This window comes from Salvia miltiorrhiza, chromosome 5, assembly GCF_028751815.1.
Source record: "Salvia miltiorrhiza cultivar Shanhuang (shh) chromosome 5, IMPLAD_Smil_shh, whole genome shotgun sequence".
Lineage (NCBI taxonomy): Eukaryota > Viridiplantae > Streptophyta > Magnoliopsida > Lamiales > Lamiaceae > Salvia > Salvia miltiorrhiza.
Window position 1 is genome coordinate 39,946,474 of NC_080391.1, and position 71,419 is coordinate 40,017,892.

General features: G+C 37.9%; 5 protein-coding genes, 3 long non-coding RNA genes and 1 other non-coding gene across 17 annotated transcripts in view; 5 read left to right on the plus strand and 4 right to left on the minus strand.

The window, feature by feature from the left end:
- Positions 1–4,033: 4,033 nt before the first annotated feature.
- LOC131024395 (uncharacterized) lies at positions 4,034–4,951 on the minus strand. Of its 2 annotated transcripts, none has more exons than XR_009101803.1 (2): positions 4,762–4,951; positions 4,034–4,640 (listed from the first exon to the last, which is right to left on the minus strand). It is a non-coding gene; the product is annotated as an uncharacterized LOC131024395 (long non-coding RNA). The 2 variants fall into 2 exon arrangements; XR_009101804.1 differs by having other exon boundaries at positions 4,744–4,951.
- A 39-nt stretch (positions 4,952–4,990) lies between these two features.
- LOC130987256 (small nucleolar RNA R21) lies at positions 4,991–5,074 on the minus strand. Its single transcript, XR_009089647.1, has one exon. It is a non-coding gene; the product is annotated as a small nucleolar RNA R21 (small nucleolar RNA).
- A 3,649-nt stretch (positions 5,075–8,723) lies between these two features.
- Positions 8,724–13,186, plus strand: LOC131024396 (uncharacterized). The gene is made up of 7 exons (XM_057953894.1): positions 8,724–9,196; positions 9,591–9,731; positions 9,823–10,188; positions 10,777–11,022; positions 11,873–11,965; positions 12,440–12,640; positions 12,733–13,186. Exons 1-7 carry the CDS (start codon positions 8,879–8,881, stop codon positions 12,946–12,948), a joined length of 1,581 nt encoding a protein of 526 aa, XP_057809877.1. The 5' UTR covers positions 8,724–8,878; the 3' UTR covers positions 12,949–13,186.
- Positions 13,187–13,282: 96 nt separating this feature from the next.
- On the minus strand, positions 13,283–14,840 carry LOC131024397 (taxane 13-alpha-hydroxylase-like). Its single transcript, XM_057953895.1, is given in 3 exon segments — positions 13,283–13,753; positions 13,755–13,852; positions 13,919–14,840. Coding segments are annotated over 3 exon segments (1,407 nt in total). The 3' UTR covers positions 13,283–13,366.
- A 7,319-nt stretch (positions 14,841–22,159) lies between these two features.
- On the plus strand, positions 22,160–22,601 carry LOC131024398 (uncharacterized). Its single transcript, XR_009101805.1, has 3 exons — positions 22,160–22,230; positions 22,315–22,400; positions 22,484–22,601. It is a non-coding gene; the product is annotated as an uncharacterized LOC131024398 (long non-coding RNA).
- A 19,077-nt stretch (positions 22,602–41,678) lies between these two features.
- On the plus strand, positions 41,679–46,127 carry LOC131024399 (uncharacterized). Of its 5 annotated transcripts, none has more exons than XR_009101809.1 (3): positions 41,697–45,184; positions 45,595–45,654; positions 45,754–46,127. XR_009101809.1 is itself a non-coding variant. In XM_057953896.1 (2 exons), exon 1 carries the CDS (start codon positions 41,723–41,725, stop codon positions 42,875–42,877), a length of 1,155 nt encoding a protein of 384 aa, XP_057809879.1. In that variant the 5' UTR covers positions 41,679–41,722; the 3' UTR covers positions 42,878–42,892; positions 45,754–46,127. The 5 variants fall into 5 exon arrangements, 1 of the variants encoding a protein (XP_057809879.1); XR_009101808.1 differs by having other exon boundaries at positions 41,697–45,168; XM_057953896.1 differs by lacking the exon at positions 45,595–45,654 and having other exon boundaries at positions 41,679–42,892.
- Positions 46,128–55,893: 9,766 nt separating this feature from the next.
- On the plus strand, positions 55,894–59,046 carry LOC131024401 (uncharacterized). The gene is made up of 5 exons (XR_009101811.1): positions 55,894–55,943; positions 56,937–57,091; positions 57,703–57,838; positions 57,919–58,074; positions 58,575–59,046. It is a non-coding gene; the product is annotated as an uncharacterized LOC131024401 (long non-coding RNA).
- LOC131024400 (purple acid phosphatase 18-like) lies at positions 58,204–60,261 on the minus strand. The gene is made up of 4 exons (XM_057953897.1): positions 59,982–60,261; positions 59,235–59,903; positions 58,856–59,044; positions 58,204–58,785 (listed from the first exon to the last, which is right to left on the minus strand). Exons 1-4 carry the CDS (start codon positions 60,120–60,122, stop codon positions 58,477–58,479), a joined length of 1,308 nt encoding a protein of 435 aa, XP_057809880.1. The 5' UTR covers positions 60,123–60,261; the 3' UTR covers positions 58,204–58,476.
- A 5,038-nt stretch (positions 60,262–65,299) lies between these two features.
- Positions 65,300–71,419, plus strand: part of LOC131024402 (uncharacterized) — a 10,942-nt gene continuing 4,822 nt past the window's right edge. Inside the window, exons 1-12 of one of the 4 annotated variants that reach the window (XM_057953899.1) lie at positions 65,567–65,693; positions 65,764–65,810; positions 66,033–66,158; positions 66,247–66,397; positions 66,806–66,923; positions 67,096–67,136; positions 67,544–67,616; positions 67,695–67,725; positions 69,842–70,125; positions 70,339–70,593; positions 70,902–71,003; positions 71,110–71,157. In XM_057953899.1, coding sequence (XP_057809882.1) covers positions 65,804–65,810; positions 66,033–66,158; positions 66,247–66,397; positions 66,806–66,923; positions 67,096–67,136; positions 67,544–67,616; positions 67,695–67,725; positions 69,842–70,125; positions 70,339–70,593; positions 70,902–71,003; positions 71,110–71,157 — 1,236 coding nt within the window. In that variant the 5' untranslated portion in view covers positions 65,567–65,693; positions 65,764–65,803. Of the gene's footprint in view, positions 65,694–65,763; positions 65,811–66,031; positions 66,159–66,242; positions 66,398–66,805; positions 66,924–67,095; positions 67,137–67,543; positions 67,617–67,694; positions 67,726–69,841; positions 70,126–70,338; positions 70,594–70,901; positions 71,004–71,109; positions 71,158–71,419 lie in introns of those variants that run through there. The other 3 variants (XM_057953898.1, XM_057953901.1, XM_057953902.1) reach the window with 3 other exon arrangements.

The following is a 71,419-nucleotide window of genomic DNA, read 5'->3' on the forward strand; positions in this document are numbered from 1 at the left end:
AAGTCGTCTGGAATCTATGTGAATTCCATGGAATTTAAATTCCATGGACTTTTTAAAGTCTGTGGAAATCCACAACGAATACACCCCCCTTAGTATGTTATCTATCTGCATGAGTAATGATATCGGTTCTACGCGAGGTAGAATTAGTGTACACCGTGATCGTGAGTCAGCTTCCAGGTTGGCCGATTGCAGTGCTGCAGAGGGAGGCCTCCCTCTCAGTACATAAGTTAACAGATACGATACTTACTTGAAACATAGACTGGCCAGTCAACTTTGAGAACGAAAATGAATTTAGCAATCATAAGGCTTTGGATAAATCCCCTTATGCTTTGTTTAAAGTATGGCAATTATAATTTATAGCTTTATAAAGCATGATATGTGATGTTTTGGCATGTGTTCACTGAGTGCTTTTGTACTCAGCCCTGCATATGTTTTTCTAAAAATGTGCAGGTTGAGTCGGTGTGATGATGGTGCTGCAATGAGCAGAGTACGGGGTTGTTAATAAATATGTAACCTGTCTAGAATATGTCTTCATACATATGTCTAGCTACTTTTCCGCTGCAGAGTACTTTTAGTACGGTTATGTCGTACTTTAAGTTTAAGATGATGTTTTGTTGATGTAATAACTTGATTAACGTCTTATTAAGTTTTATGTCATCTTTCTTTAATGCTTAATCTGAGTCTTACGCTGTCTTTCATTAGACTGTATTATTTTGCATTAATGAGTATTAATTGACTAGTCTTATTAAAATGAGTAAGTTTGATGGTTTTAAATGACGCCCCTTTCTTCCCCTTCTTCTTTAACCCCGTCCCTAGTCGTGGATCACTCGGCCTAGCTATCCCTAGCTAGGGCGGGCTGCGACACAGCGCAAGGCCACACATCAAAGTCAGTGATCCTGAAATCGGGGCTGCTGCAAGCCAAGATGGTTTCATTTTCATCTTGGTGCAACAACCTCCAAATTCACCGGATTGCAACGTCAACAATTTGGGATGATTTAGAGCCATCCAGTCTCTAGAAGAAGAGACAGCATGCAAATCAATTGATGAACTACTAAAAACAGTAGAAGATTCATTTGAAAAACTTTCTCCTGTTACACTTAACAATGTTTTTTTGAGTTTACAGGGTTGTTTGATTGAAATCTTGAAGCTTAGGGGGCATAATAGCTACAAAATACCCCACATAGGTAAATGTGCAATTATTAGAAGTGATAAACTACCACTGGACTTGGAAGTTCCCACGAAGTTAACACTTCAATGCATTGAACATTTAAAGGAAATGGGAAGCATGAAGGGATTGAAGATATAGTTGTACAGTTGGGGATTGGATGCAATTGATCAAAGCCTGACAACCTAATGCATTCGAAGGGCAGATAGTTTTTTGTAAAGTTTTTGGATGAAGCTCTTAGTCTAGGGCAGCCATTATTTGTAAATCATGTTGATGAAACTCCTAGTCTAGGACATGAACATTTTGTAAAGTTTTTTTGTGGAAGTCCATTGTGAGTACATGGCTGTTATTTTGGCAACAAAAACTTAAGTATCAAAAAAGTCATTCATCATTTTAGATGCACACACAAACACACCCAATAAATCTGTATGATGGGAGTTGGATAGGGCATATGATACCTGATAGGTAATATAATATGGTCTATTTCTATCCATCAATAACTCTTTTCTCTTGAAGTTCTGGTAAAGTGTCAGGGCTCTACTGAAATCTGAATCTTGGAGATTATATGTGATCCGTGGGTCTAGATCTGTTATAATCTGCTTCACGTAAAGATTCCCCGAGAATGCTCCCAAAATTGAATCTTTAGGATCTCTAATCCTCTTGTCGCATATGGCAATATTGATTGGAAAATCAATTCCACGAGACAGTGGGGATTTGATTACCAATTGGATTGCTCCGATATGAATCAACTTCATTGTTGTTGCGACTGTTGGCTTCATCCTGGCAAGATCTCCTCGCACATCTTTAGCTTTAATAAATTGGATTTCCACTTGATTACCTGTCAATTCGATCGGAGCGACATTTCTCGGCTTGTTATGCCGAAATGTACATAATGCTTCATTTTGAATAGAATCAAGCTCTATATTGCTCGATCCATCTTTCCTTCCGCGAAGCCTTGATATAATTGTATGTTTAGGCTTTCTTCATGATTTTTTCCTCTCAAGAACTGGGCTATTTCTTCAGGCTGCAACTTCTTGGGTGTTGCATCAAGCGGTAGAGGATATGTCGGATCTTTGGACCATGAATTCTAAATTTTTTCCGAACATGGTTTTCGCCTCTCGATCTCCTCTACTCTTTTCTTGATATCACGCAAGAGGATCAAGATTTCCTCTTGTTTGATTGATATCCGGCTCATCTCAAGTGGTATATCATATAGCTTATTGCCATAATATTCCGCCTTCTTTTGAATCTCCCGTAATTCAATATTTACGGAAGAATCAGGTTTGATAGGTTGGTACTTTGGGTAGACAGCTCCGGCTTTGTCCTTCTGCTCCATCAGTCGTGAGGTGGATGGATATCAGTTTGGCTTGTTCAATCGTCGCTCTAGTCTCGACGATTTCCAGTAGGTGGTCTTGATAGGATCTAACACTCGTGATAATATCACGAATAATTTCCCCGTCTTCTCCTCGATGAATATTCGTTACGAGGACTCGATTGTTCCAATTGAGTTCGTCCAGTAGACGAGTGGTTTCTCTCTCAAAATATTGGAGAAAATTCCTATATACCATACATCTCGGACAATCGTCCGGATCCATAATTTTTAATGGAGTCTCCTCCCACATAGGTTAATTACAAAATAAGTTAAATATAATATAATTGCTCAATAAAAACCCGCTCTGATACCAATTTTCAAAGCGCGGATTAATATATAAAATGAAGTAAAGAGAATTTTCTTAAGCTTACTTGTCCACAACTAGGGGTGAGCATCGATTCTGTTCGATGCAAAACCGAACCAAAAATCCAAAATTCAAAATCAAACCGATGGTTAAAATTGGAACCGAACCACACCAATTTAGGGTGCCAAACCGATGCAATTTTTTTTTTCGAAAAAATCAATTAAAACCTGTAAAATAATGTAAAAAACACAAATTTGAAATGCCAAATCCCCACAACATAATAATACTTAGTCTACAAGAATACTAGTTTCAAAGATTTAAAGCATCACAAAAACACAAATTCAAGTTTCAAAGTTTAACAAATAGCAACATAACAAGTCTTATCAATAAAATATTATACAATTAATTATATATTATAAAATATAAATATATAATAAAATATTACTTCCTCCGTCCACTAATTGTTGGCCTACTTGCTTTTTTGGGCCGTCCACCAATTTATGTCCTATCTATTTTGGGTAAATTTATATTCATATTTTAATCAAAATTGTGGGTCCCTTTAATAAATTGTGGTCTAATTACATTGACTTTAATAAATTGCAGGTCCCTTTCTCCACTCAACTAACAAAAATACTCCCTCCGTCCCTGAAATAAGTTCCTCTTTTTCCATTTTGGGACGTCCCTCAAATAAGTTCCTCTTTCTTTCTTTCTATTTTTGGACAACTACCCCACCACTAATAATACTTTATTTATTCTTACTTTTCACCTTTTCACCACTCCCAATACTAATTATACAACTTTTTCACCTTTTCACCACTCCCAATACTAATTATAACATATTTTTTTCCACTATCAATACACTTTACCATTTTCCTTAAAACCCGTGCCGTCCCCAAAGAGGAACTTATTTTGGGGACGGAGGGAGTACATTTTTTCTTAAAACTCGTGTTTTGCCTCCTACGCCAATAATTAGTGGACGGAGGGAGTAATATTTATCGGTTCAATTCGATTTAAAACCGAACCAAAAATTGAAAACCAAAACTTATCAATTTTTAATTTTTGAAACCTAACCGAAAACCAAACTGCACCGAAACGGTTCGATTTGGCTATTCATAAAAAATTAAGAGTGGAAATAGCAATTCTAGATATAGTAAAATTAAGAGTGGAAATAGCGTAAGAGTATGGACGTCAATTAGGCATAAAATGCTTATATTTATAAAAGTAAGCATTTTAAACATACAACTTAAGGATCAGACATTTTTGCATGTTATCACTTTTTTTAAAATATATAAGTTGTTACAGCCCATAATGGGTTGTCCATTAAAACAGCCACAGCACAAAACAGTACCAGCAACAGCTCAGGCCCAACAGCAATGGCCCTTCTCCAGGGAGGGTCTGACCCAAAGCCCAGATGGCGAAACCGGGTCTGACCCAAATTCCAGTTAGGGTTTGCTGTTGTTGCTGTAGCAGCCGCGACGTTCCTCTTCTCGTCGTCAACTGCCACCGTCATCCACGCCGGCTACCAAGTCCTCGCCGGGGGCCAAGCCCACGGCGAAACATGATTGGAGAAGGAGAGGAAATTGAGCCGGTGTAGTCTGTGTAGATGTCGCTCGAAACCGCGACACCACCAGTGCTCTCGTCATCCCTTCACGTTTAGCTGCCTACTCTCCGGTGACCAAGTCGACGCCGGAAAAGCGTTGAAGAACGGTACTGCCGCCCAGAAGCGTGACAAACGCCGGCGTGGTTCTTTCACCGGCGCGACGTCTATCGCATCGAAGAGAGCCTCCGGCGTGATTTTCCTTCAAAAAAAAAAAACTTATGATGTCATTTTGATCCAAGCAATTAAAATTAGATTAGATAAGAAAAATTAAAATCAGTTTGAAATAATCCAAAATCCTCAACCGGTGAATCTCAGAACACCTCTTTTCTAGATTAAATTCATCAGATATCAGTCCACTTCTATTAATTTTAGTATATTCGAAAAAAATATGTTTCGGAAGAAAAAAACTAGTACTATCAAACAATAAATTAGTACAAACAAACTCTATAAATCAAAACGGTGAATATTTCAAATAAACAACCAATATATGTACTATAATAAAAATTTGTAAAGTACTTATATGACAATTTCCAATGAACAAATGCAAAACATCCCTCAGAAATTATTAGACATCAAAGTTTTTTCAGTCTACTTTTAACGTTAGAATTCTGGAAAATTTTCATCACGGGGATGTGTAAATCTTAACAGAAAACAAAAAAGAAAAATCTTCTCCGAAAATCTAATTCCTGATCCTTAGAACAAGATTCCATAAAAGTATAATCAGGCAAGTGCTTTTACTTCAATTCAAAACAGTATTGAGGGCCAAAAAAGATTAACAAAAACCAAAAAGATGAATATTTCGTCGGGTAAAGAATACATGGTTGTGAGAACAACGTTCAATGGCGAGTAATCTCAGGCAGATTCAGTTGTGTATTGAATAAAGATGGGAAATTATGTTCAAATAAATATTTTGGAAAGCTATTCAAGGGGAGAGGAGACGAGTCGAACCGAGACAAGGCGGCGAAGAAAGTTAGGGCTTGTTTGATAGCCATATAGAGGATAGTTGGGCTATTAATATCTCATTTACCCACCATTTGATAGCCTTTTTAAGCAATAGCACAAGCCCGTTAAAAATGAAGGCCCGCATTAATTTTCACTGTTTCTTCTCGCTTATGGAACGAGCGTCGACCCCAATATTCATTAAACCATTTCTACAGTAAAATGATACTCCCCCCGTCCGCTAAAAGTGGAGCACTTTAGGTGAGCACGGGATTTAATAAAATTTGTGATGATTTTGATGTAGTGGAGTAAGGGTCCCACCACTTTATGAGATATGTGGTTGAGATTGAATTTGGAATGAGTTTTTTTGTAAATAAAGAGTGTTTGGAAGGTCAAAAGATTAAAGTGGATGGTGGGACCATTTACTTAAAAGGAAAGTGGTACACTCTTTGCGGACGCCTGATTTAGTAATTGTGCCCCACTTTTGGCGGACGGAGGGAGTACTATTTTTTCCTCTAACCATTTTGCCCTTCAAAAATTCGACTGCATCTAAAATTCCTCTTCGCGCTTCATCAAGCTCAGATTTGTTCTGACTCCATCACAAATTGGTGCTCTCATCACCGGCGAATTGAAAGCAAGGTAAAATCCAAGATCGATTTCTATGTAGATCTCCATAGATGTTAGGGCTTTTTTCCATAGATGTTCGTGCTTCAAGCAGCATCACTTTTGATTCTCCATAGATGTTAGGGCTTTTTTCTTCATCATTTGAGCCCGGGATGCATTTGACCTGCTGAAATCCAAGATCGATTTCTATGTAGATCTTTGTTGCTTGTTACTTAAAAAGTTCCGATTTTGGGGATGGGGAATTCTGAAACAATTTCTTTTCTTTTTTGTTTGTCTTCAATCAATTTATGAATCAATATTTTCATTCAATTTCCGTCTTTATTTTTTGCTTTCCCAATTGCAGCGAAGTATCTATTAATTCTTCATTTTTCTGTTTACATTTTCTCACCTGGCGAATTATCCCCGCGTGAGCACCTGTCAAGATTCTCAGTTGAATCTGCAATTTGCGTCAATGGAGAATTGGAGATGGGGAATTTTTGTGTGGGCTGCGTGTATTATATGAAAGCAAAATTTTTGGGGGCAAATCTAATTGGCGCCTCTTGCTTTCATTCCCGCTGGAAATGAGTGAAGGACATTGAGTAATTCCCGCTGGAAATGAGTGAAGGAGATTGAGTAAATTTGATTGTTACTTGAGGGTATAAATGGAATTTCAATGATTACACTACATTCCTACATCCCGTATCAAACAAATATTTAACTCTACTGCATTTTAATACACTGCTATCAAACACCAATTTAGTGTAATGTCGGTATTAACTATTAAGCTATCAAACATGATATACTCCCTCCGTCCGTCAAGATTATGGCAATTTGCTTGGCCACGAGATTTAATAAAATTGGTGATGATTTTGATGTAGTAGAGAAAGGGTCCCACCACTTTATGAGATGAGTGGTTGAGATTGAATTTTGAGTGGGTTTTTTTGTAAATAAAGAGTGTTAGTAAGGATAAAATATTAAAGATGATGGTGAGACCATTGCCATAAAAGGAAAGTGACATAATTTTGGCGGACGCCCAATATAGTAATTGTGACATAATCTTGGCGGACGGAGGGAGTAGATAATAACCTGTGGTTATATATACCACTTTTAATTAATAATATTTGCTTATATCTAACACACTATCAAACAAGCTTAGGGTTTTGGGAAAGAAGTTATTTGGATTCATTTGAACTTGACGGTTTAAAATTTAGACCGAGTATTTGAGGCCCAATTTGGTTATTGGGATCTTTGAGATTCATACTATTCAAAGTAATCTATCTATACTATATTAAAAAGTGAGTTTTCAATCACAAATTGATTTCAAATCAATTTTAAAATTGACTTGCAATTTTATAGTTAGAATGAAATTGAAGATTTATTTATAAGCTATACATTTTTTTTTCTTTTTCTTTAACTTCTTATTTTTTTATTTTATTTTTTTTAAATTATAAAATTCGACTAATTATAAAATATTTGATATGCATATCAAATTAAAGATCATGACAATAAAATCAATCAATTTTGGTTCACCATTGTGGATGCTTTGAGTGGGTTGAACCTCCGAGTTGTGTGGAAGGTCTTCTCCTTATTCAATGTGTTTGTGTTCAATAAAATCAATCTTTTTTTCATAATAATAGTAATAATAATTAATAATTAATAATTAATAATTACTCCCTCCATCCCATTATTAATGGCACGTTTTCCTTTTTGGGTTGTCCCGTTATTGATGGCACGTTTCCTTTTTTGGAAAAAATAAGGGGTGAATTAAGCATTAAAATACTCCCTAATTACCTTAAATAAATCATTAAGCATTAAAATACCTCGCGCCCCCCCCCACCACCCGGTTCTCTCTCTCTCTTTCTCCCTCTCTCCTCCCCCCTACCAGTCGCCGCCTGCCTCCCTTCTCTCTTCAAACACCACCGTCCGTCGCCTCCACCGCCACCACCGCCCTTGCGCCCCCCCACCACCCGGTTCTCTCTCTCTCCTCCCCCTACCAGTCCTGCCTCCCTTCTCTCTTCAAACACCACCGCCCGTCGCCTCCACCGCCACCACCGCCCTCGCGCCCCCCCACCACCCCGTCGCGCGCCGTTCATCTTCTCCTTCCTCCAGCGTCGTCCTTCCACGTCGTCCACGTCCGCCGTCCATCTTCTCCTTCCTCCAGCGCGCCGCCCTCCTCTAGGGCTCCGATTTGTGGAGTTGTGGATTCGAGAGGAGGCCGTGGATTTGGGAATATAGGGCTCCGATTTGGGGATTTAATTTCGAAACTTGTTTGGAATTAATTTCGATCTGATTTCTGAAAAATTTGTTTGGTTTCTTCGATTTGGTTTCTGAAATCTTCGATTAGGTTTCTTCGATTTAGTTTCTGCAATTTCTTCAATTTTGGGAAGAATTTTTAATTTTTGTTTGGTTTCTGCCATGGAGAGAGGGAGAGAGGGAAGGGAGAGATAGGACGGGGGAGGAGCCGACGAGGCGGCGCTCGCCGGCGCCGGCGCCGCCGTGTACCGGTGAGGTAGAGAGAGAGGCAGTGTGTGACTGTGTGTGTGTTTTTAATTAAAATAACACTACACATCTAATTCCCTTAATTTTACTTTTCTTAATCTCCGTGCCGAAAAGAAACGTGCCGTTAATAACGTTAATTTTACTTTTCTTAATCTCCGTGCCGTTAATAACGGGACGGAGGGAGTATAATAATAATAATAATAATAATAATAATAATAATAATTATTCATGTAAAATGAGAGGCGATTGCATTTGCGGAAAGTACAAGACAAAGCGCCGTGTATGAATCAAATATCAATCATGATACCAAATTCAAAAAATCAGAATAATTATTAGTCAAACCCTCCTCATCCTTAGGCCGGAAAAGATAAACATCTCTGTTCCATCTCCGGAGCCATGAAGCTTCTCTTGGAGCTCATATTATCGACAGTTTTGATCGTATGTGGTGGTCTCCACTCCCCCAAAGTACAAGCCTTCAAAGCGCCTATTCGCCCCACAGACGTACTGCCGCTGCTGCCGAGGCAAATTTCATGGCCTATACTGAACAAGCTCAATAGCGCTGTTGACCTTCTGCCCTCGTTTGTGGGGGCTGCTTCCGCCACCAATAATTCTCTTTTGCAGTGGAAAGGAGCTTGCTTTTATCAAAACACTGCGTGGCTGGTCTTCCATAACAACAGCGGAAGTCAGTGGGGTGGTGGTACTCTCCACATTAAGGTTATTTCTGTTCTCGGATTTTGATGGGGGGTTTCTTAGGTTAGGGCAATTAGAACTGAATTCAGCCGTTTTGCGGATGTTTTGCTGTGATTGTTTTATATTTGACCGGTACAAAGTTAGGAATGTCTTTGTAGCTCTATATTTTCCCTTGAGAGACTGTTCAGATTGGGTTACTATCGAAAATAATTTAACTGCTATTGTCTACATATGACTTCTTGGGTTTAGTTTCTATTTTTGGATTTAGCTTGTGAGAAATCTGGAAAAGTAGGATTGGTTAAGGCATAGTCTCGTGGATTGCTTGCTACTTAATTCTGGTGATGATGAGGTGTGAATCAGAAGCTACTGTATATCATTAAATGGTCTTCTTTTCCTCATGCTTATTTTATATGCTCAGGTTAGCGAAGCCCATAGTTGGACATGTATGGACCTTTATGTTTTTGCAACTCCATATCGTGTAACATGGGACTACTACTTTCTGTCTCGGGAGCATACACTTGACTTCAGTGAGTGGGAATCAGCAGCTGAGTATGAATATGTGAGTTGGATTTGTTCTACTTTGAGTCGTGGTTTCATCCTGAGTAGGCTTTACCAATTAAGCATGATTGATTTCCTTGGAAACTAAATAGGTCAAGCATACGGGTGTTGCAATTTTCCTGATGCAAGCAGGGATGCTAGGGACGCTTCAGGCTCTATGGGAGGTGTTGCCTCTGTTTGTGAATTCTGCATGGGGCGAGAGCTCTAATGTTGCATTTCTTGAAAAGCACATGGGTGCTACCTTCGAAGTACGACCAGAACCATGGGTTACCAACATTACTGTTGAGGATATCCACTCTGGTGATTTCCTTGTATTATCCAAAATTCGAGGCAGATGGGGTGGTTTTGAGACCCTAGAGAAGTGGGTGACTGGATCTTATGCCGGTCACAGTGCAGTCTGCTTGAGGGACTCAGATGGAAACCTGTGGGTTGCAGAATCGGGGCATGAAAATGAGGAGGTATGCCTATGGTATAGTTACTGCAAAAGCTTAGGTTTCATAGGTGCTGAAAAACATAGTTATAATTTCACTTGGGTCTTTAAGTTCCATTTTTTGGGTGCATACAGATCCCGTGTGAGTTTTCATTTGTTTCTGTACATGTTATGAATATTGAATTATGTTTTCCGTATGTTTCAACATTATTATGCTTATACTATTTTTTTTAATTGAGTATTAAAAAGTGACTATCAGTAACCTAATATGTATAAAGAGATGAAAATGGTTTCTACCATTCACAATATGATAAACTGTAGCTTATGTTCAATTTGGAACAGTGACTGAAATATGGTCATATTACTCACTTAGGGGATGGGTGTCTGATAAACTAAATTGTTAACTGTGTATTGAAAAAAATAAAAAATAAAAATCCTTACTTTGATGCTTGTAAAGTACACCATACATGCATGTCTCTTGCATCTGGTGTCAGATATTGAGAGTTTAATGGTCTGTCAATTATCAAATTGGTCTTCCAGCTGTTTATCCTAATCATAATTACTATCTTGTTTAATTATCTCCCTTCCGCGCCCCCCCTCCCCCTACCTGTCCCAGGGAGAAGATATTATTGCTATCCTTACATGGGATGAGTGGTGGGAATATGAGCTGACAACAGATGACGCCAATCCACACATAGCGCTTCTTCCTTTGCATCCTGATCTCCGGGCCAAGTTCAATGAGACTGCTGCCTGGGAATATGCAAAGAGCATGTCAGGGTTACCATATGGTTACCATAACTTGATTTTTAGCTGGATCGACACAATCAGTGGAAATTATCCCTCACCTCTGGATGCTAACCTGGTAGGTATTTCACTTTTAAGTATTATAAGTGGTTATGCTAGCTGATAGCAGCTCACTTTTTATTCCTCTTCATTTCTAATTTTCTCAGTTTCTTGTGTTATTTTACTACATATTTCAACTGCAGCTGGTTCTCATAAATTTGTAATTGTGTTATATTCATGGGATTCTTACCTGGTTGCATTCTCATGATATACTTGTTCTTGGGGGAAACATTTCACACACAGGAAACCCCATAAAATTCATAGGTCTCTTGTCATTTTATGAACTGGTGATTTTACTTGTAGTTATGAGGAAATGTCTACTTTATTGGGATCACATATACTTCAGTAAGCAACTGATAATTTTTTACCCTATGGTATATTACTATAATAAGCGATTGTTAATTGCACTTGGTTTGCCTAACCAGGGAAAGCTAGAAGCCTCAAAAATATTGGTTACTTATCTTTGTTAAGCTTACAACAAGATAAAGATTTCAAATGGTTCTTGGCTGCAGTAGCTGTTACTTTGGGTTCTTCATAATCTTGTTTTTAACTGTTCATAGTTTTCGGTTTGATACACTTGTGATAGTATGTAGAAAATATGGCGAGGACAAGGGGAAAATGTGAGCTCATGATGATTGTAAGAAATATTATTTCACTTCGCTGTTAACAACTATAAATTGTGACTTCCAGTAAACCATGTACATGCTAAAACTATGATATTAAAGTGAAATAGAAAAGAAAGAATAAATCAATGGTTAATGTTATCTGATGCTGTTGGTTGATCACATTAAAAAGAATCAACCCTGTATTGCTGAGAATATATAATATTGCTTTGTTTTCTTCTTCCCTTTTAACTTGTTCTTTTACAGGTTGCTTCTGTTATGACTGTTTGGACTCAGATGGCTCCTGCATATGCTGGTAACATGTGGAGTGAAGCATTGAACAAACGACTTGGAACTCAGGTTTATATTTATAGCCATCTCGTTGATTTTACACTTTAAATGGACAGTAAATGGTTCTATGCAAGGAAGCCTATTTGTGTGTCACCATATTGCCTTTTTTAGTATCTTACATCTCCAGATTAGACAATGCTTGAACAATCTAAGAACTGCAAGTAGTTCACTGAACAAAAATCTCGAGGGCATATTTCGTGTTTCCCTGTGTACGCCTCAGATATGAACTAAACACACTTTTTTCCCCATTGAAGTCCTTTGATTTAAGAAAGAAGAATTGCTTAGTAGTTTCCGTTGGTGCAGTTCTATGATGCCTATTGTGGTTACACAAGTATAAGGTGTTGTAATTGACCAATTTGAGAAAATCCGTTGAAGTAGAGAGTTAGCCTGCCCACCTTCTAGTTAAGCTCTGAGTGCAAAATATTGTTCTGATATAACCTTATCACGCAATGTAGTAATCTAGTATGAATTTTGAGCTTGCAGAATTTAAGTCTTTCTGAGGTTCTTGTTGAAGTTGAGAGACGTGGATCATCTTTTGGTGAATTGTTGGCCATTCCCGAACAAGACGATTGGGTTTATGTCGATGGGAAGTCAACTTCATGTATTGCTTTTGTCTTTGAATTATACAAGGAAGCAGGACTGTTTGGGGAACTTGCAAGCTCTATTCAAGTAACTGAGTTTACGGTGAGCATACTGCATTTATTTTTAAGTAGTAATCATATTCAGTTATTATTAAGCCCATGAAGATTTGATTGATATCTTCATTTCTTTTACAGATAAAAGATGCGTACTCGCTGAATTTCTTCGATAACAATTCAAGCCGTTTGCCTAAGTGGTGCAACGATGGGGACACAGTAAAACTTCCCTACTGCCAAATTAAAGGGAAATACCGTATGGAGTTACCTGGATACAATACCATGGATCCTTATCCCCACATGAACGAGCGGTGCCCGTCGTTGCCACCAAAGTATTTAAGACCAGAAGGCTGCTGAGCTACTACATTGTCCTGGTAGTTATGCAGGTTATTGTGGCTTGAATCTGATATGTATATTCTATTTGATACAAACTGTATACATCCTGTATATTCTAGTTAGTTAATTTGTAATACTCAAACAAGTTTGGCATGCCTAATTCTATCTGCCAACTCGAGAGTAGCAGTAGCCCATCATTGTAAAATTGCACAGCCCAAAGATAATAATAATAATAATAATATTTACTAGTCTCCCTCAATATATATATATATATATATATATATATATATATATATATATATATATATTTACTAGTCTTTGATCATATTATCTTGTTTGATCCACTATCTGTTGACTATTAATAACATGAAAGTAGTTTCATTCTCTGTGATTTATAATTTCATGTCCTGCAAAGTATGAAGTTAGGTTTTACAAATAGCTAGAGCAGGTTCCTGGGCATAATCTGAATGGGAAGTCCTTGAGTAGGTACCGGCATGGGATCCCTTCGGAAACGGTTGTCGTTGCAGCCGAGCTTCCACGTGAAGTGCATAACCAGGTAACGAATAGTGAGTAGCGTCTCAATCTTGGCGAACTCGTATCCGGGGCATATACGAGCCCCCCCTCCGAAGGGAATGTAAGTGTAAGGCGGCACCCCTGCTGGATTGCAGAATCTCTCCGGATCAAACTTTGATGCTTCTGGGAAAATGGTGTCATCCATGTGAGTCATGGCACTCACCCACAGAATCTGCCATCCTTTGGGAATAATGTATCCTTGATACTCGATGTCCTCCAGCGTCTTCCGGAACCCTCCGAACAACGGGGGGAATTGTCCGGAGAGTCTCCATCGCCACTCTCCAGGTATACTTCATCTTCCCAAGATCTTCCCATGTCAAGAAATCTCCACACTTGTTGATTCCTTCTTGCTCTGCGCATCAATCAACTCATTACAAATACAGAGAGCCTAGTTTTAGTGTTACTGATATCAACATACCTCTGAGAAGTGCTGCGTGTATCTCGGGATGGTTTGCGAGAAGTCGTACCATGAAAGTGATCAAGACCGAGGACGTGTCGTGGCCTGCAACCATAATGAGCATTACATTATGTATGATCTCGTCGTCGGAGACTAGTCGGGCACCGCGAACGGTGAGCAAGCAGGTGATGAGGTCTTGGTGAGAAGAAGCTCCTGCAGCGAGCTGAGCCCTCTTCTCAGAGAGAAGATGTTTCAGCATCTTCTGAACCTTAGCACTTGCCTTGAGGCTGCGGTTGAAGCGTGTGAATGGCAGATTAAGCGGGACGGACCACATCCCATCGATCATCTCTTGGAAATACACCACCAATGTGTCCCTTGCTGCTCCTCTCTCAACACCAAACAAAAGAGAGCATATTATGTTGAATGTGAGCGTCTTCATGAGGGGCAGAACCTTGAGACTGGTTTCGCCATGCCAATGCATTTGAAGGTGCATCCTCACTTCTTCCTCCATCTTGCCAATGTAATTCTTCAAGCAGTCAGGCTTGAGGAAAGAAGCGAGAGCGTCTCTGATCCGCTTATGATCCTCTCCGACAAGTTCCAAGAGGCAGCGATCGCCTAAGATCATCCTCACAGAATCCGTCTGCTGGTTGCTCACTTTGTTGCCGTCGCTCGAGAACACGAACCTGTTGGCAGCCTGACCGTACATAAACACGGTTGGTTTCCCGAAGAGGCTCAGCTTCGAAACGGCGCCGTACCTTCGAGCTCTGTCGGCCATCCATTTCTCGGCGGTGTTGGCACGCATGGCCCACAGGAGGCCCAGGCTTTGCCCGATTAATGGTATTCCTAATGATCCCGGGGGTGTCTTCTCCGATGTTTTTCTTCTCCTAGAGAGAAGAAGCAACCATACTACTAGGAAGAGAGAGGCTAGTAGGAGGGAGGACATTGTGATTCATGGACAAATCAATATTACTCCATCTTGTCATTTATATATACTTATCATCTTCATTCTTGACCTACCTAGCTAGTTGGTTTTTGGGTATATTCATTTTGTCTCGATGTTGAATGGGATCTATGGTTTTTGGTTCCATTTCTTGAATAACGAGAATCCATGCGGTGATGAAGGAACGAGTACACGTCGATCAAGTATAACACGTCTTATTAAAACTAATTATTAATGATTGGTACTCCCTTTGTCCACCATTTGATAGTGACACGAATTTTAAGAAATATGTAAAGTTATTGTGACTGAAATGAAGGTCCGTGAAAAAATAACTAAAAATAAAATGGATCAAGAATTGGTAGACGGATCAAAATGACAAAATGGGCCAAGGATTGATGGACGAAGGGAGTAATATTTAATTTTGTAACGATTATTATCTATATAATATATAAAATACTCCCTCCGTCCCGCTATTGATGGCACGTATTCCATTTTGGGCTGTCCCATTAATAATGGCACGTTTCTATTTTAGGAAATAATAAGGGATAGATAATCTTAATTAAAGCACTAATTAAATACCTAATAAAACCTACTTTAATTAAAAACTAACACTCTCACTTTAACTCTCTCTCTCTCCCTGTTTCAAAAAACTCTCTCACTCCCGTTTACTCTCTCTCTCTCTCTCTCTCTCTCTCTCTCTCTCTCTCTCTCTCTCACACACACATGCTGCACCATCGCCGCCTCTCCTCTTCCCCGGCGACGGCGCGGCGACTCCACATCCACCCACCGCCTCCGCATCCAACCACTCTCCTCCGCGACTTCTCTCTTTCTCCTCTGCGTGTCACCTCCACTTCCGCCGGATCTCTCTGTCACAGTCGTCTCGCCTCTCTCTCGCTCCAGCCGCCTCCACCATCACCTCCTCCACCGTAGCGCCACCTCATGTACTGCGCCGGCCCCCATCCACCCCCCTCTGCCTCCGCCCTCCCGCCTCCACCCCCGCGTTGCCTAAGCGCCTCCGCCCGAGTGCCTTCACTGGTGGCTTCTTTGTGTCGACCAGATCCGAGAGAGAGAATAGAGGCTTGAGTTGGGGATCTGAAATCGGCCGTGGTGGCGGCCTTATGGCCGTGCAGTCGCCGGAAATCTAAGAGGAATTCAACCACAATTTGAAGCCTAGGGTTTTAATTGCGTATGACTATTTCTTGAGTTTCTTGAATTTTAGGCTGCTGAAGATGAGGATTTCTTGGGTTTTTTAAAACACTATTGGATTTGAATGATGGTGAATTGAGGGGAGCCGGCGCCGGCGTTGGACTGGCCGGTGTTGAGTCAGCCTTAGGGTGTGTTACTTTATTAAGATTAATTAAATCAATTAACACATGTGGGCCATACAACCTTTCTACTAATATAGCTCTCCTAAATACCCGTGCCGAAAAGAAACGAGCCATAAATAGCGGGACGGAGGGAGTAGGAGTTTTTTTCCTTCATCCCCCCCCCCCCCCCCCCTCTTTTCTCTTTTCTTCTTGCACCAATTTTTTTCTCTATTCATATCTCTACTTTTTTATATAATTTTATTCTTTTCTAAACATCCTCAAATTTAATTTATGCATAAGTATTTAATATGCATATTATATATAAGTCCGTGACAACATATTTAATATGGTATAAAAATCATCAAAAATGAATTTAAAACGAATAAATTATAAAAACTTTAAAATATTTTATTTTCTCTCTCTTCGCTAAAAATTTACAACTTTTTTTTTTGATAAATTAACAATATTAAATAAATAAATTTAAAGACCCCGTCACAGGGTACTCGAACCCAAGACCTTTGACCTTGATAATATTATTTATTTATTATGACGTGTAATACTCTATAATAATAATGTGTAATGTTAATTTTCATTATCAAATCGTTTAGATGAATTCATGTGTTTATTTTAACTTTAAATATATTTTCTATTTATTTATATTTTAATTTTATTTAATATTTATACTTATTTATTTAAATAATATTATTATATTTTAATATTTTTCGTGCAAAGCACGGATGAGCGTACTAATTTGATAGTATTTAGAACTAATAAATGTTCAAGTCTATTTATATATATTTATCAGACGGCACAACTCAACTTTAGTGGACGTTAACAATAAATATTCTATTTAAACTTTCTTCATTTATAATTATAGAAATAAATCACCAACAAAAATGTCATCTATCCCTTTCACTAGCTAGGTTTTTTGCAATTCAAAAAGTTGGAGTTTCGGACAAAATTTACAAAAATTATGCTTGAGAATCTCTACGAAAGCATCATTCTAATTCCGTGAAATAAGCTCACCTCCCACTAGGGATGGCAGTGGATCCTGGACTCGGTCCAGATACGTGGATTCAAATCCGATTTTACGGATCTGGATCTCAATTTTTTGGATCCGCGGATCTGAATCCGGATCTAGATCTGATTTTTTAAAACGGATCTGGATCTGGATCTTGAAATTTGAGATCCGGATCCGACCCGTGGACCCGATTTTATTTAAAATATATTATTTATTTTTTATATTTATTTTATTAATAGTATTAGATATATTAAAAATTAAAAATAATAGAAAAAATAGAATAACTTTAAAAATTGAAACCCTAGATTTCTAATTCTCCTCTAACCTCTCATCTCTCGTTCATCTCCAAATCTCCCTCACTCTCTTGCCGCCTCACTCACTCTCTCTCACTCCCGCCCAGCCGCCGCTTGCTGCCTTACCAGTTCGCTGCCCGCAGCCCCACCAGTTCGCCCGCCCGCTGCCGGCGAAGGTGGAGACAGCAGCAGTTGCAGCAGACGCGGCACACCGCACACGCCCTTCCTCCTCCAGTTTGCTCGCCGCCCCTCTTTCTCTTCTCGGACCACTCCAGCTCCAGCTCGCCGGCCACCTTCTCCGAGCACTCCAATTCGTCGGCGGTCAGCCTCACCCTGCCAGCCTCCCTCTCAGTTCGCCGGCGAAGGCGGAGTTACAGGTCGGCGACTCCCTCTTTCACACTCTCTCTTTTACTCTCTGTCCAACTCTCTTTCACACTTTCTCTTTTAACAGCTCTCTCGACGCACGTCACGCACCGGTCGCCGCTGCGCCGCACCATTTTGATTTTGTTAGATTTTGTTAGATAAGTTGTTGATTTCAGCCATTTTTGAGAGATTGAGTTTGTTAGATTCAGTCATTTCAGCCATTAAATTTGTTGATTTCGGCCATTGATTTGGCAGCCATTTTGTTAGATTAGATTATGGTTTTTGATTGAGTTTGTTATATTCAACCATTTTAGTGGATTTATCGAAATTTTATGGTTTTTGAATTGGATTTGGCAGCCATTTTGATTTATCATGTTGACAGATTGGTTTTGGCAGCCATGTATTTATCATGTTGACAAATTGGTTTTTGATTTGGCAGCCATTTTGGCATATTGGATTATGGGAATTTAAAAACAGCAGATCCATGGATCTGGACCCGCGGATCCGCTGATCTGGCGGATCTGAATCTAGATCCAAAATTTCCAGATCCACGGATCTGGATCTAATAGATAAAAATGGATCTGAATCTGGTATTGATGAGATCCGGTCCAGATCCGGCCCGTTGCCATCCCTACCTCCCACAACTACCTCCCATGTTCTATAATTGAGAGAGAGAGAGAGAGAGAGAGAGTATGCAGCGGTGATGAGAAATTTCAAATAATTCAACTATGGCCTATTTTTTTGTAGGTATTTATTCAATTTCTATACATTTTTAGCATTATTATTTATTAATTTTGTAATTGTCCGATTTTTCAACCTTAAGATTAATAATATTTTAATGGTATAAGATAGGTCCATAATTTTCGATTAACAAGAATAATTGCTGGGTCCAGGAGGGTCATTGAACTGGTGTATGGGGAGGGGGGAGAAATACACCAGTAGACTATTTTAAAACTTTTATGAAAACTGAATTCAGTATCTAAACTGATACTGAAAAGTGTTGCCTGAAGTGAGTTTGTGAAAAGTAGGATCAGTTAAGATAAAGGGTTAAGACTGATACCAATAGTATTTCAGCGTTGTAACTTCAGTATGAAGAACGTGTTGACACACTGATAGTTCACGTAGGGTTTCAGTCTTTTTAGTTTAAGAATTAAAGAAGCGTTAGAAATCTTACTAACTATCCAAAGATTTGTTAGTTAGACTGATAACACTTAGAGAGCGGAAACGGTTTTTAAGAAATAGCCTTTTAGTGAATCACTTTGTCAGTTTTAGGGTTTCTCTTTTCAACTTATCAGTTTCAGTATGAATATAAATTTGTGCACAAGTAGATAAAAGTAAATACTGAAAGCAGTAGAGAACCCAAAGACTTTTACGTGGTTCGGAAAATAAGTTCCCACGTCCACGGTCAGTCGATCACATTGACAATCACTGGGCTTGTGCTGGCGGGTGCACAAAAAATCTTAATTCTGAAACACTCGTTTCAGAGCCAACACACTGGGTTGAACATCTCCTTCTTAACTCGTAGTTGCTAAGACAACACTTGTCTAGCTTGCGGAGGCTAAGAAACTCTGAGTTCAGACAATTGTCTCGAACTCTCTCTATCTCAAACACTCTTTTCAATCTTCGTAGAAAATGGGTTAATGAGAACACGCTCTCAAGTAATCAAGGTCTAGGCTAAGGATGGAATAATATTGGCCTAGATGATCTAAGAGAATTTATGTATATCAGATAGACTGATATTTACACTGATAATCACTGAGCCTGTGCTTGCGGGTGCACAACAAACCTTAATTCTGAAACACTCATTTCAGAGCCAACACACTGGGTTGGACTTCTCATTCTTAACTCGCAGTTTCTAAGACAACATCAGAATGAATTCATAAGGCATGAAGAATTAATTGCTCATCATACTAATAAAACACCAGTTGATGTACACAGTTAAGGAGTAAAAACAAGAGAATCATTACAGGAGATTTAGTTAAGGTTTCTGACCATACAAACTGAACACAGTTAGGGTGACCATACTGATGCTCTTTTGATGTTCAGAGGGATTGAACTTCCAGATCTTACAGATTTTGTCGATCTCATTTTTTATGATTTCTCGATTGATCGGTCCTTTGGGTCGAGGAGGTGATAAGATCCTTGTCAGACCATTCAAACGAACATGCAAGCGGAAGACTGAACGAACGATAGATGATGGAAGATCCCAAAACCTCTGAATCTAACCCACAGAATGATTTAGGCGAAATGAATTCCCTAAACCCCGATGTGACGTTGACGCAGCAACTCGGGGACGATGAATAACACCCGACGAGGGTTGGTTGACTCGCCGTTACGCCGATAGATGAATTTTCTTGGAATATTCAAGAGGAATTCGAAACTCAAAGAGAAATAAAACTCACATTTTGATAAAAATAATGTTCAATTTTTGTGGGCTACATATCAACCACATATATAGGCAAAAACTAAACCTAGTCTAACAAGGAAACAACTTAAAACAAACCCTAATTTCGAAAAATAACTATCAGCTAAACAAGGCCCTTACTTATTTAACCCTAGTTTCGAAATTTAACCCTAATTAACTATAATTTCGAAAATTCATAAAAATAACAATAATTCAAAAATAAATTAAATGACATAAAAATATATAAATTCTTCAAGCTTCGTCTTCAACTCCCCTTACACTTCTTAGCTCGCACTCTTGTAATTGGGCCAACAGGAACATGCACCGAGTCTAGAGATGGCAGTGGATCCTGGACCCGGTCCAGATCCGTTGATCCAGATCCGATTTGACGGATCTGGATCTCAATTTTTTGGATCCGCGGATCTGGATCTCATTTTCTAAAACGGATCTGGATTTGGATCTTGACATTTGAGATCCGGATCCGACCCAGATCCGACCCGTGGAGCCGATTTAATTAAAAATATATTATTTATTTTTTATATTTATTTTATTAATAATATTAAATATATTAAAAAATAAAAAAAAATAGAATTAACTTTAAAAACCTAATTTCTAATTCATCTCTTCTCTCCCTCTCGGTCTTCTCACTCCTCGCGCCGCACCTCCATCTCTGCCATCCCTAGACTCAATCCCATCTCCCATCTCCCATCTCCCTCAGTCGGCGTGCCTCACCTCCATCGCCGGTCGTCTTCTCCGATTCGCTCGCCCGCCCGCCGCTGGAGTCACGCTCGCCGCTCGATCCCTGCTTCGCTTGCCCTCCCTGCCTCGCTCCCTGCTTCTCTCCCTCCATCACCCGCCACTGGAGTCACGCCGCGCTCGCTCGCCTGCCAGCAGCAGCGGCAGTGCAGCACACTCCAGTTCGTGCAACTCCAGCCGCCGTCGTTCCAGTTCGGCTCGCCACACTCCACTGCCGTCGCCGCCACTATCACTCCAGTCCGGCTCGCCGCACTCCACCGCCGCCGTCGTTCAGCCATGAGCTTGTCTACCACAGGATGCTCTGAATCAAAGGTTAGATTTTGATTTTGAGCATGTTTATATTCAAAAATTATATTCTGATTTGAGCATTGCTGTTTGTTTGAGCTTGCTATTAGCTTTTGTGTTTTGTGCATGCTGGAGAAACAAAATTGCTCATCAATAACTTTACATAATATTCGAAACTGGATATACCGAGCGTTGCGTTGGAAACCGATCTGAAAGAATCGTTTCTGCCCCTGATTTTGATGCACTTGGAGTTGATTCTTGTGGGATAGGTTTAACTGGATATCTCTTGTATTGAAATGAGTTGTTGCAATTGTACTAAAGCTTTACTGTATGTTGAAATATTGCTATAGTCTTGTTTAGTAGCCTAGACTAAGCCAAATGTTGTATTTCATGTCCTGTATACTCATATATTTTACATCTTTGCTTTTGTTTTATATTTTCATCTTCACGATGAATTTTGTAAGGTTATCAGAGAGGAATATGCTTACATATTTTATGATTATGAAGTTAGAGATTTATGATTTGTTTTGTTTTTGTAGGAGAGTGAAAATAAGTTGAATGAAGAAGAGTTTGTTGAACAACTTGTGAATGTGATTGTGCTTGAAGATGATTCCACCAAGGCTAAAGCCGTTGAGACCACGGAAGTGAAAGTAGAAGATGGTAAAACGGTCAAAAAAGAAAAGAAAGGTGCATGTGAGGGGTGAAGTTGAACACTACTTAGATGATGATCCTATACCCGAGAATGATGCCTTTGACGTTCTTGATTGGTGGAAAAGGGATCAAATGTATCCTACTTTGCAGAAAATTGCCAAGGATATTCTTGCTATTCCCGTATCTTCAGTGGCCTCGGAAAGTGCTTTTAGCACGGGTGGGCGAGTTGTTAGTACTCAACGTTCTCGACTTCACTCTCGAACCGTGGAGGCATTGATGTGTTTACAAAATTGGATGATTGATGATGTCAAAGGTTATATTTTATTTATTTTTATCTTACTTTACATTTCATTTGTCAATATTCCTTATTCATAATATTTTTCATTTTTTGGCTTAGGTGAATTGGATGACACAAGTGCTTGTTCCACAGTTAATGAAGATTATGATGAAGATGGAGAAGAACAAATTGATATTATTGATATGGTAATTAATTTACATATGTTTTAAACTTCTATTATTGAGATCATTTTGTTTTGCTCTAAATATTTTTTTCTTCATTTTTTTAGGATGTCGATGATGTTGAAAGTAGCTGTGCCATGGATGATGACTTTTATTCGTAGGAAATGTAATTTGGATTGGGGAAGACTTGTTCTCGTAGACTCATGCATTGAGATTTGTTTATTTTGATATTTTGATGACTTGATTTTCATGATGGATATTAAATATTGTTGATTTTGTACAATATTTTTCATGATGGATATTAAATGTTGTTGATTTTGTGAATTTATTTTTGAATTTAATTTGAAAACACTAGATCCATGGATCTGGACCCGCGGATCCGTGGATATGACGGATCTGGATCTGGATCCAAAATTTTCAGATCCGCGGATCTGGATCTGGTATTGGCCAGACCCGGTCCAGATCCGGCCCGTTGCCATCCCTAACCGAGTCTTGCACCAACGAAGCTGGGGCTGCATCATTCCCCTCCTCTTGAAGAGGATTTGTCCTCAAATCCAAGGCGTCACCTACATCAAAAGGACTCAAACTCACCTTCTCATCGCCTTTGGCCAGCAACTCGCTAACTTGCCTCTCCAACTCCTTTGTCTCCTCCGAATTGGTTCGGTAGTCAAGTCGTTTTGGAAGTGTAGCTCTAGGCACAAAATCAGAAGATGTATCCACGAGAAAAACATCATCCAATCCCTTGTCTTGATCAAGACATTTTGTATGAATGATGGTCTCCCGCTGCTCTCTCTCATCGGGTTGAGTTTGGGTACTCAAAACTGTCCTAGCTACAAGCTTACCAACGGGTGCTATAATCTCCTCAACCTCCTCTTCTTTTTCGAGAGCCTCCAACGCTGGCATCTCTGGATTGATCTTCTCATCATCAGTCACCACTTCACCGTCATCTCTCAAGATCATAGCTCTTCTATTTGGACACTCACTTATAATATGCCCGAATCCCTGATACTTGAAACACTTCTTATCTCGATTGCAATCATCGGAAACTACCGGATTGCCCTGATTTGCTGAACTTACACCCTCTGTTCGAGACCTAAAGAACTGTTTCTTGTCATCACTTGGCGGCACCTCCTTTTTCCATTGATTTCTTTCTGACGAGGAACCACTAGAAACTAGTTGAGACTGCCTCCAATTGCCCTGATTTTGGCATTTATTGCTGTTGATGTTGGTGCCATAAACTTGTGGATGAGTATTCTCGAAATCTTCCTCGCAAGATTTTTCTTCTTTCATAAGACCCATTCGATATAACCTCTCATGGAAAGACTTAAACTCATTCTTTACAATTCTCCGCATCTCTTCCACCATATATGTAGTCAAATCGGCTCCAGTCATACTCAAGTCAGATTGAATCTAAACAAAGCTAAAAACTAATCTAACAAAAAGAAAAAAGAAAAAAAAACATTTTTTTAAATACGATCTGATTATAAAAAGATCTGATATGATATGAACGAAAAAAATTCAAAATAGATAGAACCTGGTCAAAAAGACTGGCTCTAAATACCAAATGATACGATCCTTGTCACCGTTCAAACGAACACGCAAGCGGAAGACTGAACGAACAATAGATGATGGAAGTTCCCAAAACCTCTGAATCTAACCCACGGAATGATTTAGGCGAAATGAATTCCCTAAACCCCGACGTGACGTTGACGCAGTAACTCGAGGACGATGAATGACACCCGACGAGGGTTGATTGACTCGTCGTTACGCTGATAGATGAATTCTCTTGGAATATTCAAGAGGAATTCGAAACTCTCAAGAGAGAAATAAAACTCACATTTTGATAAAAAATAAAGTTCAATTTTCGTGGGCTACATATAAGCCATATATATAGGCAAAAACTAAACCTAGTCTAACAAGGAAACAACTTAAAATAAACCCTAATTTCGAAAAATAACTATCAACCAAACAAGGCCCTTACTTATTTAACCCTAATTTCAAAATTTAACCCTAATTAACTATAATTTCAAAAATTCATAAAAATAACAATAATTCAAAAATAAATTAAATGACGTAAAAACATATAAATTCTTCAAGCTTCGTCTTCAACTCCCCTTAAACTTCTTAGCTCGCGCTCTTATAATTGGGCCAACAGGAACATGCACCGGGTCTTGCACCAACGAACCTGGGGCTGCATCATTCCTCTCCTCTTGAAGAGGATTTGTCCTCAAATCCAAGGCGTCACCTACATCAAAAGGACTCAAACTCACCTTCTCGTCGCCTTTGGCCAATAACTCACTAACTTGCCTCTCCAACTCCTTTGTCTCCTCCGAATTGGTTCGGTAGTCAGGTCGTTTTGGAAGTGTAGCACCAGGCACAAAATCAGAAGATGTATCCACGAGAAAAACATAATCAAATTTCTTGTCTTGGTCAACACATTTCGTATGAATGATGGTCTCCCGCTGCTCTCTCTCATCGGGTTGAGTTTGGGGTACTCAAAACTGTCCTAGCTACAAGAAACTTACCAACGGGTGCTACAATCTCCTCAACATCCTCTTCTTTGTCGAGAGCCTCCAACGCTGGCATCTCCGGATCGATCTTCTCATCATCAGTCACCATTTCACCGTCATCTCTCAAGATCATAGTTCTTCTGTTTGGACACTCACTCATAATATGACCGAATCCCTTACACTTGAAACACTTTTTATCTCGATTGCAACCATCGGAAACTACCAGATTGCCCTGATTTGTTGAACTCACACCCTCTGTTCGAGACCTAAAGGACTGCTTCTTGTCATCACTTGGCGGCGCCTCCTTTTTTCATTGATTCCCTTTTGACGAGGAACCACTAGAAACTGGTTGAGACTGCCTCCAATTGCCCTGATTCTGGGGCTGATTGCTGTTGTTGTTGGTGCCATAAACTTGTTGATGAGCATTCTCGAAATCTTCCTCGCAAGATTTTTCTTCTTTCATAAGACCCATTCAATATAACCTCTCATGGAAAGACTTAAACTCATTCTTTACAATTCTCCACATCTCTTCCACCATATATGTAGTCAAATCGGCTCCAGTTATACTCAAGTCAAATTGAATCTAAACAAAGCTAAAAACTAATCTAACAAAAAGAAAAAAGAAAAAAAATTGTTTTTTTTTAAATACGATTTGATTATAAACAGATCTGATATGATATGAACGAAAAAAAATTCAAAATAGATAGAACCTGGTCGAAAAGACTGGCTCTAAATACCAAATGATACGATCCTTGTCAGTCCGTTCAAACGAACACGCAAGCGGAAGACTGAACGAACGATAGATGATGGAAGATCCCAAAACCTCTGAATCTAACCCACATAATGATTTAGGCGAAATGAATTCCCTAAACCCCGACGTGACGTTGACACAGCAACTCGGGGACGATGAATGACACCCAACGAGGGTTAGTTGACTCGCCGTTACGCCGATAGATGAATTCTCTTGGAATATTCAAGAGGAATTCGAAACTCTCAAGAGAGAAATAAAACTCACAGTTTTTGATAAAAATAATGTTCAATTTTTGTGGGCTACATATCAACCATATATATAGGCAAAAACTAAACGTAGTCTAACAAGGAAACAGCTTAAAACAAACCCTAATTTCAAAAAATAACTATCAGCCAACCAAGGCCCTTACTTATTTAACCCTAATTTTGAAATTTAACCCTAATTAACTATAATTTCGAAAATTCATAAAAATAACAATAATTCAAAAATAAATTAAATGACATAAAAATATATAAATTCTTCAAGCTTCGTCTTCAACTCCCCTTAAACTTCTTAGCTCGCGCTCTTGTAATTGGGCCAACAGGAACATGCACTGGGTGTTGCACCAACGAACCTGGGGCTGCATCAGGAGGAGAAACCACTTTCAACAAAGGAATCTTCGGGAGTTTGCCAATATTCCTAACAGCATGAATTAGCCTTTCGATCTATGGTCTTTCGGGCCAATAGTTGAGAAAGTATTTCCATGCCAGTTCTTGGTTGTCAGGATCTTGACTGATGTTTGCAAACTTGACCCATTTGGTGTAGATCTCCTTGGTGGCTTCCCACCAGTCGTTTAAGTCATTTGGTATCCAGGAGTCACTGCGCTCGAACTTCTTTGCATGAGAAATCAATAGATCTTCATCGTAGAAGTTGTCCAGCTTCCGAGGTTGTTTGAGAGAAATAAAATTCGAGGAGTGACAGGATCTTCAGTCACTTTTATCAGTTTCATGGCCATGGGGTCAGTCTCTTTTTCTTGTTCAGTTAAGAACCTTTTCTGAGTTTCAGTAGACTAGGCGATGGAGGATCTAATAGCTGCAGCTTTTTCTTTTGCTTCCGTTGTATTTCTGACTGATCCTTCAGTCAACAATAACCAACAACAACATATACCAAACCTAACAATAATCAACAACAAGTCATAAGCCTACCAATAATCATTTAGAAATAGAGGCAATAATCAACAGAAATACCATCGCAGCTAGGAAAGATCTCACCATATCTCTTGACTAGTACTCTATGACTAGGTCTCAGAATTTTGTTCATCATAGACCTTCATCTCCTTCTCCGTCTCTACAATAGAAGCCTTCCATGCAGCTAATTCCTTATCCAGTGTCCTTCTCTTCTTCTCCAGCTCTGCAATCGCCGCCGCCCAACCTCCGCTCAAGTACATCAAATCTGCCTCGTCGTCGGAGATATCGTCAGATTGGAGGCCACCTCTGGTCCAGTACTGATCGGTGCTCGTACAACCAACAGGGGACAACAACGAGCAACTACATTCCGCAAAGGGGGCGGCGGTTCATTAGGGTTTTTAGTTGGGCCACCGCCTTCCACAGCTCAGACACATCACAACAGCGAAGGGGGGAGGGAAGGGGTGAGGTGACTGGGGACGAGAGCGAGTGAAGACGGAGGACTAGAATAAGGGGGCGATGTAGATCTAGGGTTTTGACGACGGTGGCCGCCTCCCCCTCCCGCTCAGACATATCACGATAATTGGGGGATGATAGGGGACCAGATTGATTGAAGACGAAGGCGGTGCTATTTTAGGGTTTGTAGAGGGGCAGCGGTGCATATCGACCCACCTAGACGAGATTTTTCAGCCATCACTTGGAGAAGGTTAACCGAGAAAAAGAGGAGGCGGAACCACCGAGGTAGAAGCACATCGCCAAAGTGAGGCGGAAGGTGAAGTAGATCGTCGGAGTGAGGCGGAAGGGGGAGCCCGATTTAGGGTTGAGAGCAAATGGAGCCGAAAATACCAACGCCCCTAATAATTAAACACTAAACATAATCTATATATCATATAAAAATCCAGTTTAACAGAATTAATCTACCATCATTTTTTAACAGAATATTCTCTATTTTAACGTCTGTTTCTTCACCCATACAGACTTCACCCACTAACATTCGGATTTATTCAATTTAATTTGTACAAAATGTCTCCACTAACTTCAAACTTCACCCACTAACATTCAGATTGATTCAATTTAATTTATACAAAATGTCTCCACTAACCCACAAATATCCCAATTTACAGCCATTAAATTAAAATAATTGGCAAATCAGATTACACGTCTCAGCAGCAGTTTTAGCAAATCAGATTACACGTCTCAGCAGCAGTTACACACATTAATTATAAATTATATTATTCATTTTACATTCACTTTGCACCACATTCATTTCTTAACACAGAATCAGCAACATTCTTTCTCCACGCCTCTTGAAACTTCGAAAATGCCTCCTCTTTTTGGTTTGATCGAGGAATTGGAGCTGGAAAAGAGTAAGATAGCATTACAGCTAAGGCTGATTCACAGCTATGACGTCCCATATTATAACAACGACGATGAAGTTTACAGCCACGAATGCGTTTTCCATGACAAAGAGGTAGTATCTACTCTTAACTCTTTTTGTCAAATTTTAAATTTAATATAGATTTGTATTGATATATATATATATATATATATATATATATATTTATCTTTGTTTGTAGGATAATCAAATCCATGCAACAATTCCACAAAGTGCACTATCAACAATGAAGCCCAAATTTCAGCAAGGAAATGTGTATGCATTGATGAACTTTATTGTTGTCCATGACAGCAATAAATTCAAAACCACGAAAAACAAATTCAAGATAATACTCTTCAAAAATACGTGCATCACACAATTGGAAGATGATTCATTTCCATGCAAGATGTACAATCTGAAAAGCTTTGAAGATGTGTATTCCATCAAGGATTTTCCAAATGATGAGTTATTTGGTAAGTAATTTATTTCGAATTTTTTACACAAGTTTGAATCAATACTATAACTAATATTTTTTTTTTATCTCTTTATAGATATTATGGGAATCATTGTATCAAGTTATAGGCCACAATTGAAGGAAACAAATGGAAAACCAACAAAATTGATGGAAATCGTCATTGAAGATCAGGAGTAATTATTTTTCAAACATTAATTGCATATTTTTTATGAAAATCGAATATTTATGTTTCTTTTCCATGTATACAGGCAAAAAACTCTTTCATGCTCATTGTGGGGAAAATATGCAGATCAGTTGAATGATTATCTTAGTACAAAACCAAAAGAACCAGTTTGTATCATTATCAAGTTCTGTCGTGCTACTTTGTTCAGAGGTAAAAGGCTTGGTTTAAAATCATTTACATAAATTATTTATTTCATACTTATAATGGATTTTACATAAATTATTTGTTTCATACATAAATTATTTGTTTCAGAAGTTACGTTATAATCTTTACTTTAATGTTTTAATCTTAAATTTCTTAACATATGGATGAAATGATTTTACTTACCTTATGTTCAAATCTTAAGAATTTCTTGATATCTGGTCGCATGTAATGTTGAATCTGTGTTGAACATGTGGCACATCTCTTTTGTGTTTGGACTCCATATTGATGACATACCATTGGTCATGATAAATAATAGAGAAAACAAAATAAAGACTTAGATCAAACTAATACAAACTAACCTATAGCATAACATTGATTTAAGCATTACTTTTCAGTAGAATAGATAACATAAGTACATATGTAGAGCTAAACAAGTATACCACATAAGTATAAAAAATAGTAAAATAGTTTTAAAAATATTTTATGCATGTTCCACATTTAAGCCTATGTTAAAAGTTATAAGATTTACTTATATTTCTCACTCATATAAAGATTTAAAATATAAAATCTGTAAATAAAATTTTAGATAGATCTATGATATAGATCTAAAAATAAAGATAGATATATGATATAGATCTAAAAATAACTTATACTTCAAGACCTATAGAAACAAAACAACTTCATTTTATACAATATTTTCTATATAAAACATTTGCTCCACATTATTAACTTAAAAATACCAATTTATACAATATTTTCTATATAAAATAATAGATCTATATTATTAATATCAAGATCTATAGAAACAACTGATCTACATTATTAACTTCAGGATCTATAGAAACCACTTCATTTTATACAATATTTTCTGTATAAAACGATAGATCTACAATATTCTATGTAGATTTCAATAGATCTATAAGCAATATATTTATTTTGTGCAAAATTTTCGGTCAATATTAATACATCTACAAAAAATTAGAATTTAACCACGGAAAAAAAAGACAAATGTATCTTGCGATTTTAAAGATACATAAAAAAATGTTCAATGGTTGTAAGCAAATTTTTCTGTAGATATTGATAGATCTACAGAAAAAATAGCATTAAACCAAAAAAATATCACAAAGAAATTTCAAAATTGCAAAATATTTTGCATGTGAGTTGTGATGCAGCCCGAACAGAGCCAAGCTCGCGCCAGAGCAGAGCTGAATTCCGCGCCAGACCAGAGCCAAGGATGCAGAGCAGAGCCGAGTTTCAGAAGCAGCACAGAGTGAAGATCCGGTACACGTACCCGTTGGTCCAGTGACGAGAGCTAGAGCCAAGACATTCAAGGCTAATTTAATGACGTTGGTGGAAGAAATCTGGAGGCAAGAGCTGAAAAGACCAATTGGAGAAGGACTGACAGATCAGAGCTCAAAGGTAGTAAACCTTGTTACTTACAGAGCGGAGCCAGACACCAGAGCAGCGAAATCGCCAGAGCAGCGAAATCTCCAGAGCAGACTCGATTCCTCTGGCCTCGCCAGAGCAGCGGAATCGTCCCACCCGAGAAGTCTCGATTCCTCTGGCCTTGCCAGAGCAGCGGAATCGGAGCACCCGAGAAGACTCGATTCCTCTGGCCTCGCCAGAGCAGCGGAATCGTCCCACCCGAGAAGTCTCGATTCCTCTGGCCTTGCCAGAGCAGCGGAATCGGAGCACCCGAGAAGACTCGATTCCTCTGGCTTTGCCAGAGCAGCGGAATCGTCCCACCCGAGAAGACTCGATTCCTCTGGCTTCGCCAGAGCAGCGGAATCGAGCCTCCAGAGAAGATTCGATTCCTCTGGCTTTACCAGAGCAGAGGAATCGTTCCGCCAGAGCAGACTTGTTTCCTCTGCGCTTTTCCAGAGCAGATGGTTTTTCTCGCTAGGGTTTTCTTTTGACTTACTGAACAAGTTTCTTTGTTTCTTTGTTTACGTTTGTTTCCTTATTTACGTTAGGGTTTCCTGTTCCCTATAAATAGGGTTGTTTTGTGTTGGACGAAGGTAGACGATTTTTGATAATAATATTGTGAGTTTATTCTCTCTCAAGTTTCGAATTCTTCTTGATTATCCAAACAAGAATTCAACCTATCAACGAATCGACGAGTTCATCATCCCTCGCCGTGTGTCATTCAGCGTCTCCGAGTTGCTGCATCATTCATACGTTGGGGTTAGGGATCCTGATTTATGCTTAATTTACTATATTTTTAAGGGTTTATACGTACGTGTTTAAAGATAATCTTCTGGAATTTGGTGCGTTTATGGTGTATTTTATGCTTTGCAGGAGATTTAGGCTCTCGAGATGGAAGAATGCAGTTTTGGATGAATTTGGATGAATCCGGCGTTTTCCAGAGGAACTGACATCTCCAGAGCAGAGAAATCACCATTCCACTGGAGTCAGAGGAATCAAGTCTCCAGTGCAGAGGAATCGAAGCGAGCGCGGAATCGCCAGAGAAATCACTTCGCTAGAGAAATCAACATGCCAGAGAAATCACCATTTCTCTGGAGTCAGAGAAGTCTAAAGTCCAGAGCAGAGAGGCGCCAGCGGAGTCCAGCGCTGCCAGAGGATTCACTTCCCCGCTGCCAGAGCGGATGAAGGCCAGAGCGGAAGACATTCCTCTGGCGACCCATTCCGTTGACGAAGTACCAGAGATATCATCCATTCCTCTGGCGAGAGCTGCGAAGTTGGAGAGAGTAGGAGTGTTTTCCAGAAGCGCGCATCCAGCTGGAGAGTTGCCTTATTTCACACGATTCTATTACCATTAGAATTCTTCTTTGCATGGCAACTTCCATGGTGATCCGAAGGAAAGCTGAAGCTTATAAATAGAGCCCCAACACCCGAACCTTAGCATTCGTTATTTTTAGTTTTATAATTTTATTGTTTTCTAGTTTTCAAGGCTTGGATCAAGATTGAAGATTCAAGCGCTACTCCAGTTTTTTTTATTCGGTTTTTATATAATTCAGTTTTTACAATTGCATTCTATTTAATTATGTTTATGTTTTATTTAAGCATGTCTGGCTAGTTTCCTTCAGCTGATTCTAGGGTTTGTAAATAGTTGATTGAATTTATGTGATTTATTTGTTAATACCTTTGTGCCTTCCAGTTTATGATTCATAATTCCTGGTGCTTAATTTCTTGTGAATTCTCTGATCAATAGTTTGCATGTGTAGCTATTCGGTTTGAGACCTAGCGGAGATAACTGTTTAGCGGATTCAGGAATGTATGATATGATTTTAACCTTGAGACCTAGCGGAGATAGGTGGATCATAGGGAGCTATTCTTAGGAGCTATTGGGAGTTAATAGATTTTCTTGAGATCTAACGGAGATAGAGAATTTACTAATATACGATCGTTGCTGCTCTAGCGAGAGTAATTGATTAATTAAGTGATCTCTCATCATAACTGGATTAAATTGGTACATAGGATTAAGAGATTTATTGCATAGCTTTAATTAATGAATTTACTACCCTAGGATCAGTTGCTTTTAATATTTGATTTTTTTCCTACGTGATTTTAATTATTGTTATTTGCGTTTTAGTTTAAGATAATTGAATCTTCTACTTTCGTTTACCTGTCTACTATTATAGTCTGTTTAGGAGATAGATAAAGTCGTTTCGTTGTGTCAATCCCTGTGGATACGATATCTGGTTACTATTTCTGTGCTACAATTACACCGTGTTAGTTGCGGTATTTTGTGCTAATAATTTAGTGATCAGATCCGCTCTCTAGAAACGACGTAGAATAGATTCAGGGGTTTTGGGACAAAATTCCATCCTTTATCCTTTACTTTGTTTTCTTATTTTCAAGTCTTCCGTGCATATTTAATTGTCTTTCCGGTGAAATTCCATAATTACCGGCGAGGATCACATCAGTTGGTATCAGTTTTCCGGGTTGCGTAAGGGTCGAAATTTCTAGGGTTTCAGTCCTTATCTTTTTCCATATACGTTTGTTTCCATATACCTTCCTATGAGCAAGCAAATGAAATTTTAGGGTGTCACAATGTCAAAAAACGATGAACAGGGTTCGCATGGAGTGGATCCATCTGCCATGGATCCAAACACGACCTTCACAATGGCGGATTTGCACTTGGCACTTGCAAAGCTTATGGATTCCAGGAAAAAGGAGGTGCCACCAAGTGTAGACATGAAGCATCGACCAAAGGGTGTGAGTTCAGCACATCAGGGCACTCCGATAATTTTTTAGGGTTGCAATCGAGATAAGACGTGTCGTTCGTGTCAAGGGTTCAGATCCCATGAGAGCGAGCAGTGGGAGACTCTCTTTCACACGAGAGTTCTTGTCCACGACAAGTTGTGCAGTGTGATCATTGATGGAGAAAGTTGCACGAATGTGGCGAGTAGATACATGGTGGAGAAATCGGGGCTGACCGAGGTGCAACACCCCAAGCCGTATCGTGTGCAATGGCCGAATGAGACCGGCGTCGTCGAGGTTACCACGCAAGTGAAAGTGCCTTTTAGCATTGGGAAGTATGAAGATGAGGTTTTGTGCGATGTTATTCCCATGCAGGTGACCCACATTTTGTTGGGTAGACCGTGGCAGGTCGATAGACGAGCTATTTATGATGAAGTCGCCAATAAGTACTCCTTCGCGTATAAGCAAAAGAAGCTGGCACTTGTTTCCCTTAGTCCTACACAAATTTATGAGGATCACGTGCAACTGCAGCAACGGCACAAGGAGGCAGATAAAGTGAAGTCCATGGAGCAGCCGGTAGAGAAACAGGAGATGCAGGTTGAAGTGGAGATTGATAGAGAGGTTGTTGCTCTCACAGATGAGGAGACCGATCCCGATAGGCCACAATTGGAGGAGACCGACGAAGCAATGGCAGTTGTGGTGGACATCGATCGAGAGGTTGTTGCTGTTACAGACGAGGAGCCCAATCTTACGTTGCTGAAGGATTCACGTGAGAAAGTGATTGAGGAATTTGTTCCAACTACTTTGGACACAAAGGTTTTGACGCAGATCAACAAGTATGCATGTGAAGTATTTTATGATGAAGCGCCGTTGCAAACTAAGTATAAATGGTGGGAGCAACCATGGCTGTACGGAAGAGAAGTGCAGCATGGCGGTATTCTTAACAACCAATTTGTCATGTTCAAAGCTGAAGAAAAATCAACGTTCGAGCCGAACCAACTGGTTTTTTATCCCGGCAAGACGAATGATGGACAAGAGAGAAAAGTTATGGTGAAGTCAAAATCGTTTCTGGCAACAAACGAAGCTTTTGTTTTTGATCCAGGTATTTGCATTCACGATTTGGATTTGAGGACAAATCCTCTTCAAGAAGAGGGGAATGATGCAGCCCGAACAGAGCCAAGCTCGCGCCAGAGCAGAGCTGAATTCCGCGCCAGACCAGAGCCAAGGATGCAGAGCAGAGCCGAGTTTCAGAAGCTGCATAGAGTGAAGATCCGGTACACGTACTCGTTGGTCCAGTGACGAGAGCTAGAGCCAAGACGTTCAAGGCTAATTTAATGACGTTGGTGGAAGAAATCTGGAGGCAAGAGCTGAAAAGACCAATTAGAGAAGGACTGACAGATCAGAGCTCAAAGGTAGTAAACCTTGTTACTTACAGAGCGGAGCCAGACACCAGAGCAGCGAAATCGCCAGAGCAGCGAAATCTCCAGAGCAGACTCGATTCCTCTGGCCTCGCCAGAGCAGCGGAATCGTCCCACCCGAGATGTCTCGATTCCTCTGGCCTCGCCAGAGCAGCGGAATCGTCCCACCCGAGAAGTCTCGATTCCTCTGGCCTTGCCAGAGCAGCGGAATCGGAGCACCTGAGAAGACTCGATTCCTCTGGCTTTGCCAGAGCAGCGGAATCGTCCCACCCGAGAAGACTCGATTCCTCTGGCTTCGCCAGAGCAGCGGAATCGAGCCGCCAGAGAATATTCGATTCCTCTGGCTTTACCAGAGCAGAGGAATCGTTCCGCCAGAGCAGACTTGTTTCCTCTGCGCTTTTCCAGAGAAGATGGTTTTTCTCGCTAGGGTTTTCTTTTGACTTACTGAACAAGTTTCTTTGTTTCTTTGTTTACGTTTGTTTCCTTATTTACGTTAGGGTTTCCTGTTCCCTATAAATAGGGTTGTTTTGTGTTGGACGAAGGTAGACGATTTTTGATAATAATATTGTGAGTTTATTCTCTCTCAAGTTTCGAATTCTTCTTGATTATCCAAACAAGAATTCAACCTATCGACGAATCGACGAGTTCATCATCCCTCGTCGTGTGTCATTCAGCGTCTCCGAGTTGCTGCATCATTCATACGTTGGGGTTAGGGATCTGCTCTCTAGAAACGACGTAGAATAGATTCAGGGGTTTTGGGACAAAATTCCATCCTTTATCCTTTACTTTGTTTTCTTATTTTCAAGTTTTCCGTGCGTATTTAATTGTCTTTCCGGTGAAATTCCATAATTACCGGCGAGGATCACATCAAGTTGGACATAGTAATCGATTTTTTAACCTGTTAGGCATATGATTCACTTATGTTTCACAAGTCATCTAAAGCAATAAATCAATAAAACACAAAAATTAAAAATAAGAAGAGAATGAGAGAAGTGAGTTCTACATAGTGATCGATGATAGTGATCGAAATGATCGAAGTTTTTAATGAAATCACTTATGTTTCATAACTCATCTGAGATAAAATGAGAGGCTGTATCAGTGTGAGATAAAAGAAGGATCATTAGTGAGAGTGAGTGAAGAGAGAAATGAGAGGCTAAAATGAGAAGTTGCGCATTGTCGGAAGGAAATGAATAAAACAGTGCATTTATATAGGATTAGTCTAGGTTTCATAATATGGGCCATAGTTTGATGGACTTCTTTTTATAAATGAATTAATGGGCTTTAAAATATTCAAGCCCAGTACAATTGATTTGAATTATAAATTAAATGTTGCATTCATCAATAATATATCCCACTCAAATTGAGGACTAAAATAACACACCACTGCCGAAAAAAAAAATATAGAGGTCGGCAATAATATGATAATATTATTACACTATTATTCTATTTTTGTGTATTTTTGCTTATTTCTTCTTTTGGGAAAGTGTTCAACTTTTTTGACAATGTTCAGGGGTACCAAATCATAAATTATATTTGAAGGTGGGAACCCCAGTTATGTTGTTGAGAAACATCGACCATGCAAATGGATTGTGCAATGGCACGTGATTGATGATAACAAGACTTGGTCATTATGTTTTGGAAGCGCAAATTCTTACAGGAGATAATGCAGGTCAAAAAATTTTGATACCAAGAATGTCACTGACTCCAGCTGATCCGAGATTGCCTTTTAAGTTTGAGCGCCGACAATTCCCCCTAATTGTCTCTTATGCTATGACAATCAACAAAAGTCAAGGCCAATCGCTTTCTCATGTTGGTTTATTCTTGCCTGTCACACCCCAATTCTTGAAGGAATAAATATGATCGAGGTGTGAATAATTCATAGAAATAAACAAGGAACAACCTTGTTAAAACCCGAATAACAAGATAACGAGTCGGGCTAGGCCCCTTTGGATCACAAGTTTTGTTTCATGTTTCTGACAACCGATATTCATTAGCATAAAACTAAAAATTTCAAATTTGAAGCTCAAAATGAAGTCATCTTAAGTTGAGAAAACAAAAGATGTATAAGAGTAATTACTACAGCGGAAGTCTATATAGAAATTGAACCCTAGCATCAGCTCAGTCCCGTCAGCACCGGCCAGCCAACCCGAAAACATTTGAAAATATTTTTGGGCTAAGTACTAATGTACTCAATGGGCAAGCATTTTCATAAACATTTCATATTTTCGTAAGAGCAGTTTATCCAATCATACTTGACATGGCTTATAAGGTTTTAAATTGAAAGAACTTCTAAGCATGTTAAAATAATTTCTTTCATTTGTGCGCACATGTCACACTCCCTTTCCGTTACTCGCTGTGATCCCGGACCTTTTAGCCACCGACGGATCCATTACTCCCGCTTGCTTGAACTGAGGGCGTAACCCAGCCAAGTTCCCATTTGGGACCCAATGCTCCGGAACACATCCCGTCGAGCACCCTTATAACGCCTCATACATGATTAGTGCCCGATGGAGATCAACCCACCAGGTCAGCTAATAGGTGTACACAATTCTCAAATAACGTGTTAGGTCAAGAGAGAACCTCGATCGATTCATTGTTGCGAGCCTTAAACGGACCAGAGTGCACAAAATATTTTATTGGATAAACAGTTTGCATTTTATTAAATAAACAATTTGCATTTCATTGAAACATTTAGAGCTTAATAACTCAATCATACTTTATACATTTGGAAAGTAAGCCCACCTGGATAGGCAAAGCCTGAAGATCATACACATATAAACCTGTCTTGGGAAAGCAGCGCTAATCCCCTTGGTCCACAAAGCCTACAAGAAATTCTATTTTTAATAGGTCTCGTGAATCTAATCTTAAGTCATGGTGAAATGCATATCATCCTATGATTCACTTAACCGGATTTTCAAAATTTAATAAAAAAGATTGAAACTAATTTTCTTGAGTTAAGAACACCAACAATATCCTTACTCGATTTTCTTCACTAATTGAATTTAATTAAACCAATTTAAATCGTAAATACTTTTATTGCAAAATGCTAATGCAATTTAATGACATGCTTATAATAAGTAATTTATTCAAAATATGCACCTAATAATAATATGATATTATTATGCAAATTATTCTTTAAAATAATTAATTAAATTAATGGTACCTTAATTAAGTAAAACAATACAGCCCTTTTTAAATAATAAGAGGCCCGCTTTTTTGTAAAAAAACGAATCACAGCTCAAAACTTAAATAAAGATGAGACCCATCTGAATTAAATCAGCCCAAGATACTCAAGCCCAAAACTTATTAAAATCGGCCCAAACCAATTCTTCTCCCTTTTCTCCTTCTCCTACGGCCGCTCAACTTATCTCTCTCTCTCTCTCTCTCTCTCTCGTTTCTTTTCTCTCTCAATGCTGATACACAGAGTACCCATGCTCCCTCCTCCGAGCTCCGACGACAGCCGCCACCACCATGGTCGTCACCGCCTCCTGACACCCCTCTCCCTCTACTGACTATATCTCCTCCCTCGTCTCATCCTCCCTGGCTGAGGACGAAAGACACACATCAAATCTCACCCCTCCCTCATCTCTCTCAGCCCTCCGACGACTATAGCCTCCAAGCCGCCGCCTCATCTTACTCTCTTCGCCCGTCCTCGGCCGAGCAGCTGCAGCAGAGTCGCTGCTATGCCCTAGTCCACTTTTCCCAAATCCACCGATTCCCGGCGACCGCTCCGCCACACGTGACGCCGCCGAGCTCAGCCCGAAACCCCTAATTTCCATCGCCTCCTCTCTTTTACTTGCGCCGGACGGACAACAGCGATGAGCTGCCGCCGACCGCCGTATCACTCCCCTGCCTCGGCCGGGCAGTAGCAGCTTTCGTAGCCACCACCACCGCCGTCCGTCGACCCTCTCCAGACCCGGCTCACACACCCAACAAACATATAGCATTCTTCTTCTTCTCTTCTATTTACTAGTACAGTTTTTCTTAAAAGCATTTGTGAATGTAAAACTTGTGAAAAGCTATTCCAAAAATTCATGTATGTGTTTCTTTAACATGGGCTGATTTAGTAAAATATACATAAGCTTATATATATATATATACACGAATATATGAAAGATGAAAGCTTGCTGATAGATTTGTGGAACTAAAATATATCATGCCTGTGAAATTGTATGCTTATAGCTGGAATAAAAATCTGTGAAAGATTAGTGGGGAAAAACCTTGAATCGGTGATTGTGGTGCTCTGAACTTGAACTCTATGTGCTCCTGTTGTGACTGGTTGGCTGATGAAGTTATGAAGCTTCAACTCTCTCTCTTTAAAAATGGAGGTGTGTTGGGTGATTGGTGTGAAGTGATGAATAACAAATTTGCTAAGTATAACTATGAGGGATGAGCTTTGAGGGTGGGCATGACTGCTTGTACTTAGGCATGGTGTGAGTGTACGTGAGAGAAGGGGAATAGCATGGCAACACATGCTATTGATGGGAAGGGAAGGTGACTTGATGGGATTGTTGAGTGGAGAGAATTGAGGGAGAAGATTTGACAAATAAAATTATTTAGAGCTGTATTATTGAAATTGTAATAATTTCTCAGGGTTCACTAATTAAATAGCTCGTTTAAATGCTCGATGATTGATTTAAATAAACATATAATGCATATGAATTTAATTCACTTAATGAATTTAAATAATTCAAATTTACAAAAGTTTTGTAAATCATTTTTGTTGGAATTAAAATTAATTATTTTCTTTATTCGGCGTGAATCAATCTAATTCTAAGTTCAAAATAATTCTAAACTTAGCTAAGAAATAACGGGGTGTTACATTGCCAAAACCAGTTTTCACACATGGCCAATTGTATGTTGCAGTATCAAGAGTACGAAGTCGAGAAGGACTTAAAATTTTGCTTTCTGAAGATGGTAGAAATGATGATACTGCTACTACAAACGTTGTATTTAGGGAAGTTTTTCAAAATGTGTAGTATTATGCGTATTTTTTTGACATTTAATTATAATTTAATTTGATGTCATTTGATTTACTTACATACAATATATTATATTTATATTTATTTTACATAAAATTTTATTTTAAAATAACGCTCGCCGTGCAACGCACGGGTGGGTGTACTAGTTTTAAGTAAAATAAGGGATCAAGTCAAAAAACAAAAGTAAAATAAGGGATAATTAAATTAATACTAATCAAATGTCTAATATTCCTAATTTTTACTAAATATAGAAACATATTCGTTGGGATGACCAAAAAAAATATGCATCAATTTAGGTGGAACGGAGGGAGTATTATAATTTTTAAAAAAATTTATTATTATAATTTTTTAGTTGAAGGGGGGTGTATTAGTTCAAAACTTTAATAGATTTCTACAGACTTTTAAAATCTGGGTGTATTCGTTCAAGACTTTTAAAAGTCTATGAAAATCTGGGTGTATTCATTCAAGACTTTTAAAAGTCTATAAAAATCTGGGTGTATTCGTTCAAGACTTTTAAAAGTCTATGAAAATCTGTGTGTATTTAAAAATCTACGGATTTTAACATTGGACTTATTTCCATGGATTTCACTCAAAAAATACACATGAACAAATCCGAGCTCGAACCACGAGAATTCAAATCTGGAGAGTTTCCAGCGCTCACTAGGTGCCAGCGGACGCGGCTGAAGAAGCTAGCTCTAGCTGGCACCTAGCGGCCGCTGATAGGGGTGAGCAAAATATCCGAAATCCGAATATCCGATCCGAACCAAATCGAAATTTAAAATTTGGTTCGGATTTTCGGATCGGATCGGATTGAATTTTAAGCAAATTTCGGATTTTCGGATCGGATCGGATTGGCACCTTAAAAATCCGAAAAAATCCGAAATCCGAATTATATTTATAATATAATTAATATTATAATATTATAAATAAATATATATAATTATTAGTTTTAAAATAGTTAAATATTTCTAAATTCTAACCCTATACTCCCATTTTGGTTGATTATAATTAATGGCTTGTTAATATGACCTTAATTTGATTGTAATTATCTAATATGTTAGGTTGACATCTATTTCGGATTTTTCGGATTTTTTCGGTTTTCGGATTTTTTGTTTACATTTCGAATTTTTTTTCACATTTCGGGTTTTTCGGTTCGGATCGGATTTTATCCGAAATTTTTCGGATTTTCGAATTCGGATTTTCGGATAATACGGTTCGGATCGGATTGAATTTTAGGAAAATTTCGGATTTTCGGATCGGATCGGATCAGGCAAAAATCCGATCCGAAATCCGAATGCTCACCCCTAGCCGCTGATGGAGAGATGTTGTCATTGGCCAGCCCTCTAGGAGCTACTTATGGGTATGTAATTGCTTGATTTATGATTCAATTGAAAAGGACGAGATTCAACAAATAAGATAAAATTTTGTGCAGATTCTGAGCAGGCAAGCTCATATTGATGAAGAGGTATACACTCAGCTGGTGGAGAAGGCTAAAGAAGAAGGCTACGATGTGAGCAAGCTCTACAAAACGCCTCACTCTGATTCTCCGCCTGAAGCTGACACTTCGCCCAAGGATACTAAAGGCCTTTGGTGGATTAAATCCATCTTTGGGAAATAGGATCAAATCCAGAGTTTAAATATATGCATGTGTGTATGAAGATGATGTTTTCATATTATTCTGTGTTCCTTTACCCCAGCGGTCGCTGGGCTGGGTGGAAGGAAGAAATGAAGATAGGCGACGCTTGGAGTGGGAGGAAATAAAATTAGGGCTGGGCTGCTGCCCGCTCAAGTATATATATATATATACCGTAAAGCCAGCGCTCGCTGAAACCCAGCGAACGCTGGGTATCCAGCGCTCATGGGCCCCTAGCGGCCGCTGGAAGTGGGTCTAGTGCTCGTTCAATCCCCGCGCTCGCTGGGTTTGTGGATTTCAAGTCCGAAAATATCACGCCAAATTCTTGCTAATTCATTAAAAATCCGACCAAGAATTCATTCAAAATCATGAAGAATTCGTGAGAATTCTATAAACTTTTAAAATCCACGAACTTTTAAAAGCTACATAAATCTTGAACTATTACACCCCCAAAATTTGTAGCCCCAAAACCCAATGGGACTCGCCCACTGCAGATGTTCTAAACGCAATGCCCGCCTTCTCCAAATTGCAACAGGGTATCTCGCAATTCTACTCTCCCTTTCTCAACCATATATCTTTAACCAACAAAATCGCCAAATCCCTTCAGTTTCACCCCCTAACCCTAATTTCGCTAATGGTGACTGCATCCGCTTCTACAAAGAGACCCACTTGTCCATCATGCTCTAAACCGGCCAGCATTTGCCTTTGCAGCCGCCTCCGAACTCCGCTTCTCCATAATTCTGTCTCCGTCACCATTTTCCAACATAGCCTTGAGAAAAATCACCCTCTCAATTCCGCCCGAATCGCTAAAATTGGGCTGAAGAATGTTAATGTAGTTACTGTATCAGATGTTAATTTTGAGGCCCAGTTCTTTATACGGCCACTCAAAGTCGATGAAAGCTGCCATCTGTTCGATGAAATGCCAAGCAAAGGAAGAAATGATGAGTTTCTTGAAACAGCGAATTTGGGAGCAGATTATGCGGATTTAGAGGGACGTATTATGGGAAGGAATGAGTTTAACGTAGCTGAAACGAGTCAACTTTGCCAGCACGTTATGAATTTGAAGGGTTCTGAACTCAGTGCTTTCGATTTCACCATTGCAAAATCTGGTACCATTAGCTCAATGACCTGTAAGATGGGACCCGCCAAAATTCAGGAAATGAGCTTCGATCAGCTATTGGCCTCGGATGCTGCCGTTGACGAGATAAGAAAAGGATTCGTGGTGAAAAAAGTTCAGGTGTCGGAAGCGTTTGGTGAATGCGAAGAAGTTGAGGAATTTGAAATTGCAGTTCCATGTGGATCAGTTCTCTTGTTTCCTACTGAAAGCTCGGTTGATGTTGAGGCTATAGAATTTGAGGTGAAGAATTTGATAGTGCTGGATGGAACATGGGCAAAGGCGAAGAGAATGTACAAGGAGAACCCGTGGTTGCGGCTGCTGCCGCATTTAAGGTTGGATATAGATAAATCGAGCTTGTACGAGGAGGTGAGGACTCAGCCTCGGGCGGGCTATTTGTCCACGATCGAGAGCATTGTGTATGCAATGAAGGCTGTGGGGGAAGAAGAAGCGGATGGATTGGATGGTCTCTTGGATGTGTTTGAATCCATGGTCGGGGATCAAAGGCGATGCAAAGATGAAAGAATGAGCAAAGTCTTGGGGAAGTAAGCATTGCCATTCGAGGTGCATTTTCTCTTCCCTTTCTTGTTATGTTTCACTCCTTGATTGATTTCAACATACTTCCATATTACGAAAATAGATGCTAGAATTGGTTTCTCTCGAACCTCAAAAGGATTTTATACATTATTTATTTCATCAAAATATACCTCTGCTTATCTAATTTTTACTCCAAAACTTAAATGCTGTTACATTTTGTTCTTGGTTAAATATGTCCTTCCGATGTTGTAGTTTATGTACTCGAATTTTCTCAAATTTAAAGTGAAGGGTTGTATACTGAAAGCAAGACTTTATGCTTGTATCCATTGATTCCTTAGTTCACTATGATTCTTCTATCTGAAATATTGTTATTGCATAATCCCATTATAGTCCAATTTATCTCATACTATAGATTATATGGTGTGTTGTAGATCACAGAAGATCATATAATTGGAAAAAGTTGAGATATAAATTGAGTTCACAATCGAGGCAACTATGGACGAGTTGCTGGTTTAGATTGTAGCATAAATGGATAAATAGTTTGTCTTGGCTATTTATTTATGCTAGTACCTTCGTGTATTGAACAGGATCACAGTGAGATGAATTCTTATATTCTGACTAATTAAGAATCAAGATCTCGGCGACTTAAATAGTCTTAACCTTAGTTGGATTAATCGGTGTGAATAATATATTGACTATTGCTTTGATTTATCATGGGTGAGAGTTCTCTTGAAACTCAATATACTCGATACTTTGGGTGATAGCAATTATTATTTGACATGCGATTATATTGCAATAAGGATCTGTGTCCTGCTAATAACAGGATGATAATATCCTCTCGAGGAACTTAATAAGTTTATCGTATTAAACCCTGCAAGTGGAATTAGTTCCGATACGATAATAAGTTTAAGTGGTAGCACTCGAGATGTCGTTTATTATTAAACGACTAATTAATTAATTAATTGATCGTCAGAGAAATTAATTAATTAATGGATATTGGATATCTTAAACACGGGGATTAATTAAGTCTAATACTAGCCCCGACTCACCTAAAGAATAAAGAGGTAATTCAGTATTAATTTTCTAGTGGAATAAATTAATACTTGTGTCTCGATTTTATTCTGGGCTGAATAAGAAAATCGAGCACTGGGAGGCCAAACTTTATTCAAGCTAGTAGATCCCCGCTTGGCCCAATAAAGGTTCAACTCCTTAAGTGGGGCGTCCCCTCCTCTCTTAAGCCTTTTGGGCTTGGTTTGATTTAATTATGTTTTGGGCTTATTATTTAGGTATGTCTAATACCTAGTATAAGTAATAAGACAACCCTAAACCTAATCAATTAATCACACACGTGAGAGTGAGGAGACGCCAACTTTGAGGGAGAGGGCTTGAAGCACGTTGCCACCCAACGTCGAGCTCTACCGTGGGAACAAGTTGGAAGATCAACATTGGAGTCTTTGATCGTCGAATTTGCAAGTAAGTTTCGAACCCTTGCAATAGGCACTTGTGATTTTTGTATGTACTTGTTTGGCATCCGGAATGGGTCACGGGCAAATGGATCATACGTCAAACTATGGTTCCTACATAAAGATGATCGTAGACATCTTCCTTTTTAATTTACATTCAGGTGTGGAATTCTCCTATACTCTAACAAAGACAGAAATAACCAGGGCTATAATGCAAACCAGCCATATGATGAAAATTAGAATTCATCATCGATCTAGTCTGTGACAAAAATTAGTAATCAAAAACACTAAACATATTGTATTGTTGAAAGGGCTAATTCCCTGTAAATACATTAACTTTCACTAAATTATGAAATTGCACATCATCTTTTAAATCCGCCCCATAATACACCACCTTTATCTATTTTCTGATTTTGCACATGACCACTCAATCTGCCAACCGTGAAGATGAGTTGGCAGTCGGAAATCCACATAAGCACGCCGGCCGGAGCATTTAAATGACGTGGCTGACAGAGTGGCCAAACTATGTCGTTTTTAATTAAAACTTTTAATCCCTATAATCATAAAATCCCTAAATCAGATTTTGTAGAACACTCGCACGCCTCCCTCACTCATCTCTCTAAACTCACAGCCGAGCACACCGTGCCGGCCGAACTCAGGGGGCCATCGCGCCGGCCGGACTCAGGGTCGATTTCGGGCGAGCGACGGAAGGCTTGGGCTTGGTGTTTTTCAGGCGAGCGATTTCACTGTTTGGGCTCGCGAGGGTGAGGCAAAAATCGACGGCTCGCGAGCGATTTCGTTGCTTTTACAGCTGCAGAGATTCAGGCTCGCCATGACCAGGTTTAATTAAGTTGAAGTGAGTTATGCACATTTTTCTTACCGTGAAATCGCCTTGGGCAGAATTATATTGATGTGAAATCGGCGGCCAAGGTAGATTTCTTACCGTGAAATCGACGCCTTGTTATACTGCTCTTGCAAGGAGCTGTCAGCTCCTTCAGAACCAGATCCTATGGCTTTTGCATTACATTGCCAGAATGTCCCGGATGGATCTATAGTATCTATTCCAGTTTCAAATCTCAATTAGTGTTGATTTCTACATTGTTCATTAGGGGAAAATTGACAATTCTCGAAAACCAAGTGAAATTGCAAGAATTATATCATCTAAGTAACAGCCACACTTGGAAATATTATATATTTGTTCCTATGATTTGATTCTGGAATTACACTAGTCATATGTGCAACAATAATAGTCTGTTTATTTCACAGTAAGCAACTCAATCAAACATGCCTCTCGGATTCTGAGAACTGAATGTTCATTATCTTTGCGTAAGCTGCTGCTGCTGCTGCTGCTGCGTTTTGTTATCGTTGTCATTATGTTGATGCTACATCAGATAAGTTGATACTAATTAACTGATTGGTGAGCAGGGGACCAGGCTTCGATGTCGAACTCATCTAGTGCAAGAGACTCCAGTGGTGGATTTCAGAGTTGAGTGAGGGAGGCGTGCGAGTGTTCTTCGAAATCTGATTTAGGGATTTTATGATTTTAGGAAATGAAAGTTTTAATTAAAAACGACATAGTTTTGCCACTCTGTCAGCCACGTCATTAAATGCTCCGACCGGCGTGCTTATATGGATTTCCCGCTGCCAACTCATCTTCACAGTTGGCAGATTGAGTGGTCATGTGCAAAATCAGAAAATAGATAAATGTGATGTATTGTGGGGCGAATTTTAAAGATAATGTGCAATTTCAGAATTTAGTGAAAGTTAATGTATTTACAGGTAATTAGCCCTTGTTGAAATTTATAAGCGTCATGACCAGTATGAACAAATTTAAGTTCATAAACGAAATGAATTGATGATCTATAAACAAATTTTTATCTCTCGCCCAATTGCCACAACTATGTTGTGAATATCGGTTTTGCCGTTTCGGTTGATATAGTGTGATACCAATAGACACCTGTTTTTTGTATGAAAGAACAAATATTTGCAATCAAATAACCGAAAATATCATTCCAAAATTTAGGTTACATGACATTATTGCAAAAAAATAAATAAATTAAATGTTATATAAAATTATCAAGTTTCAGACACTACAACATTACAGAAAAAACTGTCAAATATTGTTAAAATACATACGATTTTGGTCCTTGAAGATTTCCCCTCTACACAACAAAATATACTGAATGTGCACCTCAAATCACGGTGCGGGTTGCTCTAATATTAAGAAGTAACAATAAAAATAATTGTTTTTTAAGAGGGCGTTTATTTTGAAGGATTGGTCTTGATGGATAAAAATAGTAAGATTGTTAGAATTAAACTTTGGAATATTCCAAAATCCTTGATTATTTTTATTATTTAAGCTAGTTTTGTTTGATTCTTATCCCATCAAAATTGTGGGATTGGTTGTTAGAATTAAACTTTGGAATATCCCAAGACCTTTAATTATTTTTATTATTTAAGCTAGTTTTGCTTGATTCTTATCCCATCAAAATGGTGGGAAGTGGGATTAGAGTAATCATACTTTTAAAGATAAAAATACTAAATCATCAATTTTATTAATCATGCAAAGTAATCGTCCCCTTACAGTTAGGGTTGTAATCGAATCGAATCGAAGCGAATATCAACATATTCGATTCGTATTCGTGAAATGAAACTATTATTCGATTCGTGATTCGATTCGAGTTCGAATATTAAATTTGATTCGTTGATATTTTCGAGTTATTCGATTCGATTCAAGTATTCGATTCGTTTTATAATAGTTCCTTAAATTGTTTTTCCGAATATTCGATTCGAGTATTCGACTGGTATTCGATATGATTCGATTCGAAAATCTGAAGTGAAAAAAATGTTAAATAATATAATTGCTGCTTAAATTCAAAATATTGTAAAATAAACAATATACATGTAGAAACATACATCATGAAAAGTTTCAAATACATCAAAATAACTTGATACTAGAACAAATGTCAAGCATTCAATCTTCCTCCAAGCTTGTAACTTAAGTGGTGTTCAAGCATTCAATCTTCCTCCAAGCTTGTAACTTAACTGGATTCTGCCAAAAAAAACATAAAATCACAATAAATTTATTACAACTCAAGCTACTCATCCTGTGCAGATATTCAGATGCTTAAATTCAGATGCTTAAAATACACAAGAAATTCAGATGCTTAAATATAAAACGCCACTAATCTGCTTAAAGATACTGCTGTAGTTAGCCCTAACCAGCTCAATCAACGCTCAAAACTAAAAAAAATACCCGATTCACTTCACCAATTTCTCACAGAAAATCAGAAAAAGTCCCAACACAAAAGTAAAGATAGGTTCAACTAAAGTGCACGATCAGATTCAGAAATCCAGCAACTAAAGGCAAATGCAGGAAAATAGAAGCAATACCTCGGCTACGAGCAGATCTGCGGCCGGCAGGGTGCAGGCGGTGCGGCGACGCTGTGCAAGCTCTGGAGCAGGCGGCGAGCAGATCTGCGGCAGGAAGGGTGGGGCGACGCGGTGCAGATGCAGGCGGCGATGCAGGCTCTGGAGCAGGCGCGGCGACCGGTGCAGATCAGATGCAGCAGCGCGCAGAACAGCAGAGGCACCGCGGTGTTGGGGGAGACGGGTGGGGCAGCGGCGAGTCGGCGACGGGTGGATGCAGGCTTTGGAGATTGGGGGCTTCTTGGCTTCAAGCTGTGCGGCGCAGATTAGGAATGAGGAATTAGGAAATAGGAGGCGCTGATTAGGGTTTAGGTTTTACTTTTTAATATATTAAACAATTTAAATTATATAAATATATATATATATATATATATATATATATCGAATCGAATATCTACGAATATCGAATCGAATATCAATATTTCATTTAAGTATTTGAATAATAATCGAATCGAATCGAATATTTGTTATCGAATACGAATTCGAATAATTTCGAATACGAATCAGGCAATTTCGAATCGAGCAAAATTATTCGATTCATTTACAACCCTACTTACAGTATTCACCATCAATAATCATATACTCTTTTGGTCCTTCAAGTAACTTATCTTTTCTTTTTAGATCGCCCTCAAGTAACTTCCTTTTATATTTTAGAACACTGTTCCACCACTAATAATACTCCATTTATTTTTACTTTTCATTTTTTCATCATTCTCAATACTAATTATAACACCTTTTTATAATTACTTATTATAACATTTTTTCATCATCTATTTGCGATCATCAATTCCACTCGTTTGTTTCTCATTAACATACCATTAAGGGTGAGTATCCAATTAATGCAAATATATCGCATTATGGAGGACAAGGATTTGATCATATATCAAAGCCATTGATCTGAAGGCTTAGTATTCGATTGAGGATAGGTGGTTTGCTCCTAAGACCACAGATGTTCACGGTGATGTGGTCCCAACACCACATGCTCAATGGACCCAAACTCAACTCGAGGAGGCAAATCTCAACGAGAAGGCCATGCACTCCATCTACTCCTTTGTGGACATGGATATGTTCCAGCTTATCAAAAATAGTACATCCGCCAAGGTTGCATGAGACGTGCTTCAAAGGCATTGCGAAGGAGACACGAGCATTAAAGAGTCAAGGCTTCGCATTCTCGCCACGAAGTTCGAAAACTTGAAGATGGAGGAGGACGAGGATATCAAGGGGTACATGAAAAGAATGATGAGTATCGCAAATGAATGCAAAGAGCTCGGTGACCCGATTAGCAACCGTTTGCTAGTCTCTAAGGCACTTCGCACTCTACCATCTCGCTTTGAAATGAAGACTACAGGAATAGATACGACTCAAAACATTGTTGCTCTCAAGTTTGTGGATCTCATGAACACCCTCATAAATTATGAAATGACGTTGGAAGAGAGAGGGCTGCTTCATAAGAAGAATGAGGTTGCGTTCACTGCCGGGACAACATTGCTGGCATCATTCAGTAACCGTGTGCTAGAAATTCGTGAAGTTGATGAAAGTGATGAACTGGAAGAGATCAATTCCGGAGATAATGTTGCCCTGATCACGAGGAAATTCAACACCATGATGAGGAAAATGAACAAGACAAAAGGGCAAGAGAAGACGAAGGAAGTAGAGTCCCCAAATGTAATGCCCCACTTTTTTACTTGTGTTAAATAGTTTTAAATTCAAATTACTTTCGTATTTGGAAATATGAAGTTTCATTCTGGACTTGAGGGAGTCCGTTGTTGCGCGCCTAATTAGAAATCGAACTTAAAAAATTATTAAAATTTTTGGAGATTTGAGAATTTACTAGTAAATAAAATATATTTGGGCTAATAATATTTTTTATTTTTGGGTTTTTGTATGAAGGGAATTGAAAGAACTATCAGTTGGTCTCTGGTGCGATTGCCCGCATCCTATGCGGCCAGCACCACCCTAACCGACATATATTATAAATTTGGTAACTAAAACATAATTGTGAATTACGGCGGATTCTTTACTTATTCGAAGGGTAGTGGGTTCGAAACCAACATTCAGCGTTTTTTTTTCCTTTTTTTCTTTTTCCTTTTTTCTTTCTCATTTTTTCCTCTTTTTTTCCTAGCGTTTTCTTAAATATTATATTTTCTAAACCCTAAATCATGAAAACTAAACCCTAAACACTAGGTCTTGAACTGTTATAGGAATATTTACTTTTAATAAACATAAGATATATATTTATTTTTAGGAATAAAAATAATAATTATTGTGAGCAAATGTAATAATTTAGAAATATTACATTTCATCATATCAATAATTATTTTTCCTTACGACAATGATTACTTGACCAAATATACAAAATTACAAGTTCTTTTTTCTTTTTATGTTTTTCATATGTTTTCTTTTCCTTTTTGTTTTCATTTCCTGTTTTCTTTATTTTTTTTGTCTGCTTTTTAGTTTTCTTTATATGCTTTTTTTAAAACTAATTATTGTTATGATGAAAAGTAATAATCAATATGAAGAAAGATAATATTTTTTAAATATTACATTTCTTTCTCTCATTAATTACATTTTCTAGACGTAATGTTTACTTTCATTGAAAATAAATATTACTTTTCAAAATACTTAGAAATTTTTTAAATTTAATATAAGAAAACAAAATTTTACATTTGTTAGCATAAATATATATTCATATGAATATAAGGATTTAATTAAATTCATTTAACATAGAGTATTATATTTTCTAAACCCTAAACATTAACACTAAATTCTAAACACTTGATTGATTGAGTTTAGAAATTCAGATAAATGACTATTTTCATACATTATAAGTATTACATTTTCTAGACGTAATGTTTACTTTCATTGAAAATAAGTATTACTTTTCATGTTATTAGTAAAAAATTGTAAATACTAAGAAATTTGAAATTTAATTTAAGAAAATTAATTTTACATTTCATAATACAAATATTTACTTTCAATCAGTATAAGATATACATTTGTTAGCACAAATGTATATTCATATTAGTATAAGAATTTAATTTCATTTAATATAAAGGATTATATTTTCTAAACACTAAATACTAAACTCTAAACCCTAAACATTAACACTAAACCCTACACTTGATTGATTGAGTTTAGAAATTCAGATAAATGACTATTTTCATACATTATAAGTATTACATTTTCTATATGTAATGTTTACTTTTATTGAAAATAAGTATAACTTTTCATATTATTAATCAAAAATTGTAAAATACTAAGAAATTTGAAATTTAATTTAAGAAAATTAATTTTAAATTTCATAATACAAATATTTACTTTCAATCAGTACAAGATATACATTTGTTGGCACAAATGTATATTCATATTAATATAAGGATTTAATTTTATTTAATATAAAGTATTATATTTCTAAACTCTAAACACGAAATTCTAAACCCTAAACATTAAACACTAAACCCTAAACAGTTGATTGATTTAGTTTAGAATATCAGATAAATGACTATTTTCATACATTATAAGTATTACATTTTCTAGACGTAATGCTTACTTTCATTGAAAATAAGTATTACTTTTTCTATAAGTATTACATTTTCTATATGTAATGTTTACTTTTATTGAAAATAAGTATAACTTTTCATATTATTAATCAAAAATTGTAAAATACTAAGAAATTTGAAATTTAATTTAAGAAAATTAATTTTAAATTTCATAATACAAATATTTACTTTCAATCAGTACAAGATATACATTTGTTGGCACAAATGTATATTCATATTAATATAAGGATTTAATTTTATTTAATATAAAGTATTATATTTCTAAACTCTAAACACGAAATTCTAAACCCTAAACATTAAACACTAAACCCTAAACAGTTGATTGATTTAGTTTAGAATATCAGATAAATGACTATTTTCATACATTATAAGTATTACATTTTCTAGACGTAATGCTTACTTTCATTGAAAATAAGTATTACTTTTCGTATTATTAATTAAAAAGTGCAAAATACTAAAAGAACTTTTAAATTTAATTTAAGAAAACAAAATTTTACATTTCATTATACAAATATACATTTGTCCAAATGTATATTCATATTAATATAAGGATTTAATTACATTTAATATAAAGTATTATATTTTCTAAACCCTAAACACTAAATTATAAACCCTTAAATATTAAATACTAAACCCGAAACACTTGATTGATTGACTTTATAAATTCTGATAATTATTACTTTTATTCATATCAATTATTATTTTTTCTTACACAAATAATTATTTGATCAAATAACTAAAAGTACAAATTCTCATGAATAAAAGTATTGGGCCCCTGTGGGTATATTGGTGTATGGGGAGGGGGGAATACACTAGTGGGCTATTTTTCGAAATGAAAACTGAAGTCAATTTCTAAACTGAAACTGAAGTGAGTTGTGAAAGAAGATCAATTCGAAAGAGGGTTAAGACTGATATTGATGATGATTCAGAAGGGTAACTTTAGTTTGAGGAACTGATCAACAAACTGAAGTTCAGATGGGGTTTTAGTCTTATCAGTTTTCGAAATCAGAGTAGTGTTAGAAATCCTACGGAAATAGTGGAGAGGTTGGACACGTCCGACCAGCAGATGAGGGCATTCACCGCCCAGTACCAGCGGAGGAACGATATCAAGGAGAGGGAGCTCGATATGCAGCTCCTGAACACGGATACGACGCACATGACGGAGGCACAAAGGGCATTGCACGCGTCCATAGTCGCCGACGTGCTCAGGCGTCGTGGTCTAGACTAGGACGTAATATGATGTTTTAGGTGTTTTTAATTTTTATGTAATTTTTTTTTTATGTTTTAGGTGTTTTTAAATTTTTATGTAATTTTTTTTTCATGTTTTAGGTGAATTTAAATTTTATGTTTAATGGCGTATTTAACTAACAAAAATATGTTATTTAAATTATGCAATTAAATTTAAAGGAAAAACATAAAAATCAAAACTAATGTTATCAAGTAGGCTATCAAGGAACCCCAATGCAGCACTACCTACTCAATAACACAACCACTATCAAGTAGGCTATCAAGGAACCCCATTGCGGATGCTCTAAGCCCCGTCTCTATTTTCCTGTAGTTTTTAGGAAAATTTATCTCACCATTTGGGTCTGATTATTAATCTTAAAATGAACAGTAGAAATTAATAAAACATTGATTCTCACTTTTGCCCTCATTTTCAAGATCTAGGTTACGGTACCATTGATCTATCTACAAGCTTCGATTCGCAAATTGTTGCACCCCATTCGCGAGGATTATGCGTTGACGGAACGATTGAATAGGTAACAAGAATAGGGGAGAGAGAGAGAGACTCGCTGCTGTGTGTATGTGTGTGTTTGAGTTGAGACAGGGCAGGGGAGGGTTCAGGCGGCGGCGGCTGTTTCGCTGCGATGGCCGGAGAACTTGAGGAAGCCAGCGGCGCCTTGCTGTTGCCAAGGGTAGAAGGAGAGGAGAGAGTAGATGGCTGTGAGGTGACGGGGGGGACCTTGGAGAAGGAGTCACTGTTGCCGTTACTTGGGTGGGTGTTGGGTCTGTTCAGTGAGATGGAGAGAAGTCGAGGGGGCGTTGGGCCGACGGCGATTGGCTTCGCCTGCCACTGCTATCGGTGGTTCAGGGAAAGGCGAGGGAGATGGCCGACCGTCAGCTCTTCATTGGAGGAGGATCCGCGGTGGTCGGAGATTCGAGAGAGAGGGACGGATCTGGCGTGAACCAAGAGAGAGGGAGAGAGATCTGAGTGTGTGCGTGTGATTTGAGGGAGATAGAAGAAAAGGATTAGGAGAGATGAGTTGTAATTTTTTGATTTTATCAAGGTTATTTTTGTAAAATTGTATCTTAGTCTTGAAGTTAAACAATGATACCAAACATATAAATTGTGTTATCTAGGTTTTTAATATCAGATGTCAAACACATAAAATTTAATACTAATCTAATAGAGTCATAATCATTATCTCAAGTTTAATTAACTTAAGTTAATTCTGACATGAAAACCAAACTAGCCCTAAGAGTCAATAGTAAAGAATATTAATTCTTTGATGAATAATGAAAATAAATACTAGCCTTCAATTTAATAACACATATTCCCTCCGTCTTTCAAAAGTTTGTCCCAAAAAAATTACACGAATTTTAATAAAAATACATAAAAAAATTATTTAATGGTAGGGTTATATATAAAAATAATGCTTAAAAAATTATACTATAAAAAAATAAAGCAAAATAAATTCTATCATATGTGGCATTCTATAATCACTTCATTCTAATTTTTTTCAATTCTCATTCATTCTTATTTTTGTTAAAATATTAATCAATTTCTATATCTAAAAAATCATTATATAAATATTCTAACAAAATAAATTCCATTTCCTCAATCTATATATATATATATATATATATATATATATATATATATATATACAAAATAAATCTTATCGTATGTGGCATCCTATAATCACTCAATTCTAATTTTCCTCAATTTTCATTCATTCTTATTTTTTTTTCTAAATTTTAATCAATTTCTATATCTAAAAATCATTAAAAATCTAAAAATTATGATATATTTAAAAACTAAATATCTAAAAAAAAATATATCAAATTGTTGAAGGACATTAAAAAAAAAATTGAAGCAATCTTTTGGGGGAGGGGAAAGTAAAACATAACCAGATGTTGAGTGAAAAATCAAACTTATCGCAATTCACTATCCAATAAATATTTTCTTAAAAAAAACAAAAGTAGATACTCTGTTTTATCACCTCTCGATCCGGATGCCCCCTTTTTCCCGGACATCTTATCTCTGTTTCAACGACACCGGAGGAGCGCCAGAAGGTTTAGAGCAACTCCAACAATTGCTGTATTGTAGCGGCCAACGTTAATTTGGCGTGAATGCTTCCTCCAACAATCTCCGTTTCGCTACTGTAAATTAGAGTTGGTGAACAGTGCACCGCTTCATTTGGCGGGCACTGTTCACCCGCTAAATGTATTTTTTTTTTGGTTTTCATTTTTTTTTTGTTGTTGTTTTATACTTATTTTTTCTTTTATCTTTAGAAAATGCTTGTCTTTGCTTGATTTAATCTGTAAAATATAATTTAATAATCTCTATATTATTTATATTTTTAAATTAACATAAATAAGTATAATATTTAAAATATATTATATAAAATTTATAAATACAATAACATGAAATATAATATAAAAGCATATTAACATAAAATTACGAAAACATAAATTAAACATAAAAACACAATAGCATAAAATTACACACGACAAAGATGTTTATCTTCACCAATTGTGTAATTAGGCTGTCGAGAAGAAGCCATGGAAAATGAAATAACAGATAAAGAAAGACAAGTTGGTAAAAGAAGGAAGAGGGTTATTGTGTGCTAAAATAGAAAAAATAGCTCATATATATAGAGGACGATGGTGATTGAATTGAAGCTGCATTATTTGATATGTAGGACACCAGCTGCATTATTTTTCTGCATTATTTGACCAAATGCTTTATCTTTTACTGCATGTGATTGATTAATGCTTTATCTTTTTCTGCATGATACAGCTGTAGATTGATATGTAGGACACAAGCTGCATTATTTGATATCATGTAGGACCAAATGGTGTTGTCAAATCAATCCTTTCGTATAGTAGGGGAGTGATAAGGTGGATGATTCAGATTTAATGAAATCTGAATGGACGTATAGTTAGTTTTATCATGTAATTGATGCTTTGTTAAGTATTGTGTAATGTTTAATTCTAAGAGTATTATGTAATTTCAGTTTTTATGTTGTTGAAATAAATTAATAGTTCTATAATATTTAAATATAGCACTTTATTAATTAATTTTTCTTAAAAAAATTTAAATTATTTTATATTTCAATTTTAATTTTAATTACATTTAATTGAATATAAATATATTTATTTATAAATATATATGATATATCATAATTGAATTGATAAAATAATTTAATAATAAAGAGCATAAAAAAGGAATATTCTATTGTAGAGGGAAATGTAGAGTTGATTGTTGGAGATGAAAATTCAAAAACTGTATATTTCAACTCTATAATAGAGTGAAGGGCCCTCTAAAATAGAGGAACCCTTGGAGATGCTCTTAGGAGATCCCATTCCCGCCACAACATTTGCTCCCCCAAATCAATTTGGGTAAGTTGCTTATCTTTATTTATTTGAAATGATGTGTCTGTTTTCATAATTCGATTGGCTGGTTTTTCTATAAGTTTAGGGATGAACAGCTAGGTGGTGGAGAAGAAAAGGTTGATAATTGTAGGTTTAATTTCTTACACTAAACTAACAAATGTAGAATAACATTTTTTTTCTTGATTGTATCTTTTGGATGAAAGTAACTACCATCTCTATTCACTATGATCTCTTGACTTCATTTCTAAACTTGAATGGCGCTCAGGATGTGTTTGAACTTTGAAGTGAAGGCTTGGAGGATACTCAAACTCAATCTATCCATTTATTTTGGACTAATCTTATTTTAAAGAGCTTATAGGCTCTTGGAGCTTATATAAGAGTTTATAAGATGTTTCAAAAGCTTATAAGATATAGTTTTAAAAGCTTATAAGCTCTTTAAATCATCCTATGAGAATTTATAAGGTGCAAAATTAAGCTCTAAGAGCTTATAAGCTTCTAAAAAATAAGTTTCATCTACCCCAATTTATTTTCAAATTTTCTTATAAGCAACACTCATTTTACAAAAATAACCTCAACTATTATTTTTTATTTTCCTTATATATCATTTTAATTTTATTTTTTTCGATTTTCTTTCACTAGCAAAAATTTTCTTTCTAACTTGTAAACTCAATTATCCAAACACTTTAATAACTTATAAGATTTTAAGAAACTACTACATCTTATAAGGTCTTGAAAAGTCTTATAAGCTCTTTAAAATAAGTTTAGCCAAACACCCCTCTAAATCATCTCTTATAATCAATTATTGAATCTTAATAAACAACTTTAAATTGATCGATTCTGAGGTTGATCTGGTTGTAGGATTCTCTACTTTTCTTGTTTACAGAGTTCTCAAGATCTTCCATTGATTGAGATATCTTGCTGGATCTGAACTCAATTATAAGTCATGAAACATTTTCCCTTTTCTTGATGGAATGATGAGTTGGGACCTAATTGTGATAGGAAGAGGAGGTGTTATGCATAACACATTTGAAGATATACACAGCCATTGGAAAAGGGCTGAGGCTGTGAGAATAAAGTGCTTGAGGCTTTGAGACATGGGCAATATTTGCTTCCATCTCGACTTCTCGAGGTTTCAAACCCTCAAAAACTCTGACGTATGTACCAACTTCCTCTCATTCTTATTAGCTAATGAGTGTGGCTGTGCGTTTGTAGGACAAGACTGGGGGAAAGATTATGAGGGTGTTTGGCTAAGCTTATTTTAAAGAGCTTATAAGCTCTTAGAGCTTATAAGATGTTTCAAGAACTTATAAGATGTCATTTTTAAGAGCTTATAAGTTGTCAAAGTGTTTGGATAATTGAGCTTATAAGCTAGAGAGAGAATTTCTTTGTTAGAGAGATAAAATATTTTTTTAGAGAGAGAAAATTGAAGAAAAATGAACTTAAATGATATATGATGTAAATAATATATTATAGTTGAAAAATATTTGTAAAAGATTGTTGCATATGAGATTATAAAAAAATAAGTTGGGGTAGAAGAACTTATTTTTTGGAGAGCTTATAAGCTCTTGGTGCTTATTTTTGGAGCTTATAAGCTGTTGAGGAGCTTATTTTGCCAAACACTTTGAAGGAGCTTATAAGCTCTTAAACAACTTATAAACTGTTTTGAGGAGCTTATAAGCTCAGCCAAACACCTTCTATATACCGTCATATAAATATCCTCCTCCTACATCGTGATCGTAATTATGACCCCAGACAACGACCGCAGATTCTACTGATGTTGTGGAAGCCTTACGCACCAATATATCCCAAGCTAGTGAAGAATGTGGCTGATGGTCTAACATTTGAAGAAACTAAGGAGAAGCGAAACAGAGGACTTAATTCTCCCCCTCTAGTGAAACTCAGTAAACTACTTGTATAACTCTGAGATTCTAAGATTTGAGAAAATCAGATTCTTAACATTGTCTCTTTTGTCACTTTGCAGCTAGAAATGGCGTGTATGTAAATGTGGTGGAGAGAGTGAGGACAGCATTTGAGACTGATGAGTCACTTTGCTTATGTTTGGAGCTTTTGAGTCAAGAAAAGGATTAACTATAAGGGACATCAGTGAAGCACTTGAAATTAAGGCAGATGATTCCAGGTTTGCATGAGTATATTCCTTAATGGTTTGCGGTTACTGCTGGTCTTTGTTATTTTCAAATGATATATACATTATCATTGGTAGAGAAATGATCTTTAGACTCTTGTTTGTGGCTATTGGAAGACAGCATGAGAACAGATATTGTGTTTCATGTATAAAATATCATACTACTGTGTAGGTTTCCATGACAAATATACACATTAGAAGTGAAATGAGAGAATAACACTAGCCACTATATTACTAATGGGTAAATGTAGAACATATTCTGGAATTTGCAAACAGAATAAGTGATCATTACTGTCGAAACTGATATAACCAAGAAATGACAATAAGAAACAGAAACCCAAAGGCACCTTTCCTAGTTGAGAATCCATAATTAAAATCTTGGATTTATAATTCATTTCATGGCGCCAATGGTAGTTTTCTGAGTCCATTACTCCTTTTAGCGGGGCACCCTGAACTCAACAGTGAATTTATCCAAACTTTGTCCGATGTCACAGGTTCATCGTCGTCGTTCCTGTGCCAACTCCAAAACGCATGAGTTGAATTCACGATGTTGAGCTCACCATGGCCAAAACTTGCTTCACGAAAGACAGACCACTCGGGCTGCTGCTCCTTGTACCTGCGCGCTAAGCCTTCACTGTTTCCACCATCGCCAATCGTGATGTGTACGAATCCACAAGGATCGGATTTACCATTGAAGACACGCTTCTGTCATTACAAGCCAAACAGTTAAGGTGGAGCTCAAAGATTGAATACAGATACAGAAGCAAAATCATACTGTGCGTTCATAGGCATGAACATGGCCAGCAAACACAACGTCCACGGCAGCAGCATGCAGCAAGGGCTCAATTGCTGCCATCATGCCATCACCTTCACCTTGATGAGCCTCGTTACTGTTATACCATGGAACATGGAATACGGCAAGGATCCATGGTGTCCTTCCGCGATTCACTTTCGAAAGATCACCCTAACATCACCAAAACAATAGGTTTGTACTTTTCTTTTTGTGATTGTAACATTAAATTTAAAAACCGCATCAAAATAAACTCGAATGTTAGATAATTGGCCTCAGTTAACATTAACCACTCTACTATTAGGTCAACACACACAATAGTATAGTGGGTTCTCATATTATTGATGCATAGCATAAGACATACCTTTAGCCACTTATACTGATCAGAGTTCACATCATAATCTGTATAGGAAGCAAGCATTATAACATGAACTCCGGCCACGTCGAACGAATAGTATAGATTCGAACCGGAGCCGCTCTCTTGATACGGCATCTTCCATCGTGAATTATAGGACAGGAAGCTATGTTCGAGGACTGGTATCTTCTCCTTGTCGTGGTTGCCCTGTGTGACCATCCACGGCCTCGTGCTCGCCAGTGGCTGCACCAGTTGTCCGAACGAGTCCCAAGCAGGCTGTATGTAGTCAGCATAGGAAAGGTCTCCCGGAAGCAAGAGAAGATCGTGTTGGAGCCGTGCTATATGGTCCAGAGTCGACTTGGTCCATCCGGTCTGACCTAGATCTCCGGCGACGGCCAGAGTCACCGGCAGCTTAGACGGCAGCGTTCTGAGTTGGAACTCTGGACCAGCTCCGCCGCATTTGTAGTAGTAGGTGGTTTGGTCGTGGAGCGGGCCAATGACGGCGTGGTGAATCTTGCCTGATTTGTAGGTTAAATAAGTGTAGCTAGTGTTCTCTCCTTGAGCTTTGGAGGTGTAGCTGTTGGGCGAGATTCCGTATTCGACTAAGCTTGGAGATTTCTCGTCGCTAGTGATCCATGAGATCCGCATGTGATTAGCTCCGGCCAAGGAGATGTGAACCTGCACTCACCAAGATACTAATCACTAATTTTGCAGACAAACAGAGCATTTTCATGAACAAGAATGAAGGTGACTCACCTGCTGTGGAGAAGAAGGCGGCTCTGAGCTCGAGGGGGAACGAAGCATTTCGCGTGGCGGTGATCTGACATAATCAGCCGCAGCGATGAACGATAGCGCTGCTGCTACTACGGCCACAGTGAGGAACAGTTTTGAAGCCATGATCGATACGACTTATTTGTTTGGCTGTTGAAGTTTATATAGAGGCTCATTTAGGTGTGACAGATTAATTAGGATTAAACCTGAATTCTGTATTTGATTCTGATTTTATCAATGGGAAATTTGCTATAAAGTTCCCGTGATTTTGGCTGAACATACAAGGACATGAGTGTATTGGTAGGCCCTTTATTGACTTCATATTTGCCCATTTTCATGTTAAAGAATGTCTTTGTTTCACACATGTCCATGATTAATGTTTCAATATGTATCTGAAAACTCTGGAATAATTATTACACACTTGATTATAGTACAAGATTTATTTTCTCATTTATTACAAATCGAGCATGGAACAACATACCAATACTGTACACTAGAGACCCTCAAAAAAAAAAAAAAAAAAACTGTACACTAGAGTGTCTTGATTCAGCAACAAACAAATATTTGAAAATCTACGTTGTAATTGTATAAGTTTTTTGGTCTACTATAAACTCTTAAGACAAATAAATATATGTATAATGATATGTGAAATGTGCAATAATAACATTGTTAGATGTACAGTTATATAGTTATGTTGTCACATAAAGTAAATGAGTGGATTTGCACCAGTTAAGATGCTTTGAACCGCCAATGAGGCATTGCTTTAGTGGCAAAGTTGAGGCCCCAAAGACTCTCCTTTGTGAGAGGTCTTGGATTCAATCCCGCCTGCGTGCGGTGAAGTTTTCCCACTTTAGGTGGTGTTGTATTTCCACCTGCGTTCGGTGTAGTTTTCCCACAATTGTATGGTGTTGAGGTCCCGCCTATGTGCGAGTTGCATAATTGATTATATTCAGATATCTCTTGTAATTCTAAATTAAAAAAAAAAAAAAAGATGCTTTGAATTGTTCAGGTTTCTCATTTTTCGAATTTAAATGTTTTCCTGAATTATAACATAAAATAAATGATAAAAGTAATTTTATGACTATATAGTATATAATCTATTGAAACAATATACTCACATGACCGTTTTGAAGAAGGAAACACAATATTTGGCCACTAATTGAAAAAACATAAAATCTGACTATTTTTTTTTTTACAATTTTAGGACTGTTTTACCCTTAATTATGGCGGACCAAATTCGGGTCGGATTCAAGTTTGCGCGCGGGTTAGGCACACATGACACTATTAGTACCATTAATGTCATATACCTAGTGATGCACGAATGGTACTTATGGCCATTAGTGCCATACGCATGGTACTTATGGCCGTATTAGTTCCATATACCTAGGTACAATTTATATGACCATTTTGAATACTTTCTCGTAGGGATTAGATTATCCATTTACGGTGTGTTTACTTTGATAGAAAAGGTGAAAAAGTATATTTTCCATCATTTTCACATGTTTCCTATGATGGATAATTTTCTCCGGTCAGGCTGGAAAATTTATTCGGGCAGCCCTTTTCACTCATTTTCTCACAAATGTTGGATAATATTATCCTATTGGGAGAGTGTGAAAATATTTTCCAACATTTCAATTTGTTTATCCATCTATTCTAACAAAGTAAACACATGATAAAAAAAGGAGAAAAAAATAATATTATCTCACATTTTCTTATCCATCATTTTCAAAGGAAAATTTTACTATCAGGGTGCGTTCTCTTTGGTTGTAAAATTATCATGAGAAAATGATGAGATTAAAAGGTGGGAAAATTTTATCATTTCCACTCTTGTTATCTCATGTTCTCTTTGATGGAAATATTTTTTTTATCCTATACTTCATTTATCTTATACACATGTTCTCTTTGTGGGAAAATGATGGATAAATTGTTAAATGACAATATTACCCTTATTATTGACTTACTTATTTTATGCCATACTTTCAATTTTATTTTATGACATACTTCATATTTTTTTTATAATTTTTCTCGTCACCTCCACCCCCACCCCACAACCCCACCCCCCACCCACACCCCCCCTCCATTTTTTTTTAATTTTTCTCGCCACCTCCACCCCACCTCAATACCCCACGCCCCCACCCACCCCCTCCCCACAACCCCCTAACCCGATTTTTTTTAATTTTTCTCGCCACCTTCACCCACCCTCCCCTACCCCACGCCCCCACCACCCCCCCAAAAAAAATTTAAATTTTTTCTCGCCACCTCCACCCACCCTCCCCTACCCCACGCCCCCACCCACCACACCCCCCAACCCCATTTTTTTTTTTTTAAGATTCAGCTCTGGGACCAGAGCAGGGACAACTCGACTTCAGCTCTGGGACCAGAGCAGGGAAAACTCGACTTCAGCTCTGGGACCAGAGCAGGGACAACTCGACTTCAGCTCTGGGACCAGAGCAGAGATCGCTCGACTTTAGCTCTGCCATCAGAGCAGAGACAGCTCGGCTTCAGCTCTGCTATCAAAGCAGAGACAGCTCGGCTTCAGTTCTGCTATCAGAGCAGAGACAGCTCGGCTTCAGCTCTGCTATCAGAGCAGAGACAACTCGGCTTCAGCTCTGCTATCAGAGCAGAGACAACTCGGCTTCAGCTCTCCTACCAGAGCAGAGACAACTCGGCTTCAGCTCTACTACCAGAGCAGAGACAGCTCTGCTACCAGAGCAGAGACAGCTAGGATGCCAGAGCAGATTTAGCTCGGGAACCAGAGCAGATTCAGTTCTGGTTCAGCTCTGGTACCAGAGCAGAGACAGCTCGGATGCCAGAGCAGATTCAGCTCAAAGGGCAGAGCAACTTCAGCTCAAAGGGCAGAGCAACTTCAGCTCTGGGTCAGAGCAGAGATTGCTTGGTTGCCAGAGCTGCTAAAAACTCAGTACTCATAATAGTGTCTCAATCCTATCAATCATAGGATAAAAATACGGGGTGTTACAAGATGCGATAATCCAATGGAAGCAATGCAAGCAGAGTGCCATGTACGAGTCAGTGACACGGGCATAGTGCTTCATTCAGGTTGTTCACGCGTGACGGAACACCGAATTGACTATTGCCTTATTTGATGATGGATCACGTGAGTCATTGCTCGTAGCGACGAGTGAAACCTATGTAATCAGTTAGCTATCGGGTAATGAGCTAAGACTCATTTCTAACCCTCGATTATCACGAGTTATGGCATGAAGAGAACCTTCATGATCTATGTTTGAACTGCAGAGTTAGACTCACAAGGGGTTATAACGCCCTGTATTTGATGTTATAATATTACGATTAGAATTGTCTACTTATAGTTTTAGATATTCGAAACCTTTATGCTTACAGTTACTTATTACATTACACGAAAACATGATTGAGAATCCTATTGAGTATGATCACCTGCAACGAATCAGAAAGACGAGATGCGACATGGGTATTGGCAGTTACCAACTATTATGGGGGGGAGGAGGGAGGCGTAGCCCTGCGGCCACTTGGTGTGACCACAATGCTATAACATTTTCCCTAAGATCATTTGGAGTCATTTGGGATTTGTTGTCAGGAAGACTAAAAGTTAGGCCAGGGATGGGGCCTTTAAGCTTTTTCTCTATGCGTTTCATTTCTGTGACACTCATTACGGAAAAGGGGGACGAAATGTGAGGTCGACATAGTTGCTAAAAACTATTTTGTACAGGGAGAGCGCACGGGCAATAGAAATCACTAAAAAACACAGAAAGCACGCGGAGGAAGAGGAAGAAATGTTAGGGTTCAGGGCAATACCTAGGTCAGTGCGCGGGAATCGGACGAAAAGAAGTAGGCGTCGGAGAAGGTCGAGAGATCGTCGGAAAGAGGCGGTGGGCATAAACACACCGAAAATTGCGAGAGGAAAAAAGAAGAGAGAATGGAGGGAGGCGTGGGAAGGAAGATGATGGGTTTTATAGACCGAAAACGGTACAAATTCTGGGAATCGGGAGGCCCAATCAGAAATAGGCACGTGGCAGGGGCGGAACAATAAAGACGTGTTTCTGGGCGAAAAGATGGTGATGTGACATAGGTGGGACCCGAGACTGGCATGCATTTATTGCATTCAAACGGGCAGCGCTAACCATTACACACTATAGCAAGGGCAGCGCTGAACTAATGACTACTGCGATAAAAAGTGACGTCGTTTAAACTCGAAGAAAAGCCGATTTAACCCGACTAGGGGGGAGTAGCTGATGAGGGGTAAAATATGTATTAGTGTTGCCGTTTGGGAATGGCGAGACCAAGTCAACCGAGGATGCCGTGGGGAGACCGTGCGATAAAGCTGATAGGAACGCGGCTGGGCCGATTCTATAACAACATGAGAGAAGCGCTGCGAATAGGGAAGGGCTGGTATCACCTTGGCAGGACTGGAATTACCTTGACAGGGCTGGAAGCAATCCGGTAGGGCTGGAACCAAGATGGCAAGGCTAGAAGCAATCAAGCTGAGGAACAATACCCATCACGAGGAATAAAGGGCAGGGAGCAGGGCTGGATTTAGGCGTGCTTTAGATCCTCTCTCACTTAATGTAGGGCAGGGCTGCGTCCCTAATTTTACTATTTTATCCCTATTTATCTCTATAAATAGAACTATTGTACACCCATGTAAGTTACGCGATATTGAATACTACAATCTTTGTTTTCCTTGCTAATTGCTCTCAACTTATATTCAACACACAACAGGTAAATCTCTCTAAAATCATCCACCAAATCCGGACTCATCAGTGTGCACATTTTAATTAAATCAATAGTTCGTGTATCATGAAGCTAATTTTAAAGGAGATATGCAAAATGCAAATTCAGGCATAGTCATGTAATTTTCGGCCATTAACCCTTTAAATTATATAATTAACCCTAAAATGGACCGTAGTTAAAGTCTTAAAGAAAACAAATAAAGGGGTAAACAAAAGAAATTACTCTCATCGTCCTACCTTTTGGTATCCAACTTTCCTTTTTTGGTCGTCCCACATTTTAGTATTCATTTCTATTTTTAGTAAATGTAGGTAGGGCTTACTCTAATTTAATTATTTTAACATTCACATAAAAGATGAGATCTTTATTCCAATCATAATACACCCAATTATTTTATTAAAATTTGTGCCACTCTTAATTGGATACTAAAAGTTGGGACGAAGAGAGTACCAAGTAAAGGGGTAAAGGGAAAATGACAAAAGGGTAGCCCTCAAAAAAAAAAAAAAAAAAAAATGACAAAAGGGTAGAGGGAAGCTTAAAAATCTTGCGAATATATATATATAGCTGGAAAATGCCCGCAAAAAAGGTGGGCAAACATCGTTCTCTCTCGTACACTAGAAATCCAAATTCCAAATCAAAGAAAGCTACAGCTGCAACTATCAGATCTCCTCACTCCCTCCCTCCCTCTCTCCCACTTCATCAATCAAACTCACTCTCATTCATCACTAACTACTAGTAATTCCATTTCGATTTTATTACTGCCACACTAATTAATTCGATACTCTAGAATGGCCTGCAGAAAGGGGGAGTTAAGGGAGGATGGAAAAATCAGAAATGACGCGGCGGCGGCACTCGGGGATGCCTTGCTGTTTACCACGATGTGCATCATTGGAATGGCCGTTGACGTCCACGCCAAAGATGGTTCTGTCTATTCTGGAATCTTCCACACCGCCTCCGTCGACAAGGACTATGGTTCGTTTCTTATAATGTCGTCAGTTTTTTTCTCGATATGTATTTCATGATTTTTCGAATTCCTTTATAGGGGCGAGGAATTATACTTGTTCTTCTGTTTCTTGATTGATATGTATGGTATGTGATCTTTGATTTTATTTGATCTTACTGGCTCGGTTTCTTGATTGATATGTATGATTTTATTACAATCGGGGGGGGGGGGGGGTGATTTTTAAATTTTACTCGCTATGTGATTTAAGAAATTGCTCAGTTTTTGGTGAGAATATGTTCAGTTTATGCATTATAACTGTCTCCGTCTCTCTTTTCTCTTGTCAATTGATTGAATTATGGTTGTTTTAGCAATTGTGTTGAAGAAAGCAAGGATGATCAAGAAGGGTAGCCTAGACGCCAATGTAGTTAATGGAACACTGATAGAGACGCTTATAGTTCAGTCGGAAGATCTTGTCCAAGTTGTTGCAAAGGCAGGTTGCCGGTGCTTTTCTGTATTCTTAAGTTTTGTATGCTATGGGAAAAACTTATAGTTCTGATAAATATTCTCCTCCTTTCCAGGGAGTTATACTTCCTTCTGATGGAATGACAGGATATGTAGGGGGGGATGACATGGAGGCTGCTAAAGGCTATAATACTGAATGCTCGGAAAGGGATGCAGAAGTGGTAAAAACAAATGAGTCAAAAGGGAACCATGAGTACTCTATTCAATCAAGGTAAATATTTCTAGAACACTTTGCTTAGAGTAATCAGTTAATGGAACTTGGTACAAGAACTTATTTGGTCTGTGTTGCTTGATTAGTATCTATTAGACAGATACCTTCCTAGGTTAGAACCCTAGAGCTGGACCTGCAGTTCCTTAATGGAGATTTAAATGGACTTTGAAATTTTATGTTGAGGATGCAACTTCCATGATTTGAATGCCATATGGTGGTCTTTATAAGAATTGTGTCTCCCTAATGGATGGATAACACAATACACATTTTATATTTATTATCTTTTTGGAGGTAGGAGGTGTTGGATGGTATTGCAATTTTGTTGATTTCAGAGAGTTTGGATATATTTTGAAACCCATAATTGTTTCTGTAGTATGGTACATTTATTAAATTATTATCTACTTACAGGTTGTCAGTTGAAAGAGAGAATGATTCTTCCTATAATTCTACTATGAGGACAGCAAACCCCTTGGGCAGTCACCTAGAAGACTACAGAGAGGGATCAAATGCAAGGAATGTTGAAAAGGTGAACTTTTAAAAGACAGCTTATAGACTGATAATAAATAATGAAGCTAATAATGTGAATGGCTTGAAAAGTATCCTCATGCTAATGCTACGCTACCCATTGCTTGTTCTTCCCCTCCCTCCGTTGGATTGTGAGGTCATTTTCTTCATTTCTTTTTCCACTATTTTTGCAGATTCAGACAGAAGAAGCTGACAATGTTTTTGATGATGGAAGGTAGAAATTTCTGCTTAATTGTGTTCTGTTGGCACCTACAATTTCTTTTGCATAATCTTTATATTTGCTATGTTAAATATATATTTTTGATATGCCTTGACATGCTACCCCTTTGATGATATCACTAAATGTGGTAGCATCTTGACACTCCTAGTTCCAAGTTTAGGATTAAGTAGATACTGACATGTATATAAAGAGCGAACTTAGCCCTTAGATATTTGTCTTGAACTTTCATTATTCCTGCACCCTTCCCTGTACTATTTTCCTTATTTTCTCTTCAATTATGTAGTTTCTACTCATTTCTTCTTTCCTTTTCCAATTTGTAATTTTTTCTTATTTGGTTTATTTTCTTTGCCCAAAAATTTTCTATATGCCATTTTCAATCATCTTGTGGTTAATGTTGGCAGGCATGTTGGGAATGGTTTGCAAGAAACACAGAGAGATTTCCGGAATCCCCTTAAGTTTCAAGACAAGAGAACTGTATGCTCATATAGATTATCAGCATATAACTTTCCCTTCTAAATTATTTCTTAAATAATCTTACTTTTGGTTTGGCAGAGTGGTGAAGCTCAAGACTCAAGTCTAAGCAGTGAGTTTCCTTCTTGCTCCCTCTTGAATTAGATTGATAAATAACACCTCTACAGAACAGACAGCTCCAATAACAAAGAGGACATTAAAATGTTTTTAGATGTATAACATGTGCTTCTATATGTTTCAGTGCAATCTTTTCATTTCTACTATTTAACTATGTGAGGATGTGTTTGTTTACACATTTTTCCCTTACACAAAAATAACTATTTATTCTCATTATTAGCCTTTCTCAATTGAGCTTATAAATTATTATAGGTCTTCCAACTTATGATCCTCCTCTATTGATATCAAGGAAGAACTCAGATTCCCCTCTAAGTGCTTCTCATGTATCCCTCCTTCCAGAATGTTGTTAGCCTGCCTATACATAGTTCCCATTAACTAGTAAATTGAGTAAGTATCATTAAATCTAGGGTAGAATACACTTCAAATCTTAAACTATTTCCACTTTAACAAAAATGTCCCCAACTATAAAAAATTACGATTAGATACATGAATTATATGATAGCTAACAAAAATGTCCAGGAGTTCAATTTCCGGCAATGGAGATGTGATGTGTCTCACTGGATGTGAGTGATATTTTTGTAAAGATTGACTGAATGAAACGACATCCCTTCGATACATAAAATAAAATAAAAATTAAAAACTCCATGTCTGACTCATCCGCCTCCACCTCCTCCACATCATCAGAAGCTATGCCCTCAAAATCCAGCAGCCATATCAATTTTAACTGCAGCACGACTTCAACGCGCAACGAAGCTTGTGAGCCACCTCTGCCATGCTGCGGCAGTGTGGTTGAACACGCGCCCTCCTTTTCCATGTCAAAACACATCAACTAACCTCAATTAGTTAAGTACAATAATATAAAATTTCAGATAAGCTCTTGAAAAGACCACAAACCTATGCCTTGGGACCATAAAAAATAACATATGGTCGACCAGATGAAAGTACTAGAATCTCCAGCACCTAATTCACACTCACTCACGATCATGAACTTATTGACCCTGCCGGGTAGGCTGCACCTTGGATGCTAAATTCCAGCCCAAATTCCTGGGTTAAAACTTAAACGAACTGAGCAACAAGGGTGGAGAACAGCAGACCACGATGACTCAAATGAAACGAGTTGAAACGGCAGATACTTGCGCTCTCAACATCTATCGTTTCTCGTTCTTATTCTGACTGTTTTCAACGATGACAGTGGATTGGGATTGCAGTTGTTGGCATAAATTAATTGTTCTTTACGTTTTAGATTACGATGCTATTGATGACTGAATTCAAAGTTTTACCTAGAAGAAAAAGATTGAATTCGAAGTTTAGGGCTAGGGCAAAAATCAGGTCAGAGTTGATTTCTCCAAATTGGACTTCATAGGGATGACGATGTTTACTATATTATGTGGGGTTTTTTTTTTCATCTATGTCATTTTGTGTACAGACATCTAAAAATTGTGTCAATAGTAATGTTGACATCCGGCGAGACACATCACTTCTCCATCACCGGAAATTGAACTCCAAGCTATTTCTGTTAGTTTTTTTATAGTTCCTGCAATTAATTGTAATTATCAATAGTTCAAGACATTTGTATTAAAATGAAAATAGTTTAGAAATAAAAAATGCAATCTAACCTCTAATTTACCTTTCATGTGACAATTTTTGAGGTAGCAATGGTGGTTAAAATTAGACAGCATGATTTAAGAAGCCTACTTCTTTTGCTAACGAAGGTACAAAATCTTAGAAAATAAATTTATGGAAATGCTATAACCAAAACATCGTATAATTCAAAGCCACATTGTGTCTCCATTTGAATCAGCTAAACACAATTCAACTTGAGTTCTTATAGTGCTTATATGTGCAAGATTAAACCTGACGAAACAAAGTGTATATATTTTCACACCTGGAAATTTGGGAAATGAAAACATGGAATGTACCATCGGAAATCGAACTAGCTCATTCATAATTTTTATTCTTTTTCAGTAAGAACATCACTTCACGATTAGCAAAAAGAACTCCTGTTGCTACAGTGCTACTAAAGTTAACTATCCAGCTCATACAGAAATGGCCTTTATATTTGATAAGATTCTGTTTAAGGAGATTGTAAATCTGTTTTGTTTTCTATGAAGTCACCAGTTATGAAGCTCAATCAACTTCTGCTGTACATGTTCAAGAGGATTTCGTGCGCCTAGAACTGCAAGAAGTATCTTCTGGTCGTTCTAGCACACTTGAGGATCAGAATCAAGAGAAGGCTACCACGAATGTGACTGCATCAACAGTACCTTTCCTACCAAATAATTATGTTACTTCAACTCACATTATCAATGTGAAATCAGAGTCATGCCTCAGTGCATCATCGAATCCCTTCATGTTGGTCCCTCCAAAAGGTTCAAGTGTCAAGGGAACTGCTAAGGTACTCTGGATGTCCATGTATGACTACATTCAAAATTTGGAGTTTGGTTCCTTCTAAGAATAATTACTCTAATCTGGATTGATTATGTCGATATTTGGCAAGTGGATAGGTGTGCGGGACAACTGTTACCATGTTCTGGATGCATTTTTGAATAGTCATATTGTTCACAAGCTCTATTGTTACAGTTTTTTTATTTTTATTTTTCCTTCTCAGGAATCTAAGCTCAATCCTGGAGCTAAAATGTTCTGTCCATCGGTGGTGCAACATAGAACAGTGACTCCTCCTGCAGTTCCTAATGGAGCAACTGATTTTTACATGACAAGAAGCTACACAATGGCACCAATGGCAAGTGCACGAGAAGAAGTTGATGGACATTCTTTTTCTCATTCCTCTGTGCCTGTCAAGTTTGTACCATATAATAATGTTACCTATGGGCATGGTGGCAATGATGCACCATATGTGCAACCTGTAAGTGTTATGTTCCATTTGTTTCTGTGCCTATATTATACCAACTCAGATCCTTCAATAGTGTGAAGTATAAAATAGATGCTATTTTCAGTCACATACCTCCCGAAGGAGCTCCTGTACTGTTTAAACTCATTTCCTGCTGTAGGCTTGCTATCATTAGCACTCAGTAAGTGTCTGTGAATAGATTGATAAAGGACGGTTGGGCAGCTCCTTTAAATTTAAGAACTCTTATGTGTTCTGTCCACTGAAGCTATATTTTCTCTTGTACTTTTAGCTTGCCATCTTTACTAGCATTATTGTATGTGCAGGTTATTGGACAAGTGGTGAACAGGACACAACCTGTTAGATTTACTGGCCAGTATCAGAGTTTACAAGCAAGCTATGCTTATGTCCATCCAAACTCACAAAATGTATACCAATGGTTAATTAAGAGTCATCCTGTGAAATACCATCATATTAGTACAGAACTTATTTTGCAAGAGTCATCTAATCCTTTTAATCAATTAACATTCTCAGGTTATGCTTGGAAGAGGGCCTCTTGCTTGTATGCATCCTGTTTCTAGTGTAAGATGTGGATATCTACTTTTTCATTCTTAATTATTAATGTTTTGATTTATTTATTTTTGCTTTAATGCTCGTGGCCTTTTGCCCATCAAGGAAAACTGTAGAATGACAATGCATAAATAGTTTAAAAAGGCATTTTTTAGGTGCGCCTTGGGTGCGAAATTGCATCTGAGGCAGCACCTCACCTGATGTGAACCGGGGGCATGCCTTGGCCCAGTTGCACACTGAGGCCATAGCCTCACATTTAGGGTTTGAAGTTCTC

What these genes read in the sequence shown, in the direction of transcription:
- LOC131024400 (XM_057953897.1), bottom strand. Translation starts at nt 60,122, where the DNA reads ATGGCTTCAAAACTGTTCCTCACTGTGGCCGTAGTAGCAGCAGCGCTA. An exon ending in CGCCTTCTTCTCCACAGCAG is followed by an intron (nt 59,904 to 59,981) that starts GTGAGTCACCTT and finishes TGGTGAGTGCAG; the next exon opens with GTTCACATCTCCTTGGCCGG. An exon ending in ATCAGTATAAGTGGCTAAAG is followed by an intron (nt 59,045 to 59,234) that starts GTATGTCTTATG and finishes TGGTGATGTTAG; the next exon opens with GGTGATCTTTCGAAAGTGAA.
- LOC131024396 (XM_057953894.1), top strand. Translation starts at nt 8,879, where the DNA reads ATGAAGCTTCTCTTGGAGCTCATATTATCGACAGTTTTGATCGTATGT. An exon ending in CGGGGCATGAAAATGAGGAG is followed by an intron (nt 10,189 to 10,776) that starts GTATGCCTATGG and finishes TACCTGTCCCAG; the next exon opens with GGAGAAGATATTATTGCTAT. An exon ending in TTCAAGTAACTGAGTTTACG is followed by an intron (nt 12,641 to 12,732) that starts GTGAGCATACTG and finishes TTTCTTTTACAG; the next exon opens with ATAAAAGATGCGTACTCGCT.
- LOC131024399 (XM_057953896.1), top strand. Translation starts at nt 41,723, where the DNA reads ATGCCCGCCTTCTCCAAATTGCAACAGGGTATCTCGCAATTCTACTCT.